The sequence below is a fragment of the Pyrus communis genome, chromosome 14 (genome assembly GCF_041283825.1).
Source record: "Pyrus communis isolate YQ-2024b chromosome 14, ASM4128382v1, whole genome shotgun sequence".
Lineage (NCBI taxonomy): Eukaryota > Viridiplantae > Streptophyta > Magnoliopsida > Rosales > Rosaceae > Pyrus > Pyrus communis.
Genome location: NC_142578.1, coordinates 10834478 through 10904359, shown reverse-complemented (window position 1 = coordinate 10904359; position 69882 = coordinate 10834478). Strand labels below are relative to the sequence as shown.

The 69882-nt window shown below is 36.6% G+C and overlaps 8 protein-coding genes across 8 annotated transcripts in view; 3 read left to right on the top strand and 5 right to left on the bottom strand.

Annotated features, from left to right (window-relative positions):
* Nucleotides 1-617, bottom strand: part of LOC148691221 (uncharacterized) — a 2333-nt gene extending 1716 nt beyond the window's left edge. Inside the window, exon 1 of the mRNA XM_088683722.1 lies at nt 237-617. Coding sequence (XP_088539848.1) covers nt 237-255 — 19 coding nt within the window. The 5' untranslated portion in view covers nt 256-617. The remainder of the gene's footprint in view (nt 1-236) is intronic.
* A 9188-nt stretch (nt 618-9805) lies between these two features.
* On the top strand, nt 9806-14493 carry MDAR6 (monodehydroascorbate reductase 6). The gene is made up of 16 exons (XM_088684466.1): nt 9806-10294; nt 10396-10495; nt 10604-10681; nt 10772-10843; nt 10954-11072; nt 11186-11270; nt 11867-11956; nt 12105-12206; nt 12363-12452; nt 12643-12723; nt 13074-13145; nt 13224-13318; nt 13441-13529; nt 13640-13702; nt 13812-13852; nt 14041-14493. Exons 1-16 carry the CDS (start codon nt 10155-10157, stop codon nt 14152-14154), a joined length of 1431 nt encoding a protein of 476 aa, XP_088540592.1. The 5' UTR covers nt 9806-10154; the 3' UTR covers nt 14155-14493.
* A 1892-nt stretch (nt 14494-16385) lies between these two features.
* LOC137713716 (heavy metal-associated isoprenylated plant protein 39) lies at nt 16386-17780 on the top strand. The gene is made up of 3 exons (XM_068453058.2): nt 16386-16580; nt 16932-17007; nt 17239-17780. The coding sequence occupies exons 1-3, from the start codon at nt 16575-16577 to the stop codon at nt 17553-17555; spliced, it is 399 nt and encodes a 132-aa protein (XP_068309159.1). The 5' UTR covers nt 16386-16574; the 3' UTR covers nt 17556-17780.
* A 6324-nt stretch (nt 17781-24104) lies between these two features.
* On the bottom strand, nt 24105-26874 carry LOC137713441 (1-aminocyclopropane-1-carboxylate synthase-like). Its single transcript, XM_068452736.2, has 4 exons — nt 26416-26874; nt 26178-26309; nt 25922-26082; nt 24105-25335 (listed from the first exon to the last, which is right to left on the bottom strand). Exons 1-4 carry the CDS (start codon nt 26584-26586, stop codon nt 24336-24338), a joined length of 1464 nt encoding a protein of 487 aa, XP_068308837.2. The 5' UTR covers nt 26587-26874; the 3' UTR covers nt 24105-24335.
* Nucleotides 26875-33227: 6353 nt separating this feature from the next.
* ISPF (isoprenoid F) lies at nt 33228-35327 on the bottom strand. Its single transcript, XM_068452051.2, has 3 exons — nt 34851-35327; nt 34613-34743; nt 33228-33622 (listed from the first exon to the last, which is right to left on the bottom strand). The coding sequence occupies exons 1-3, from the start codon at nt 35203-35205 to the stop codon at nt 33389-33391; spliced, it is 720 nt and encodes a 239-aa protein (XP_068308152.2). The 5' UTR covers nt 35206-35327; the 3' UTR covers nt 33228-33388.
* Nucleotides 35328-36298: 971 nt separating this feature from the next.
* LOC137713576 (DET1- and DDB1-associated protein 1) lies at nt 36299-39403 on the bottom strand. The gene is made up of 4 exons (XM_068452890.2): nt 39161-39403; nt 37214-37274; nt 36880-36941; nt 36299-36747 (listed from the first exon to the last, which is right to left on the bottom strand). Exons 1-4 carry the CDS (start codon nt 39242-39244, stop codon nt 36661-36663), a joined length of 294 nt encoding a protein of 97 aa, XP_068308991.2. The 5' UTR covers nt 39245-39403; the 3' UTR covers nt 36299-36660.
* Nucleotides 39404-43417: 4014 nt separating this feature from the next.
* LOC137712976 (D111/G-patch domain-containing protein) lies at nt 43418-47417 on the top strand. The gene is made up of 11 exons (XM_068452193.2): nt 43418-43760; nt 43890-43974; nt 44165-44241; nt 44357-44381; nt 44480-44573; nt 44663-44729; nt 44878-44971; nt 45820-45992; nt 46092-46319; nt 46388-46504; nt 47062-47417. Exons 1-11 carry the CDS (start codon nt 43683-43685, stop codon nt 47125-47127), a joined length of 1104 nt encoding a protein of 367 aa, XP_068308294.2. The 5' UTR covers nt 43418-43682; the 3' UTR covers nt 47128-47417.
* On the bottom strand, nt 47377-49799 carry SPO11-2 (sporulation 11-2). Its single transcript, XM_068452195.2, has 10 exons — nt 49507-49799; nt 49276-49405; nt 49041-49178; nt 48853-48941; nt 48630-48758; nt 48433-48527; nt 48163-48225; nt 48002-48078; nt 47781-47908; nt 47377-47673 (listed from the first exon to the last, which is right to left on the bottom strand). Exons 1-10 carry the CDS (start codon nt 49669-49671, stop codon nt 47539-47541), a joined length of 1149 nt encoding a protein of 382 aa, XP_068308296.1. The 5' UTR covers nt 49672-49799; the 3' UTR covers nt 47377-47538.
* Between the last annotated feature and the right edge of the window lie 20083 nt (nt 49800-69882).

The window sequence follows — 69882 nt, the reverse complement described above, 5'->3', positions numbered from 1 at the left end:
TATATATATAATTCTGAACGTGATGTATGTCATTGAATAGTTGATAACTGTATTAGCTTTATGTGCGGAAGTCTTATGTCAGGATCGTGCAATCACTCAATGTTTACTCGTGCTTGAAAGGATTCTAAACACGACAGTGTGTGCTCTGATACCACATGTTGGAGTTTTAAACACTGCATGCATAGAATCACATATACACGATGACATGCATACGTAAATACAATTGAACAACTTACCTGGAGAAGTGCTCGACATCAGCAAGAAGGGATATCGAGAGTCTTCTACACTCAGCAGCTATATCCAGCTAGAATAGGGTTTGCTCAGGAAAAGGGATGGCGCTGTGAGTGCAGGGACGTCCCAATATATAGCCAACCATCCTAGGTATCAGGCCTATCAACTGATACCCGGATTGCTACACTGATTAGGGTTCAATACAGTCCTATTCCATTATGAACTCTTGTCAAAACATGATAAGGTTATCTGATTAGTTTGCATATATGTTAGGACTCTCAATCCCAGCCAATTAAGTCCGAAACCTTCTCAACTTGATAACTTAAAACTAAGCTACAAGTTTGATGAGAACTAGAAGTCATTCTCCTTGACACTCACATCTTACAACCAGCAAAAGATTAGAAGAAGAAAAACAGTTTTGTCAAGGTAGGATACATTTCCTATCATGAAGGCTTTTGGGTTTTGTTTTATTTTTTAATTTAGTTAGATATGAGTTTGAGGAACAAAAGGAAAAAAAGATGAAACAAAAAATTGAAGGAAAAAAAAAAGGATTTGGTGATTAGGGCTTCCAAAAAGAGGCGTTAGTTTCAGTTGGGTTTTCGAAAAAGATTAACGTTTGTTTCAACTGGACTTTCGAAAAAGAGGAGTTAGTTCCAAAAATATTATTTATTGAGCTTTCGAAAAGAGGCATTAGTTCCAAGAATTATGATTTGTTAGTTGGGCTTTCGAAAAGAGGTGTTTGTTCTAGTTGGGCTTTCGAAAATATTGGCCCTAGTTCTAGCTGGACATTCGAAAATAGGCGTTAGTTCTGACAGATTGCGATTTGCTGAGCTTTCGAAAAGATTGGCATCAGTTTCAATGTATCAATTAAGGCAACGTATCAATGAAGATTTCCTTCTTGGCAAACTCATAATTTCACACCATGAGTTTGAGGTGAGGGTGCCCCGGGGGGGGGGGGGAGTGGGAATAAAAAGGGAACGTATTTTAGGGATATAATTTAATTAGTGATTTTATATGATTTAATTAGGTTTGATATGATTTATTTTCTAGTATTGCTCCTTTGTAATCTAATAAATACCTCATTACGGAGAAGAATAATTATTGAAGTTGTTATTCGAGAATTGTGAAATTGCAGAGAATTCTAAACCTTTTATTTTCAACTTGGTGTCAGAGCCAAGGAATGGGCCCGCACTGTACTGCCACATGATGGGTGGGTCCTTCTGGCCCAGTGCAATGATGGTGGGTCCTTTGGCCCCGTGTATAGGGTAAGTCCCCTTGGCTCCATGTGGTTGTTGATGTGTGGATCTCCATATGTAACTCACAAAATGTCTCATGTGCGGGGGCATGTTGAATCCCACATCGGTCATACGAAAAGGAAAAAACCAATTTAAATAGGATTACCCACCTTTTGTGATAAACCCCATACCTAACGGATTGTGTACGTGGTAATTACCAAGTTAGGGATATTATCGATGTTGTTGGAAGTGGGCCGTTGGCCTGTCTCTCTGATAATTCTACAAAGTTTTCTTCACAATAAAATGGAAGATCAATGATTGAGTGATAGCTTGCTTGTTTATATTGAGAAAGTTGTTTTTGCTTATATTGATAATAAAACTATCATGTGACGTTTCCATGATATGAAAACTAATCGTATATGTTTGTCTTGAATGATAATTGTATTGTTTAACTTTCAAAATGTCTTTGTCATCTATTTGGAAGCTTTTATATGCCCCCTTCAGGAACATCCAATAAAATTTAGAAGTTTTTATACTTTGTCCACTAAAAGAAAGGTTTATGGATCCGCCACTACTTAAAGACATGAAATACGAACCACATGACATGCTAGTACAAGGGACATCTCTGGGATCCATAATCGTAAAGGAAGAAAAAGAGGGAGAAAAATAGAGAAAATAGAGAAAAGGCAATGAAGATAAACTAAATCATTCAATATTTTCATTCGTAATCCTCCATAAAAGGAAACTAAATACAAACGATAAGCAAACCATAACCCGAAGTATGGAAATTGGCTAACTATACTAAATGCGTTAGGCCCAATAGGATTAGGAACCTAACAACTCCATCCTACCCTGTAAATAGGCTTGACCTCAAGCTTTAAGGGTAATTGAGAAGAACTGAGGCGCCCACCCCGCCCCTGATGTTTCCAATTTGTTTCTCTGCTGTTAAATTCGTGTAGAAAACAAGAATGGTACCAACATAATTGACTAGTTCAATTCACTCCAAAACTCAGTGGAAAAATAGCCAACAATTCCATAGCCTAAGCCAAAAGAATAGTTCCAATACAATCATTAATAGTACCATGGAGTGCAGCCATCCACTCAATTTCCTCACCCATAAGCATTGGAAGTGAGGAGACTGTGGCTTGGTACCAATCTTCTTTTGTAAAAGATAAGTCATAGACATAAGGAACAACTAAATCCACCTTGGTGAGCAATGCCAATTAACTAGGTTATTTGTGGTTTATGTGATCTTCTTTATCCTCCTAGCTCAACATTTTCTCAACATTGTCAATATTTTTCACAACCACGTATACTAGATGCAAACTCATTCCCCCAAAACCAACATTCTTTGAAAGTGTGTTATCAAGTGCTTCCATGGGTATAGCAACAGACTCACATTTCCAAATTGATGCAATGAAATCAGTAACCATTGAAACAATATGTGTTAATCTACTTGTGTGAGTAAGGTTAACAACATGTTGACCTGAACGTATCTGTTAGTGTGTTAATTATGATCTGATATGGCAGTGGTAGTTCTAGCTCATATTGCTAGAATAATTAGCTAAATGTTGGTTTGGTTGTATCTTTCTTATTTAAGTCTCATAGGTCTTAAGTAAGTTGTCAAGTGTCTACATCTCATAAGGTGTAAGATGGAGGGCTGAGATTGTCCTTATTGTATTTTGAATATTACCAAAAGTGTATAACCATTGGAATTTAGGGGTAACATTCCCACTATCTCTCTCTAGCAGATGTAATGGTGAATATGTGTGAATAAAAGAATCAGAGTCACATTCTCTGTTGCTTCTCTCATCTCTCTTCTCTCTCACATCATCATTTTCCATCTTTGTATTGGAATTCTTCTAAATTCCTTGTGAATCTATGCAGTCATAGCTCATAGTGTACTGATTTATTTCCTTACTCTAAAATGGCATCAAAGCCAGGTTCGGTTTGAAAACTCTGGGCTTTAATTCTATAAGTGTTCATTCTCACAACATCTCATTGCAAAGAAATTAGGGAGAGCAAGAGGTGCGATCTTAGTCTAACATGGCTGGGTCTAACGGAAGGGAGCTTTGAGCTCCGATATTCAACGAAGCTAACTTCGATTTCTAGAAAATTAGAATGAAAACAATTTTCTAATCTCACGAGTTATGAAGTATTGTTGAGACCGGTTTTTCTTCTCTAGCGAAGGGGTATGAAGAGATACAGAGGCGGAGATGAAGTTGTATCGTGAAAATTTGGTCAAGGATGCAAGGGCTCTTGGAATCATTCAAGGAGCCGTATCGGATCAAATTTTTCTACGCATTGCAACGCTAGAAACTGCAAAAGCAACATGGGATATTCTGAAGCAAGAGTTCGTAGGAGACAAACAGGTACGATTTATGAAATTACATGGTCTTCGTCGTGATTTTGAGTATACTCGTATGAGTGAAGGTGAATCTCTAGTTGCATATTTAGCTAGGTTGTTTGATTTGATAAACCAGATGAAAAGTTATGGAGAAAATCTTAGTAATCAGAGAATTGTGCAAAAGTTGTTGGTCAGTTTACCTAAAATATATGATAGTATAGCTTCTGTTATAGAGAATACTAAAGATATTGAAGTGATTGATGCTCAAGATGTGGTTGTTGTATTGAAAGGGTATGAACTGAGGCTAGCTAGACATGGAGAAAGTAGTATTGAGCGTGCATTTGCTAGTCTGAATATCTCATCCAAGAATGGTAAATTTGGTAATCAAAATACAAATGTTGATGGAACAAAATTTCAGAAGAACTTAAAGTCCAAAGGGAAACAGTGGAATAACAAGTCCACTCCAGGTGTAAGAAATGAAACTAGTAGCATTGATAGTGCTTGCAGATACTATGATAAGCTGCACTGTGGAAAGTGTTGGTTGAAAATTTGAAATGGAAGATCAAATGTCATAAGTGTGGCAAACTTGGCCATATTGCAAGAGTCTACAATCTCAATAAGAATGTTCAGCAAGGAAATTTTGCAAACAAAGTGGAGGAACTTGGAAACCTTTTCATGGTTAAACAAACAACTGAAATGAAAGCTATGAGTGACATTTGGTATATAGACAGTGGATGTAGCAATCATATGATCTCCAAAGAGGATCTACTTATGGACATTGACAGAAGTATAAAAGCAAAAGTGCAAGTTGGCACAGGGGTTCTAGTTGATGTGAAAGGCAAAGGAACTTTTGTTATTGACACTGAGAAGGGAAAGAGGTATATAAGAGAAGTTATGCTAGTACAAGGACTTGTAGAGAATTTACTCAGCGTTGGACAGATGAGAGAACATGGGTATTTTCTGGTGCTTGGTGACTAGAAGGTGGATATTTTTTATGACAGAACACTGACAAACTTGGTGCTTAGTGCGAAGAAAAAGGGGAATAGGTGCTTTCCACTTGTGTTCAAATCCAATGATCAATTGGTATTACAGGCTAATGTGCATTAGTGTGCTACAATGTGGCATAAAAGGTTTGGACACCTGAATTATATGAGTCTGAAGCAATTGCAGGAACATGATATGATTCTTGGATTACCTATGATGCATGACAGTGAAGGTGTGTGTCAAGGATGTGCATTGGGGACGAATCACAGGGAATATTTTCCAAAAGAATCAACTTGGAGAGCAAAAATGCTATTAGAGCTAATACACTCAGATGTGTGTGGCCCTATGCAAACACCAACAGTGAGTGGAAATAGGTACTTCATCACATTCATTGATGGCTAGTCGAGGATGTGCTGGATCTATTGCTTAAGACACAAGTCAGAAGTCTTCCATGTGTTCAAGAAATTTAAAGCTATGGTAGAACTCCAAAGTGGCTAGTCTGTGAAGAAATTGAGAACATATAAGGGAGGAGACTTCAGTTCAAATAAGTTTGAAAAGTTCTGTGAATCTTTGGGGTTGAGGAGGCAGCTTACTATTGCATATTCTCCACAACAGAATGGAGTTGCAGAAAGTAAAAACAAAACTATAATGGAGATAGCTAAATGCAAGCTTCATGATAAAGGTCTTCCATATAATCTCTGGGGTGAAGCAGTGAACACATCTGTGTATTTACTAAATAGATGATCCACAAAAGCATTGTAAAATATTACATTCTTTGAGAAGTTCAGTGGATGAATACTTGGAATCAAACACCTGAGAATGTTTAGCTCAGTGTGTTGTTCTCTTATTCCAGGAAATCTGAGAAATAAACTGGAAGATACTAGTATCATTGGCATCTTCATTGGATATGGCACTTGTGAGAAAGGGTATAGAGTGCTTAATCTTGAAACACAGAAGGTGATACTCTCAAGGGATGTGATTTTTTATGAGAATGGCAAATTGGACTAGGAGAAACATAAAGTCAAGGAAGTGTGCATTCCATTTTCTAAAAATGAATCCCTAGAAATGAATGAAGTTAATGAAGATCTATACTCCATGGAACATGTTATATCTAGAGGTTCTCAAATTCAAATTAATGGCTCTCCAACTACTATTTCTGGTGAATCAAGTAGTTCAATTTCTGCACCTCAGTTTGATGATACTCCACTGAGATATAGAAACTTGAGTGAGATTTATGAGATATATCAGGTATGTATCATTGAACCAGGGTGCTATACTGAAGCTGCACAAGATGAAGCATAGAAGAAGGCAATGGAAGATGAAATTGGTATGATTTAGAATAATCAAACTTGGAAACTGGCAAGAATACCATCTGATAAGCCTATGATTGGGATGAAATGGGTGTATAAAACAAAGTTGAATTTAGATGGCTCAGTTCAAAAGAACAAAGCTAGGCTTGTTGTAAAAAGATATGCACAAAAGTTTAGAGTATATTATAATGAAACCTTTGCACTTGTTGCAAGGTTAAACACAATAAGGACTTTGATTGCACTGGCTGCAAAAAACAAGTGGAAGCTATTTCAACTGGTTGTGAAATCAGTCTTCTTAAATAGTGTGCTAGAAGATGAGGTGTATGTAGATCAGCCAGATGGGTTCATTGTGAAAGGAGAGGAGGATATGGTTTACAAATTGCACAAAGCCTTGTATGGTTTAAAGCAGGCACCTAAGGCCATGGAGAGATAAATTGATACTTTGCACTATATGGTTTCAAAAGGGGCACCAGTGAGGCAACATTGTATACCAACTGTAAAGGAGACTCAGGGATGATTTAGAAAAAGACATGAAAAACACATCTGGGTATGCTTTTACCTTTGGTAGTGGAGTTTTCTCTTGGGCTTCAGTTAAACAACAATGTGTTGCTTTATCCATAGCTAAAGCAGAGTATATTAATGCATCTGAGGCAGTAACACATGCTACTTGGCTAAGCTTTGTTCTTAAAGACTTTGGTGAAGTGCAATCTGTTGCAACACCAATGAACTGTGAGAATACTTTAGCCATAGCTATCACTAAGAATCCTATCTTTCATCAGAAAACCAAGCATATAAACAAAAGGTACCACTTCATAAAGAAGGCATTGCAGCAAGGAGTGATCGATTTGGTTCACTGTCCTACACAGGAGTGAGTTTATGATATCTTTACAAAGGCATTAGCAAATGAGCAATTCACCTATCTCAAAGAACTTCTTGGAGTGAAGTCAGTTCACAATTTAAAAGGGGCTATTATGTGTAAATTGTGATCTAATATGGAAGTGGTAGTTCTTACTCATATTGCTAGAATAATTAGCTAAATGTTGATTTGGTTGTATCTTTCTTATTTGAGTCTTGTAGGCCTTAAGTAAGGAAGTTGCCAAGTTTCTACATCTCATATGGTGTAAGATGGAAGGCTGAGATGGTCCTTATTGTATTTTGAATACTACCAAAAGATTATAACCTTTAGAATTTGGGGGTAATATTCCCATTCTCTCTCTTTAACGGATGTCATGGTGAATGTGTGTGTGTGAATGAAAGAATCAGAGTCACATTCTCTGTTGCTTCTCTCCTCTCTTCTCTCTCACGTCATCATCTTCCATCTTTGTACTGGAATTCTTCTAAATTCTTTGTGAATCTGTGCAGTCAGGTACCGTTTGGTACGCAAACGGGATGGGACGGGACAGGGCGGAACGGGACAAAATGGAACCTTATGTTTGGTACGCGCATGATAGAATGGAACGATTGTTCAGTTCTGCGTTTGGTAAGCACGTGACGACCCGGAACCAAAAGATTAAATAACTAACTTACCCATGTTCCGCCTGTTGTTTGGTACAATGTTTGTGTGTGGAACGGAACGAAACGGTTTGTTTTTTTTAATTTGTTCATATTCAATCTAAGGGTATGATTTAATAGTAAAACAAAGTGAAGCATCAATTTTTTGAATAAATATTCATCGGTTCAAAACTACATCAAAAGCACCAATCCAAAATCTAAGTAGATCCCATAAATCTAATTAAATATTTCCATGTAGATTTAAAATATTTAATAATAAAAAATCATTTTTATTTTTATATAATTAAAACTTACAAAAGAAAAAAGAAAAAGAAGAAGATGAACTGTTCATCTTCTTCTTCCCTACCCCGCCTTCTTCCCCATTTCTTGTTATGAAAATACTTAATCTTGATTTTGTTGCTCTAGCAAACCCCCATCAAAACAAAAGTTTCCCAAAATCTCTATCTCACTATGGTTTTCAAACCCAACAGCAAATAAGCAAAGATCTTTTTGTCCTTCAAATTGAGATTTTGTTTTCTGGGGATATGGCGCAGAAATGTCGTAAATCGAAGACTCCAAGTTAGAAATTCGATCAAAAATTTTGTGAAAGTAATTTACAATTTCTCAGAGAATTCCAAATCAAAGATCATGAGATGGTGGTGGGCTGGAGCTGTTGGCGTTGCCAAGGCAATCACAACCACAACTCCTCCTACATCGATCCCTTCCAACTAATTATTTATTTTTTTCCTATTTAACGTTTTTAATTCCAATTTTTGTAGAAAAAATTCGATGAAGAAGAACCACCGCGAACTCCCCAGAGCGTGGGTCTGTGGTGGAGGGAGCGTTAAGGTCGAGGAAGATGCAGCTGGGTTTGTGGTGGAGGAGGAGGAGGCTACAGGAGAGAGGGAGGGTAGAAGAGGAGGAGGCTACAGGAGAGAGAAGGAGGGTAGATAGTGGAATTAATGAAAAAGAGGAGGGGTATTGTTGTCCAAAAAAATTATAATTTTGTGTTTGACGGGTGTGGAACGAGTCGTTCTAGGGGGTAAGGTGGAACGAAAAAGTAACCAAATTTCGTTCCGCGGAACAACGCATTCCACTGTTTTTGAAGCACCAAACATGAAACGGAATGCCTCGTCCCACGTACCAAACGGTACCTCATAGCTCAGTGTACTGATTTATTTCCTACTCTAGCATTATCGCCTCTAGGTTCCATACTGCAGCCGTGAAGTCAAATGTAGCCTTAATCTGGACGTGGTTGCAGACACTTATTCCTGTTTATGATTGACCTCCCACTGTGAAAACTATAAATCAAAAAGGAAAACTCCTCAGATCTTATCTATCACAAACTTGAAAGTTTTTGGAGCTCTTAAAATCAGTTGAAAGGCTTCATAATGGCAAAATCGAACCAACGGAGCAGCTGCTAACATTTTCTCTTGTTTTTCCACAAGGTTTTTATTGGTTACGTACTCAATTATACCAAGTAGTATGATCTTGTCAAGTTCACACTAAAACTCAAATGGTAACATAACCGAATAACCTGAAGCAACAGTAATAGAACAAGATGCTTGAGAGAGTTCACTTTATACCGCTCAGTCTCGTATCGCAATGTCTCTCTGTTGCCAAACATCAATTGGACTCAACCATCAAGCCAAGAGACTAGTAATAGCATAGCTACATGATGCCAGCCACCATGATTCGCCTGCCCAGTCCATGATCCATATGCTTCTCCTCGCACCGGAAATAGAGCATAGCTTTACCTGATGCATCTCCCGGATCCCATACATGCCGAAATTCAAGTATAATACTGCAAAAATGGACGAATGCCGCATGTAGATCAACACCAAAAGCATCAAATCAGATGTAACGATGCAGTCAAAAAGTGGTTTAAACATAATCAAAATTTTCATATCCACTTTTCTTGCCATTAGAGAACAACTGCTTGCAGAAACTCGTACCTTTGTCTATGCCATTGCAACCATTCAGATAGGGTGGTGAATCATCGGAGTTGATAGAACTAGAGACCACCGGCGGCGGCACCACATGAGAAGGCAGACTAGTATGGCCAAAGGGCAACGAAGTAAGCCCCTCGGTGGCGGCGGTGTAGTTGGCCGCCACCACGGTGGTGGTAACAACCGTCTGCACAGGTGCTCCCGGTGCAAACTACAACCCGAAATATGTAAATGGGCTAAAACTATACTAAATGGGTCAGGCCCAATAACAACATCCCTTCCCTGACATTTGGAAACAGCTTCCAATGGCAAACGCCCAGCACGTTCACCGCCATCCGCCTCCTTCACTGACCTTTCGACTTCCTCAAGAGTCAAGAGCCACCCCAAACCAGTAATTTAATTGATTTATTTATCTAAGAAAATATTAGAAAAGCCAATCCCCACTCTCAGCTCCCAATGTCTTCAGGTCCGAGCTCCACAAATTCAACTCCCACTCTCACTCCCATTTCCCTTTCACCTTCTTCAATCTTGATCCTCGTTGCATAAACCCTAATTTTCTCTAATTCCGTTTCTCTTTCTTGTCTCGCAAGCTACAGTTCGCAGGCGAATGGCGAACCTGGCCAATTCCGTGTGCTTCAAGCACTCTGTTGCTCTCCGACCTGATCGCCGTTCTTCTCCAATCGGATTCAGGAGCTTCCGCCGAAGCTACGTTGTTTCGTCATCAGATTTCGCCAACGAAAACCGAGAGTCAGTCGTTCAAAAATTCAATCTTTTCAGCTTTAAATTTGGTTTTTGCATCAATATTTGAATTTTTAGTTTTGGGTTCTCTGGAATGTGTGTGTGTGCAGGTTTGTGATTGTTGGTGGCGGCAATGCGGCTGGCTATGCAGCTAGGACTTTCGTCGAACACGGAATGGCCGATGGACGCCTTGCAATCGTGTCCAAAGAGGTAAATCAAATCAAATTTTTCCATTTTCATTTTCTTTTGTAAATTTTGTTTGATTTTTGTTGTTAGAATGTGAAATTGAAGTTAAGTTTTGGTGGGTTCTGTGAACAGGCCGTTGCGCCTTATGAGCGTCCTGCTTTGACAAAAGGCTATTTGTTCCCTTCGGATAAGAAGCCAGCACGATTGCCTGTAAGCTGCAATCACACTTTTGAGTTATGAATTTTGAATATATTTACGAATATGTTTTGGAGTTTAGAATTTGAAACATTATTATTGTAGGGGTTTCATACTTGTGTTGGATCCGGCGGTGATAGGCAAACACCTGACTGGTATAAAGAAAAAGGGATAGAGGTAAATTTTATAACTTTTTCGCGACTCCTGAAACTGCTAAAAAGTTCATTTTTACGCATATGTGCAACTGTAATTCTAAGATGTTGTTGCTTTTCCGAAATTCTGTTCAGATGTTCTATGAAGATCCCGTTTCAAATGTTGATATTGAAAAGCAGACACTGACTACAAATTCAGGCAAACTGCTCAAGTTTGGATCACTTATAATTGCAACAGGGTGTACAGCCTCAAGGTTATTTCAATCAACTTTGTAAATTTCTGATTAGTTGGATGTATTGTAAGTGCTGCTAGATTGTACGAATCTAAACTGAAGCAAATCTGCTTCCTTGCCTGTTATGCATTCAGATTTCCTGAGAAAATTGGAGGAAACCTACCTGGTGTTCATTATATTCGGGATGTTGCAGATGCTGATGCACTAGTATCATCATTGGTAAATTTGATATTAACTTGTTTTTTCTCTGTCATACTAATTATTATGATTGTTTCTTTCCATGTTACAATTAATAACTGAAATGGCTATATAAATATTGAAATGCATCCAGCTCATTAAATTTTGGCACAACGTTATGAACATTACCTGAGATTAAGGTGAAGTCCCTCATAACTTTCACAACCATATGCTATTTGAAGCTTAGTTGAACAGCCCTTGTTGAGTTTCTTGTGGCGCTTTGAACGTACTTTATTCAAATAAGGCAGACTAGTTTGCTTTTGTTCCTATCTTGTAGAGTTGGAGTGTTTCCTTACTACTTGTATGACTTTAAAGCCTGCATGTTTGGGCATTCCATCTGCTTTAGGAGTGTGAAGATTGTTGTTTCCTGCAATTTATTCATTTATAAGGGAGAAACCCTACACAAATTAAGTGCAAACCTTGTAACTAGTTTTACAAAGTTTAATTGTTCAGCAATTTTCTTTTGTTAATTGTTATCTGATCACGTGGTCTATTCTTGAACTATGTTGAGGTTTGCTTTGTTGTTTGGAATCGTATGGCTTGTTCGTTTCAGTAAAATTTCTTATCTTCTGTTCCAGGAGAAAGCACGGAAGGTGGTTGTTGTTGGTGGTGGTTATATTGGTATGGAGGTTGCTGCAGCCACTATTGGTTGGAAACTGGATACAACAGTATGTGTTAAATTTAACTTGGTGCCTTTTATATTTGTTGAGTTGAAGTAACAAAATCAGATGAAGTAATATAAATTTCAAGTATGTAAATTCTTGACCTACATTTTCGATTTTCCTTCTCTTATATATTTTTTTTCCCTTTATGAAGATCATATTTCCAGAAAACCATCTGTTGCAAAGATTGTTTACTGCTTCACTTGCCCGGAGATATGAGGAATTCTACCAAGAGAATGGTGTTAAATTCATAAAGGTACTCTCTCTCTCTCTCTCTCTCTCTCTCTCTCTCTCTCTCTCTCTCTCTCTCTCTCTCTCTCTCTCCCCCCCACTTTTTGTAATTTGGTACCCATCCTTTATGTAGTAATTGTCATTTGGCCTGGCCTTTAAAGCTCATTTTATGATGGACCAGGGTGCCTCAATTAAAAATTTAGAAGCTGGTGCTGATGGACGTGTAAATTATGTTAAGCTTGAAGATGGAACTACTATAGAAGCAGACACAGTGAGTTTCCATTCCCACACATCTTTTGATATCTGGCTTTTTTATTATTGTGTCACCTTGCGCCTTACATCTTGGATAACAAGTGAAGTTTTTCAAGGATTTTCATGTTTATTAAAACTAATAAAATAAAGTATATGAGGAAGTTCATGAAATTGGAATAGTTTTGCTTCTAATTCTTTCATTTTTGCAGGTAGTTATTGGTATTGGAGCAAAACCTGCTGTTGGTCCTTTTGAAAGTGTCGGTTTGGATTCCAGTGTTGGTGGTATACAGGTGCAATTCTGATGCTGTCACAAGACTTACAACTGACACTTTGCGTTTTGTTTTTTGAGCGTTTAAATATCTACTGTGTGATGTATTATGAAAATCATGGACAAATTATTTGCTTTTTATCAATTGCAATAGCCATCTTGGACAATGGATGGACTCATGACCATATATGGGTAACACGTTTTACAATTAATGTCCTGATAAACTGAATTTTGATCAGGATAAAAAAAATCCTGCATTTAGCAATTTATCTTGGAGTAACAATATATTCAAATTTTGATTGCCAGGATTAGTTCAAGTTGAATGTGCATTTGCTATTTTGTATTACTTATATCTTTGTACTTTAAACCAAGGTTGATGGTCTGTTCCGGACGAGGATACCTGGAATCTTCGCAGTTGGAGATGTTGCAGCATTTCCATTGAAGGTATGTTTTTGTTAAATCAAGCAGAAAATTCTTTCGTAATCAAAATTCTGAAAGAAAAATATGTTTTGCAATGAGCAGATGTATAACCGTATAGCACGAGTTGAACATGTAGATCATGCTCGTCGATCTGCACAGCATTGCGTTAAGGCTTTAGCGAGTGCACAAACTGATACGTAAGTTAGACTCTCCACGTGTAGCTTATTCTCTAGATAGAGTAGTAGATGAATTTCGCTTTTCCTGATTCGTTTATGTTGACACTTCCTTATTGATGATTTTCATATCTGAACAAATCCAGGTATGATTACCTCCCATCTTTTTACTCGAGAGTGTTTGAATATGAAGGAAGCCCCAGGAAAATATGGTGGCAATTTTTTGGGGATAACGGTACGAATCTCTAACATTGCATCTTTTATCTATAATTTTTTAGTCTATTTTTTGCTACATCTCTGTTAGTCCCTTCTCGTAGTTCACACTGTTATCATTTTATTGAACAGTTGGAGAGACGATTGAAATTGGGAATTTTAATCCTAAGATTGCCACTTTCTGGATAGATTCTGGTAAAGATTCTGTTTCATACACGCACATATTCGCTCTCTCATTCTCTGCATATGTATTGGTGTATTTAATTACAGCTGACATGGTAAATTTATTCTTGTTGCGCTTCAGGCAAATTGAAAGGTGTTCTTCTTGAGAGCGGAAGTCCCGAGGTACCTTTTGTTTTGTTTTACTTCTTGGCTTTCCCCAAGGTTTATGAAAATAGGAAACAAATTCAACTGACTATCAAGGTTTATGGTTTAGTTGTCCAAAAGGAGAAATGTTAAAGTTTATATTTTGGCGTGACGTATTTTGCCAGCATTGTCCTAAGACTCGCAACATCTCATGTTATGTTGTATAGGAATTTCAACTCCTTCCAAAACTTGCAAGGAGCCAGCCCATTGTCGATAAAGCCAGGCTTCAGAATGCATCTTCGGTTGAGGAGGCACTGGACATTGTTCAGTCATCGTTATAGGTTGAAGTTGCGGTTTAGTAAAGAAGAGTGCAGCTTGTTTATGTCAATCATAACGCGGAGTTTCACATCTGTACATGCCAATGTTTCAGCAGGGAATAAAAGCTTCTTCCATGGCCTCAAGCTTCTTTTAACTTTGGTGAAATTTACAGTAGTTGGTGCAGCGATGCATGTCGAAGAACACAGATAGAGAGAGGTGTAGTTTTCCATTGTTATGGGGCTACTTGTCAGTCAGTGTTCTTTATCAACAGTCGTTTGCTGCAAGTTATGTAGCTTGATCGAATTACTCATGTAAACGTTTCTATTCAATTTTAATAAAATTTCAACCGTTGGACCAAAAAACTTACCGCAACTACAACCAATTAGACTATAGCCGCTAAATTTAATTGAAATGAAGTTATTAAAGTTTAATCACAACTATAATTCGCAATATTGATGAAACTGGTCTGGCGGATGACATCAGTGCTTATGATGGATGTGGTGACGTTGGCGTTCTGATTTTTCTACTGGATTAGAATGGGACATAATTTTTTTTTATTTTTTTTTTTGTTTTTTTTTGGGGGGTCTGAGATTAAGACATAATTAAAAGAAATTATGTTAAATTATTGAAAAATATAAAAGAAATTGTGGAGTAGATGACACTCGCCATCGATATCCCAATTGCTGATTTAATCGACAAATTCAATATAATTTTGTGATGCAATATTAAGTATTTGATGGGGAAATTTCATTGGTGGTTTTATTTTATTGAAGTTGTGGCAGAGGAGACTTGTTCTTCCCCCTCTTTTCTTTTTCATCATTTCACTGTCAACCAAGTTGGCTTTAAAATTTGCTTCAACTGGCTCATGAACTTATCAATTACGAATTAGTCATACCCTAATGTCTTTGAAGTTTTGCCCATTTTTTAAACATATAAAAATATCATTAGACTTTATACCACATGATATGAACTAAACAAGTTTATGATTTGAACATTAGTATTCGTCGTACAACTTATTAAGATATATAGCAATCAACAACTGTGAGCCACCTTTGTATTGACGACTGGCACTAATATCTCTATTGTCATATATTGAACTTTTTATTTTTTATTTTTTTTAATGAGATTGGACATCTCACTTGTGCTGAAATTGACCATGCAAGTGAGCATCCTTCTTAAAAGAAATGTGATTCAATCGATTAGTGTGGCGCATACAATATTAATTATACTAAATAACAAAAATATTGAAGCAAATGAATGATGTTAGCGTTGAACTTAACAAGTAAGACTTTACATTAAAAAAATCGAACTTTAAACCTATCATAATCTTAACAGCTATTTCACAATCTCTCACTACTAAGGGCATTGAAGCCTACTTCACATCACATGCAAGAAAAGAAAGGACCATCTACTTGGAATTATTGAGAGTTTTTTATGTAATCAAACTTGTGAGGTTCTTGCCGCCCTTCCTAAATAGTTACTTTTATATATAAGCATAAAATTAAAGGAAAAAAACAAAAACAAAATAACCATGATATTGATGAGGACCACGTATACTTTAGGGAGTTCCCAAATTGAATTACTTGTTACAATTGGATTCTTCCTTGAAAATCTCAAGTCCCCTGCAAAGTTGATCTACATACTAATCACAATTTGATGAGTGGTAACAAAAATCTTCTTTTTTTGTGGTTTTAATGAATTGGATATGTATGTATGTATGTATGTATGTATGTATGTTAAACTACAAATTGTAAGTAACGAAGACGAGCAATGTTGAATTCAAAAAGTGGTAATAGGAAGTTACGTAGTGATAATGACCTATAGACTGTAAATTCCTAAAAGAAAATACCTAGATGCTTCCGTTGGAACTAGGGATTTTTACGTACTTGGAAAGCACAGTTTAATACGTGTGCAAAAACTCCTTTTATAATACCAAATCATTAAGTTTACACATATTTTAAGCTGTAATTTGCATGTAAAAAATCAATCAGTGTTTAAACATCAAAGTCACACCAAAAGATCACAAACCACGTAAACCAAACACGTAGGTAGAAATGTACAAGCCTTTCAGGCACAGACAATAAATAAAGTGAAAACGAGTGAATCCCACCAAGGCTTTGTGATATATATCTCCATGGTCCATGACTGATTGGTTCCTTGTCCATTCCTTGTCCAACAAGGCAAGGCCTTCAACCTTTAACCTCAAGCGTATTTTTTTTTTTTTTTTTTACCGTTGGATTTGTAAATAAAACCCCTTGGCAGGCTTTAGCTTATAAGTCTGTCCGTCTTCCACAAAGACTAGTCCCCTTCAAGGAAAACTCTCTGCAATTTCCTCTCTCTTTCTTCTTCCTCCTTCTCGAAAACCCTCTGCTTTTCGAGCTTTTTTCGATTAATTTTTGTTCGTATTTTATACTTCTTGGTCAGAGCTTCAGACCCAATTGAAATGAAGGTGTAGTTTCCCACTCAGCTGCTCATTAATTTATTTTCTTTCAAAGATTATCGGGTTGATAAGAATATTATTAGGTAGTTTAGATTAAGTTTCGGAGACCTTTGCCTTTTCATTTCACAAAGAAATAAAGAACATGATATTCTCAATGATTTCTGCTTTTATTCCCTCTTTTTTGTGATCCTTCTTGTACTTCTGATCATGGTGACGGGTTTCAGAAATTATGATTTTTGGTCCATGAATAATTGAATTGTTCCTTTGGTTTAAATTGTTAATTGAAAACTAATGAATTGCCATTTTCTCTGCCAAAAATTAAAAAGAAAATTTTAATTGAAAATTATTTTCTTTCTGCAGAAGGTGGTACTGAAATTGGATTTACATGATGACAAGCAAAAGCAAAAGGCCTTGAAAGCAGTCTCCAGCCTTACAGGTATGAGCTTTTTAAGCATATCAGTTTGATTTGGCTTCGTGAAAAACTTGGAAAACAATGGAAAAAAAAATATTCTGAATTCTTTCATTTATCAGCAACTATTGAGGCATTCATCTGGGATATTGTCACTGGAAATTAAAATAAAGTTGCAATCGTAGTCTTTGTTGAAATGTCAAACTATTCCATGCACTTATTGACTTCGTTTTTCCTGTGTTGTGTAAATTTTTACAGGCATTGACTCAATTGCTGTGGACATGAAGGAGAAGAAACTAACGGTGATCGGCGACGTTGACCCGGTCCATGTGGTGGCCAAACTGAGAAAGTGGCACACAGAGATCCTGACAGTCGGGCCGGCAAAGGAAGAAAAGAAAGATGATAAGAAAGACGGAGGGGGTGCCAAAAAAGATGACAAGAAAGAAGATGATAAGAAGAAAACTGATCCAGTTGCTGAGCTTGTCAAAGCCTACCAAGCATACAATCCCCACATGACCAAGTACTACTATGTCCAAAGTGCTGAAGAAAACCCGAATTCCTGTGTTATCTGTTAATTAAGTGAGGATTGTGAGATGATTAGCGGTTTGATCATGTATTTTTGGTAAGGCCATCTGAATTTTAATTTTTAATCATGTTTTGGAACCAGTTGGAGGCCAGCCAAATAAACGTTTGTGGTATGTATGTACAGTGCAAGTGGCTTGAAAAAATAAGTGTCTGAACTTTGAGATTTCAAGCATTTTGGTAGTAAAATTCCATTGGGGTTTTCAAGTTTGCTGCAATTTGATTTTTATTTTAGATTAAAGTTAAAAGCACAGTTAATTACTTGCCCAGCCTCTATCAATAATTTATTTATTATTTAACACGATTACTTGTGGATGAAAATTTTTGGACTGCACTAAAAAATTACATGATTTTTCATCATCTGGGCCAGTTAAATAAAATAAAAGGTGGGAATTAATTTAGTTTTTCTTTGACAAGTACATAAATATTTTTTTCGAAACCCAAAAGGACTATGATGCCAACAAGTACGTATTATATTGGAATAGGTTGTGGAAATTTGTTAGATGCAAACGACCATCGTTTAATAAAAAAATAGTAAGTGGCAAACAATGCAAGAAAAAGAAAGAAAGAAAGAGGCAATGACATTGATTTCTAGACCTAGAAGAAGATCTTTTAATCTACGGAGTCAAATCATGTGGCTCTGTAACCGCATATATAAATAATTTGGGCGTTTTAATTAGAATATTAATAGCTCTTAGTTGTAGTGTCATCTGAGATTAATTATGAGATTTGAAGGGCCGTGTGCGAAAAATTCAAATGGACCCTCTTTATGTACAAGACCTTTTTTTTTCTTCAGTTGACCGAAAAAACTCTTTTTCCTTGTGTGTCTTTGTTGTTTTGACATTTATTTAAAAGAACTTTGTAGCACCATATTATCGCAGTGAACAATTGATAAGAAAGGATCCATGTAAAAAATAATACATGATGTTTTTAACCAAGTAAAAAAAAGTATAAAATAAATATAGTAAGAGTTCAAAGCAGAAAATAATATTGTATTTCTCAAATTTTAACTTAAGTGATATATAGGAATAAGATAAAAATCGGTGCCCCTTTGAGATAGGGACCCTGTGCTGTTGCTCCTATGTAGCAATGTACATGTTAACCATCTTATATATTTATTTATTTTAAGATGTCTTATAAATATGTAATTTGAAATAGATGGTTTTGCTTTGGGATGATGTGAAGTCTCCATACTGGATTGGGAACGTCCCTCTTGCAAACTGCAAATTATATATGTACGGTAAAGTCCGCAAACGAGCCGTGACGAAATTGTTAATCAATTAATCAATGAGTGCCCCTGGTACTAGTAGTGCTAAAGTAACATAGGGCGTTTGTCTGCCTTCATTAAGTTTGATAGGACTAGACTAGATTAAATATTAGTCTAGTCCATATTTGTTCCCTGGCTAGACTAATTTTAATGGGATTAACCAGAATTCGCTTTCACTAACAACCTCGCTAGCCACTCTTAGCGTGTCCCCCTGAAAACCATGGGACTAGCTAAGAACGTTTTCATCTGCTCGAATCACCTTCTCGACCTCAATTTCGACGACACAAGCTTCGGGTGCGGCTTCATCTTCGACGACGAACTTGTCGACTACTTCATCTCCAACGATGACCTCGTCGACTGAGTCATCTCCATCATCTTCTTCTCCTTTGCTACTTCGCAATCGCCATGGTTGTGGCTTTGGCTTTAGCTTCAGCTTCGGCTTGCCTCCTCGTCAACTAGGTCATCTTCGCCATGGCTACTTCGCAATCTTAGTCATCTTCTTTATATGATTTTTGATACTAGAGGAATGATTTGGCTGTGGTATGATTCTTGTTCTGAATTTCTGTAAATAGATCAGCAGGTTTAAATGGTTTATGGGTTTTTATTGGGATTAACCCAATTGATTTTTGTTTTGAATTTCTGTAAATCGATTTGCAAGTTTTAATCGTTGCTAAAAGGCTTGCCTTTCTTTTTGGAATTTCTGAAGGCTTGGCGAATGGTTAACCAACAAAATCTCTTAATCGAAGAAGAAAGTTAAGAGATTGATGCATGATTTGGTAGAGAGAAAATGATGGAGAAGAGAAACGAGGAAGGGTATAGGAAAGAAGGGGAAAGAAAATATGCTTAGTTCATTCATCTTCAGACTTCACTGCCCCTTTATATTAATTTTTGTTTAATTTTTAAGGCAAAAGTGAATTAAAAATGGCAAGAAAATTATAGTCTGTAAATTAGTCCGACACTGCACCAAACGTTTCATTAAGTGAGTCCAGCTTAATCTAGTCTAAGCCAATCCAGCTTAATACTTGAAGTTAGTCTAGTCCGAGATAGTCCGATGCAACAAATGCACTCATAATGTTTTAAACCAAGACTAAAATTTGGCTTTAGATGAAGTGAGATTGAACACGTTAAAGCGTTACTTGATCATTCGGCAAGGATTCTAGTATTGTTTGAGCTGAGTTGGAGCATTACTCGAGAACAACTGTGACATCCCACATCGCCCAGGGAAGTGATCCTTAAATGTATATTCCCATCTCTACCTAGCACGAGGCCTTTTGGGAGCTCACTGGTTTCGGGTTCTGTATGAACTCCGAAGTTAAGCGAGAAAGGGGTTAGAGCAATCACATGATGGGTGACCCACTGGGAAGTTGCTCGTGAGTTCCCAAAAACAAAACCGTGAGGGAATGGTAAGCCCAAAACGGACAATATTGTGCTATGGTGATGGAGCGAGCCTGGGAAGTGATCCGCCCAGGGCCGGGATGTGTCAAATTGGTATCAGAGCCTAACCCTGGCTGCGTGTGTGCCGACGAGGACATCAGGCCCCTAAGGGGGGTGGATTGTGACATCCCACATCGCCCAGGGGAGTGATCCTTGTATGTGTATTCTCATCCCTGCCTAGCACGAGGCCTTTTGGGAGCTCACTAGCTTCGGGTTCTGTAGGAACTCCAAAGTTAAGCGAGAAAGGGGCTAGAGCAATCCCATGATGGGTGACCTACTGGGAAGTTTCTTGTGAGTTCCCAAAAACAAAACCGTGAGGGAATGGTAAGCCCAAAGTGGATAATATCGTGCTATGGTGGTGGAGCAGGCTCGGGAAGTGGTCCACCCCGGGCCGGGATGTCACAAAGGGGGGTGGATTGTGACATCCCACATCACCCAGGGGAGTGATCCTTAAATGTATATTCCCATCTCTACCTAGCACGAGGCCTTTTGGGAGCTCACTGGTTTCGAGTTCCGTATGAACTCCGAAGTTAAGCGAGAAAGGGGCTAGAGCAATCCCATGATGGGTGACCCACTAGGAAGTTGCTCGTGAGTTCCCAAAAATAAAACCATGAGGGAATGGTAAGCCCAAAGCAGACAATATCGTGCTACGATGGTGGAGCGGGCCCAGGAAGTGATCTGTCCCGGGTCGGGATATGACAACAACTGTGAAGGGTTCAAGCGTTGCTGGAGGGATCTTAACTCAAAAAGTTAAGGCATGCTTGGTACTCTACTTAAATTTAACCTTTTTTTTTTTAGTACATTGATATTTTTACACTAAGGGGAAAAGGAGTTCGGCTAAGCCACACAATGGGCAGCCTAATTTGGTATCAAATTCGCTATTCACGAGATTCGAACCTAAGACCTCTCACTTCCAAGTGAAGAAGAATACTACCAAACCTAAGTTTTCAACATTGAATACATATATTTGGTATGACTATTTCATAAACTGAATTCAAAACTAATTTGAAAATTAGTCTACTTCTAAAAAGCACAAAAAGTGAGTTTTTTAAGTTTTTAAACTTCAAACTACTTCTGTCTCTTCTCCTCTCACTCCCAATTTTTCTCTATCGTTATCTTATCTTGCTTTCTCTTTCCCTCCAAATCTCTCTTTCCTCTCTTTGCTCTTTCTCTCTCATCTCTCTCTTTCTTTCCTCCCCTCCTCAAATCTCTCTCCTATTTCTCTCATCTCTGCTCATTCTCTCTCTCCTCCCCTCCTCCCCACAATCTCTCTCATCTCTCTACTCTTTCTCTCTAATCTCTCTAATCTCCCCTTTATCTGGCCCTCCCTTGAATATTTTTGTTTGTCCAATTGAATTGTGTAGTAATTTCCAAATCGACAGAGAGTTGTTGTAGGATATTTTTTTTCTTTTCTTTTGAATTATTAAAATTTAATACTAATTTTTTATCTCATATCCAACAAGTTTTTAAATCTTAAAGAAAATTGTTCTTAAAAAATGTTTTAAAAAAATATTTTGAGAAATTATGAATTTTTTTAATACGATGCCAAATAGCCCCCTTAAGTTTCCTAAATTCTCAATTTTATATGCGCATAGAAAGATTGAAATAGAACATCATGTGTGGAAAAGGTGAAAGCCATGACATGATACCTAGTGCCATGGTCTTCGATTTATATTAAATAGTGTACAAGATGAAGTCATCTCTAATGCTTTTTGTTTACCAACAATCTAGCTAATCTTTGGCTTGTTTAAGCAAACACATCCCAACTCCATCAATTTTTTAATCTTTTCTGAGGGAAAAACAAAAGATAATGACTCATTATTTAATAAATGTGAAACAGATGGTGACATTATAACAAGCAATATTGCTTATACAAGCAAAATTCTTTACAAAACATCTCCTTTGTGGTAGGTAGCTTACATTTTTTGTGTGACGTCCCACATCGTTCAGGGGAGTGATCCTTATATGTATATTCTCATCCTTACCTAGCACGAGGCCTTTTGGGAGCTCACTGGCTTCGGGTTCCATGAGAACTCCGAAGTTAAGCGAGTAGCGCATAGAGCACTCCTAGGATGGGTAACCCATTGAAAAGTTCTCGTGTGAGTTCCTAGAAACAAAACCGTGAGGGCATGGTCGGGGCCCAAAGCGAATAATATCGTGCTACGGTGAAGTCGGGGCGGGGAAGTGGTCCTGCCTAGATCGGGATGTGACATTTTGTCACGTAGAAAAAAAGTGGATATATAAATGATAAAATCCCAATACCTCCGCCCAATAATTAAATAGTGTATTAGTGGTGGGTAACATTAAGGTTTCTACAAATAAATATATGTGTGTGGTTCCCTAATAGCTAGGGATTTGGATTCATCCGGATCCAAATTGTGAGGATCCTATAGATCCTCACATCTTAGCCATTCATCGTGTATCATGCGGTCATAAATCATTTAACCTTTTTTATTTAAAATTAAACACAAATAGTACTTGACAAAAACTGACCGCACGATGTACGATGAACGGTTAGGATGTGGGGATCCTTAGGATCCCCACAAAGTGGATCTGGAGAGGAGCCTCTTCCAATAGCTAGGTATTTGTGGAAGAAAGGACAATAATAATAATAATCCCTTAGAGTTTTTTTATTTTTTTTAGTACAAAGATCTATTTTATACTAAGAGAAGAGAAGGGAAGAGTGCGGCTAAACCACACAATGGGCAGCCTAATTTTGTATCAAATTCACCATCTACGAAATTCAAATCTAAAACCTCTTACTTACTTTTGAGCATTGTATAAATTTAAAAATCTCCAATATTAATAATGTAGTGGAGGATGTTGAGAGAAAGGCCCGTCCGTCCCCTTTTGTGACATCGATCTCTTGGTCAAGATTGGCAATGCTCTTGGTGTTTCTCGATTTCTCGATCAATGTTAGAATTTAAATGTTTGTTCTGCTCGTCATGCTATTTGTTAATTCCCGTTCCTTCAGGTTTGAAGTTGCTTCTTATGTTAGGGTGGTGAATTCAATTTCAAATATTTTAATGGGAAGTGTTATTGGCACTTCAAAAATCTCATTCTACACTCCTCACAAGTGTATTTTTCTTTTCAAATATAGAAAGTTTGAAGTGTAGAATGAGATTTTTTGAGTACGAATAACAATTCTCTATTTTAATCCGGCCCCTATTTGTTTATAAAGTTAATTAATGTTTTCACCCAAAAAGGAAAACGAAAGTAGTTGATTACTTGATCTTAAGGGTGATACACCATATGGTGGGCTGGCCCATGGAAAACAAGTAAATGGATCGGCTTTTGGGCCGGGTTTGGTTCAAGTTTAATGTCTCTTTCAGTTTAGAGGGAAAGGCCCATGGCAAACAAGTAAATGTGTGTTTTTTTTTTTTTTTTTTCTTTTGGAAACTAACGAGTAAATGTTTAGATACAGAAAAGAGACACTGATGAGACACCCACCTCATGAGTCATGGGAACAACGAACAAATCAACAATTTCATGTTTCTTATCTTTCAAAAAATATTTCATGTTTCTTGAGAAAAATGATGAAAAATGAACACACTTTTTTTAGTCCACGTTCTTCTCATCTGATTTATAGATCATCATGTGGGATGTAAAGATCATAATATTAGGATTCATCAAATTAATGATTTCACAAAAAATATTGATGTAAAACAATTAACAATTAATTCAATTCTCTTCTTTGAGGAATTATTACAAACAGATACAAACTTTTTTCATTGAATTGAAAAAAGAAAAATGGACTAAACAGAGTAAAATGAAAAATTTAAATCCTATGAAAGAATGTATCCACCACTCTCAAAACTCCACGAGAAAATATTAAGAACAAATTAATGATATTTTATCTAATTAAGAACCTTGCTATCATAAAAATTCAGAAACTAAGGTAAAAAATGGGGAACTGTTATTAGCACTTCAAATATTTCATTGTACACTCCTCACAAGTGTATTTTTCTTTCTAATTATAAGAAATTTGAAGTGCCAAATGAGTTTTTAGGAGTGCTACTAACAATTCCCAAAAAATGCATCAACATTTATAACTGAGAGATCAATCACTTCTCTAAGTGGCTCGAACAAGAGGCGATTGAGGCATCGGTGAATGAGGTGACATCATGCACGGAGACATCATGATGTCATCCATTCGCCGAGACTGAAAGCTCAGCCTAAGGTTGCTTTGCCAGTACCTGTTGTTCTTCCTCGGCGCAATTGGGTCCTTGTATTGAGCCACAAAGTTTCGGATTCGTGACAAAGCAATTTCCATGGTCTTGTCATCCATGTTGGCAAAGCAAACTCTGAACCAACCTGGCTCGGGGCAATGAAACGACGAACCTGGTGACACATTGAGCTTAACTTCATGGATTATCGTGTGCCACAACACCATCTCAGCTTCGAACGTCTGCTCCTTGAGCAGCCTACGCAAGTCCATCCATACGAAAAGACCGCCATTGCTCTTCAAGCAGCTTGTGCCGACTTGAGCAAGCTCCATTGTGAAGCGCATGTGCCTTGCTTTTAGCCTTTTAGCACTTTGTGCTATAAACCTCTCCACAAATTCATTGTCTGACAACATTGATGCAATAAGATGCTGAGTTTGTGTCGAAACCAATCCAAAACTTGACATCTTTCGCGCGCAATTAACGACATCATCATTGTAGGAATATACAATGCCAACTCTGAAGCCAGGGAACCCCATGTCCTTAGAAAGACTGTACACAATGTGAATAAGGTTGCGGTTGCATTCAATGTCTTCCTCTATGATCTCGGCTATGCTTATGAAACTTGGCTGGCTGAACACGGTGGCAGCGTAGATTTCATCGCACACTAGGTGGATTTTCTTTTCGTTGATGAATGTCACTAGACTTCTGAGGGTGTCTCTGTCAAGGACAGTGCCCAAGGGATTTGAGGGGTTGGTAATGAGCAAGCCCTTTACTCTGATGTTTGCCTTCTGAGCTTTCTCATAGGCAGCTTCCAAAGCTGCTCTGGTGACTTTGAAATTGTTGGAGCTGTCACAGGCAACTGGTATCAGTTGCACTCCCGTTCGCCACCCCAAATCTCTGTCAAAACTGCAATAAAATAGCAGAAAATTTAGCAAAATGCTGGAGAATAGATGTAATTGTTGTGAATAAGCTCAACTTTTTGTTGTTGTAAATTTCGTTGTAAATATTATTTCCGTATCCTTTAAAGCAATATCCTTAATTAAAACCTTGATGCCTTAGGCCCTAAACAGTTTTCATTAGAATTTTTTTATCATGAAAATATATTTTAATTCTCATGTGTGTCATCACCTCCGTGTTATTGTCTAGATGTCACATGTTGTGTAGGTAAGAATTGAATCATAGAATAAACCAATTGGCTAGTACCGAGAAAGGGGTGGGTGCCTTTACGAATAAATATGTCAAAAGTTTTTTTTGGACGAAAAAAAAAAGGTCCAAAGTTTGAACGGTTGTAAACTGTCCTTCCGAAGGAAAATGGACCTCCCTTTTCCCAAGCATCTTTTTCCAGTTAGTCAAATTATTGAATGGTTCTAAGGCAATATGTTGACCCACCTAAGCTCTAGATGGGCAACAATTGATATTAAATTAAAGGTCTATTTACTCATTTTCTTTCTTAATCCGATCAAACTAACCATAAAACAATATCCAAACATACCCTGGATAATAAGGAACAGGCACCAGAAATGCATCCCCAGGATCAGCCAAGCAAAAAGCGATCGTCTCATGAGCTCCGGTAGCTCCTCCGCTCATAACAATCCGGTCGGCGTCAAATGTGACACGATTTCCTCTCACTCTTCCCATAAAGTTTGCAACAGCCTGTAGATTATTTCACCAAAACAACTTAGTCAATATGCAGTCAAAATATTAATGAAATATTGCTAATATTAATGTAAAATGAATTCAATGCATACATTTCTGAATTCTGGCAATCCATGATAATCCTGAAAGATGGCTATGTCCTTGAATTCATTTACTCCTGCTGCTGTGCAAATGGAGGCTTCTGGATTGTTCAGAACCCACTCTTGGATCAAATCAAAACACATCTGCACAAAGAAGAAGAACCAAGAGTTAATTCTATGCTCTTCATCAAAAGCTACCGAACATATATAAAAAAGAATTGAGAAAGTTTTCGGATTCCGGAAATCTTACTTCATTTTCTGCAAGACCCATCTGGATAACCCCATTAGGGTTCTTGGTGGGGTGAAAAGGATCACTGTCATAAGCCTTCCAGCCATCAAAGTATGGAGAGTTTTCGCCGTGGCCATTGCCTGTTGCTATCTTAGACAACAGTTGCTGTTGGTTGCTCAAAGTAAACCCCATTTTTTAAATGCCTAAAAAATCCTTGCAATGCAGTGAGGAATCTATCAAAGTCTATGGAGAGTAGAGGAGCTAGATCTCTAGGGTTTTAGGTAGTCTTACTGTGCTAAACGGTTTTCGCTTTCGACGATTATTATGCAAGGCACAAACCAAAACCAGATCGATGTGTGATTTAGATGAGGAATGCAGGTTCTTCGATGGTATTTATATAGGAAGTCTGGTCTCAGATGGCTATGGAAAATGAGAATCTGAAGCTTCCTTGAAGGAGCAATATGGTTGCTATTCCTTAAACAATGTCTCTGAGATACTACCAGGACTTTGAAGCTGAGTTGGAAAAAACAAACACGTACTTGGTCACTTCCTTCTTGTGAGGACAAGGCTAGTCGTGAAGGGTACTGTCAGCCATCATCACCAACTTTCCAGTTTAATATTCTGTATTCATTTGGTCTCTACATTTAGTCAAACCAACCTATAATAGGGAAGTTTGTGGCAAAAACAAAACTCTATTACATGGTCAAACTAGCCCATATGATGCTGATGTGGTAGGTTGAGAATTGACTTCAAAGTTAAATTCCTTTTATATAAAATATGAGATGGATGCTTTAGTAAGCGATTACGATGAAAACTTGTGTAGGGTTGCCAATTAAGGCAGCTCTCATATCAGATGCGATTAAAATACAATAAATCTCATGCTTTGGTGAGAACTTTCATACGAATGACGTGGTCTGAATGCCTCCACACAATTCTATCCTACCAAAATTCTTTCATACAATGATGTAGTATGATGATCCATCTAAGTTTAGGGTTTGTTGTCATGGATTATAAATTATGAAACATTTTACATTTCCAAGTGTAACTGTATATGTAGTAGTAGCCAAGAAAATTCCAGTCTTTTAGTATGACTGGGATACACTCATATACTGGGATTCATATCAAAATCTGGATTAAAAATAAAAACATCTTAGTATATTTTGCTGTCTTTTCATCCCGTAATGGCTCAAGAATTCAAAAGAGAGAGCTCTGAACTTAATGGTGGTCCATCTAGAACGTTCGACTTTAGGTCCCATACATTTTAATTGTACTATTTTTTTCTGGTGGAACAATAATGCAACTGAGAATTGCGTTTGCACCAGATTTTTTATAGTGCAGTAGTTTGGTATCTCAGCCATATAATATGACTAAAATTCTACGGTGCTCTAAAACATATAATATTCTTAATTTTTTTAATTGTTAGTGAAAAAAGTTGGGATTTCACCACAAAATCAATTGGCAATATGAATAGTAACTTAACTACTTACAAGCATCAGTCTGTTTAGTGGGCTGGAGGAGATTGGGCCTTAAGGATATGATTGGACTGACAAGGATTTGTAAGACATGACTTGTAACCTATATATAAGAATGAGTTAGATAACTCACTCTATTGTAGACTCATAATCTATCATGTTTAGTTTTGTCCATCTCACATTTGAGAACAATGGACTGGACTCAAGTCCATTTTAATTGATCACAACCTATCTCATTTAGCCCATGAAACAAGAGGTTTGCCTCTCGTCAATGTGAAACTCACCAATTAGCTACATGAGGAGTAACTTAACTACTTATAAGCACATGCAAGATACTCCTCCCGTCAATGTAGGATTCATTCTCAACAATTAAATCTCAATTTTGTATTTTTAAACTAAGAATTATATGAGTGTCTTGTTGGAACCCACCTAAGATCAGTTTGGGAGTGTAAGTCGGTATTTTACTAAAAATAAATAGTGTTTTTGTACTTACAAATCAACAGATTTTTCTCTCCTGTGCACTGAGTTGTGTGTGCATGGGTTGGGCATGATCCGGTTGGGTCTAGTGATTCCATAACGACACTTCAATAATAACAGTCTACGACATCACAACAACATTTTAACCATACTCCAACAATCTAGCGACAACTCTATAGCATTGTAACGACATGTCATATGTTGCGCTTGATCCAAATTTAACCATATTACAGTGTCATTGTAGCGCCACCCAACCGGGTCCTGCGCATTAAAAGAGGGAATTTTACAAAGAAATAGAGAATGAATTTGAGAGTTCTATCTTAAGAAGTTCATTATGGAAACCAAACGGTCCTTAAGTTCGTCTCCGTTCATTGGTTCTATTGATTCCCTGAAAACATTAAACGCAATGGTTATTTTAATCATGGAAATTATAAAAGAAATAGGGTAAAGTACAAAAAATTACCTCAACTATTGGTGTCACGACAGTTTCATACCTTATCTTTTAAAATTGACAATGTCATAACTCATATTTATAATTTGTTTCAACGTTATACCTTCCGTTAGCTTGGCCATTTATTTCTCAGTTAAATGTTGACGTGGCTTGATCCGGGACCCATTTTTTATTAAAAAATTAATAAAATATTATTAAAAAAAACAATCATTTAATATTATTTAAATAATAAAATAATAAAAAAGTACATAAAAAAAATAAAAAATAAACCTCTCCTTTCGTCCCTCCCCCCTCTCTCTCTTCCCCATCTTCCTACAACCCAGAAAGAAGAAGAAGAGGAGGAGGAAGAAGAAGAAGAAGAAGAAGAAGAAGAAGAAGAAGAAGAAGAAGAAGAAGAAGAAGAAGAAGAAGAAGAAGAAGAAGAAGAAGAAGAAGAAGAAGAAGAAGAAGAAGAAGAAGAAGAAGAAGAAGAAGAAGAAGAAGAAGAAGAAGAAGAAGAAGAAGAAGAAGAAGAAGAAGAAGAAGAAGAAGAAGAAGAAGAAGAAGAAGAAGAAGAAGAAGAAGAAGAGAAAAAAAAAAAAAAACCCAAACCAAACCCAGTTCGGCCCCCCTCCCCCCACCACAAACCCAACCCCCTGCAACCCAGAAAGAAGGAGGAGGAAGAAGAAGAAAAAGAAAAAAAAAAAAAAAAAAAAAAAAACCCAACCCAACCCGAAGAAGGAAAAAAAAAAAATGGGAAACCCAGTTCGTCCTCCCTCGCCCCCCTCCCCCACACACCCAATCAACCAATTTGCAAAAGAAGAACAAGAAGAAGAAGAGAGAAGGGAAAAAAAAAAAACCCACTTCGTCCATCCCCCCCCCCCCGGCACCCACCCTCTTCCCTCCACACTCATTCCCCCCCCCCCCCCCATTTTCTCCGCACCCAGGTTCTCAACCTTCGGAATCAACCTGGCGAAGGTTTCCTAATTCCACCTCAACAGGATCTGGGTTTTTTTTTTTTTTTTGGGTTGCAAGTAATGGGTGCGAGGTTGGGTGCAGAGGGTGGGTGGGGAGGTTGGGTGAGGAGAATGGGTGCGGGGAGAAGAGGGGGTGGGGAGCAGGGAAAACAAATTGGTTTTTTTTTTTTTCTCTTCTTTTTTTTTCTGGGTTGCAGTTGCAGAAAGGGGGAAGAAGATGAAGATGGGGAGAAGAGAGAGATGGGGGGAAGGGGACGAATTGACGTTGGTTTTTTTTTTTTTTTTTTTAATAACTTTTCTTTATTTTTTTTTAATATTTAAAAAATATTAAATGATTTTTTTTAGTTTTTAATAATTTTTTAATAAAAAATGGGTCTCGGATCAAGCCACATCAGCATTTAACTAAAAAATAAACGGTTAAGATAACGGAAGGTATAACATTGACACAAATTCGTAAGATGAGGTATGACATTGTCAATTTTAAAAGATGATGTATGAAAGTGTCGTGACACCAATAATTGAGGTAGTTTTTTGTACTTTACCCAAAGAAATAGTATTTCCTAGTCATAAGTTCTAAATGAATACTATTTGACTCTTTACACGTAAAATGTTATTCTCCTTTACATAACGACTTGGTATTATTTTATTACACAAAATGGGCAAACCAAACGTAAAAAGTCTTTCTTCTTCTGAAAAAAGTTCATTCCGCGCAAACCAAACTATCACATCCCAGCCCAGGCCCCCACCACATTCCGGGCTCAACTCCACCGTCGCACGATATTGTCTGCTTTGGATCCTGACCACACCCTTACGGTTTTGTTTCTGGGAACTCACACGAGAACTTACTAGTGGGTCAACCATACTGGAAATGTTCTCGACTGAACTCGCTTAACTTCGGAGTTCCTATGGAATCTGAAGCCAATGAGCTCCCATAAGGCCGGTAGAGATGAGAATATACATATAAGACCTACAGAATCCACTCCCTTGAATAAAGTGGATTGTTACACAAACGGGCTCTAAGTTGGACTCCGTTCATTGATTCACTTGAAAACAATTTAAAATATGGGTGGCTCTCTGCTGTTATTGGTATTTTTGTCAACGAAAGAGGGTGGCTATTGCTAACATTATGGGTCAAGGTTACTTTTTTTGGTCAGCATTTCCATATGCTAGCAGAGACTACTGCCGTTAGTGCAGCAGAGTGTATCATCGAACCGACTTTCCTTTGGTTATGATCTATTGGCCGTGGAAATTAATTTTCCCTATTTTTTGTCAAAGGTCATATGATAGAAATTAGAATGGTTCATCCTCCACGCGGTGCGTTGAAATTTTTATTCCAATTCAAACCTTTGTAAAAAAAACCCACCACAGGGTAGTTCAGCGATTGGAGTCGAATTTCAAACTCGTATTCTACACAGCACATCTTGGGTTCGATTCTTGGCGTTGGTAAATCACACGATTGTGGCAAAACTAAAATATCTGTGTAAGTCTTTCGGATCCTGAAATAATGGATTGCCGTAACACTTTGAAATGATCCCTAAACAATTTTAATTAAGCAGAAAATTGCAGACCATTATATCGCTGTGAAATGATCGAGTCGGGTTTAAGTAACTGTTCTGCCCTCGGGTTTGGAAGCAATTTAGTCAATGGATATCCAAAGATTGTATGCCTCTCCTCTTCCCACATGGTTTTTATTTGTTTCTTCTTTTAAATTCTGAATACTTGGAATAAATGAGAACACTTGGAAAAATAAAACCACACATGAGATACATATGTTTATGTCACATGCTATAAAGATTGATTCGACCAAGAAAGATTAAATGTCGCAGCGAATGACGGTATTCTGCACACTAATGAGTTAACTCACGGGAAATGATTCATGTACATTTTTTTTTTCTTTTTCTGAACGTTAATATTTGATTCAATAATAATAATAATAAAAGCTAGCAATAAATTTATGTGAGAAATGTGTGAAAACCATTTTCCTAACTTGGTTAGAATTCCACAATGTCGCCAAGGTTCAAGCCATATTGCCGAAAAAAAAGAAAAGAAAAATAAAATAAATGGATATTGGTAATGTACAGAAGAAAAAACACATTAGTTTGGACAACTTATTACGTTCAGGTCTGCATTATAAAACATATCTTAAACACCTATGGAAATTGATGGAGAAATCTTGCATGCAATTGATGTAAGAGCAACTCCAGCATTGCAAAGGCCCCCAGGGCAACTCACTATTGAATAGCCTCCCGTGAACAGTAACTGTCTTTTACATCTTCACCCTTAAACTAAATAGTCATGGCAATAAGCAATAAAATATTAGTATTTTTTATTTTATAAAATAATAAAAAAATATTTTTATTTGTAATTTCGGATAGGATTTTTAATTGGTCTCATTGTACCACGTGTTATTAAATAAAAAATTACAACTCAAAGTATTTGAGAAAATATAAAATTATGGTGTAAGTTGAAAGATAATGATAACATATTTATAGAAAAATTAAATCAATTTTTTTTTCGGATTTTTTTATTAACTTTTTACTTTTTTTTAATTAATTTTTTACATTTTTTTATTAATTTTTACATTTTTTATTAATTTTATATCGTGGCTGCATCACCTTGATGTTAGCCATGCATCACATAGGTTTCAGGCTCGTGGACCACAAATTCGTGCCGAGGCTCTCGCTCGGGCCCTTCCCCTTGCCCACACACCCGCATGGGTTGGAGGTTGTTGTTGGGGCTATTGGGTCTTGGAAGTCGCCTATCCATCGGGCTAGCACGCCCGGTGGAGTTGCTCTAGTCCGTGGCATGTGAATGCAAAAGACTATTGTGAGAGTAAGTGTTGTATTGTATACACTTGTACCACCAATTGTTACATCTGTTTTACAAGACAAAACTCACACAATATCGATGTGACTACCTGGTCTAAGCACGTCACGTGACTCAACGGTGCGAAAGGAGTTTTATTAAATAAATAAATAAAATTACACCTAATCAGGGACACAAACTTTGAAAAGGAATCGTTTCAGTTCACTGTTGGTATGAAATAAAATGACCATTGACTGCGGAAATATGAAATTGTTTACTAAAGTAAACCAAATTTCCTAGACATTATGCGAAGCTTAAATGCTTTCAATGTTTTCGACTCCAGGCTTAAAAGTCTACTAATTAACACGAAAAAGTTGGAACTTTTACAATCAGGCTCAAAGCTTTTCAATCCTTTGGACTCCATTCAAATTTGGCAAACTGACTAGTAACTTTGATGGTCAAACAAAATGTCAAAACCAACTACATGACCATTAGCTTGGAATTTGAAACCACCTGCGTAGCATGTTTTTGCAACAAACACATGGTTTCAAGTCCAATAATCGCCCGACGGAGAAATTATTCTGTTTCCGTGGCATCATCTGTCCCGATTCTATAGTGTCACGCTTCCATCACGAATAAATCTTATGACGTTTTTCAAAGAAATCTAGCACAAAGGAGAAATAACTTTTCATATATGTGATTCCAACTACATGCACAGTTGTGTGGAGTACGTAAATTGATTACCTATAAGCTGCAAGCGGAACAGCCGCGTACAAGTCATGAGATGAACTACATCAGTCACAATTTTGGGACCTGCAATCGAAGGCCTCTTTCTACTTTCTCATAAGAAGAACCACTGTGTGAGCTGCAATACTTCGGTTTTCGCCAAGACTGTCCACCTTCTCATGAGTTTTAGCTTTGAGATTCACAACGGAGGGGTCTGCTCCAAGCAGCTTAGCCAAGTTGGCCCTCATAACCTCTTTGTGTGGGCTCAGTTTTGGTCTTTGAAGAATCAAAGTAGCATCTAAGTTTCCAATCTCATAACCTGCCTCGTGCATCAATCTCACCTGGAATATTCTCAGTATTATTTGATATCTAAAAACAATTTTCCATATTAAACTCGGGAAATGCTTTTTAATGTAAAAAAACCATGAAAATCTATGAAGAATCGAAGATCCATGACAAGCTTTGCAGCCAGGACTCGGATTTTGAGTCCCCGAGGCTTGGGACTCGTATTTCGAGTCCCTGAGGCTGAAGGGAGCATGTGAAACTGGGTATTATAGATGAACAGGCAATCCATCTTTTCAGCCTAATGCCCACACATGCTCCTACCTCACTCAATAATAGAGACTCTAAGCAGGCATTTGGACTAAGGCATACGGCTCATGATTTGGAACTCAAGGCCAGAAAATTGAGATCTGGTATCCAGGACTCAGCGCAGAAGTACCGGACAGAACCTACGGTGACAGGAGCTTTTCACCGTGTCTCAAAGTTCGGGTCGTGTGGCCTGGCAGTGGAGACAAACTCTTGAAACCAGAGACACCATGTGGCAAGTATCCATTGGACGGATGGTGTAACGCTTGAACATGTGGCAATCATCTATGGCATCGGTGGATGACACTAGGAGTATATATTGGTTGCAAGAGATTTTCTCTCCAGACAGTGCCTGGATTTATGGCTCACTGTTGTAATACATTCTTAAGGTTTTCAATTTCTGAATGCAATCTTATCGAAAAGACTGAAAAGCGAGAATTTTGTTTTCAGATTTTGGACAAATCGTTGTAGACCTCAAAAAACAAAACAATTGTATCGACATCACAATCCAAAAGCCCTCAACTAAATTGCTTAGTCTAACTTTTATAGCATCCACTCACCATAAGCGACACACAATCAGAGTTTTTTCATCCCAAACGTCACAACTCATGAAAAACAACCGTTATCGAGAACCAAAGACATAAAATTTTCACAATTGCATGCTATATGAATCCTTAAACTCGACAAAAAAGCTCAAATAAATCAAAACAGTAAGAACAAGGACGAGGAGGAGGATAACTTACAGCTTCTTTGATGAACACGGATGAAGCTGCACCCCTCCACTTCGGATCCGAATCGGGAAATATCTGCCCGATATCCGGAAGCCCCAAAGCCCCCAATATCGCATCCACCACACAATGAAGCAACACATCCCCTACACAAAATTCAAATCCAAAATCCAAAAATTAAATCGAAAACTTGATAGAATAAATTAAAAAGGTGAAATTACGGGAAGAAAAGGTAGAATAATGGAGCAATTACCGTCGGAATGCGCCTCGCAGCCTCTGTCGTGAGGTATGTCGATGCCGCCGATGATCAGAGGGTACCCGGGCTCCAGCCTGTGCAGGTCGAACCCGTGCCCGACCCGAAAAGGCAAGAGCCTGGACGGAGTGGCGATAGCCGGAGCTTGGTCGACCTCGAAGGCCGTGCTCGCAGAGGCGCAAAAGACTGGCCTGCGTGGCGTTTTGGGGGTTCGGAGAGACAGAGGAGCCGAGGGTTGAAGATAGTATGGGTTTAGGGCGGGGAGGTGGGAGCAAGGAAGAGGGCGGGAGAGTGGCTTGGTGATTGTGGCGGTAGTGATTGAGAAGGCGCACGCCGGAGTAGCTGCCATGGCCATAGCTGAAGGTTGATGCTCTGGCACAGGACTCGATACGACGGCGTTGTGGTATATCTGGTTTCTGTTAGTGTTGGCCCTGTTGGGTGTATGGCTGAGTTCTAGTTCGCCAAACAGGAGCCTCTCCGGATCCATTTGATGAACATTCGGAAATCGTGTCGATGATGTACATCGTACGGTCGGTTTTTATCAATTTAATTTAATTTTAAATAAAAAATATTTAAAATAATTCCTAACCACATATTATACGATAAATAGATATGATTCACGGTTCTTCAAAATAATCCGACAAGAATCTTAATTCCAAGTTCACAACCCACTTATTTGTCTCAACTGAAATTCGAGTGGGCAGTGGCATATTCTTCAATATCCTAACTTGGTAATTAAATTATTAATCATGATTAAGATAGGAGAACTTTAACATAAAGTTCTTAGAACTGTTCATTTTAGCAAAAAATCATACTTTTACACTAAAAAGTCAATATTGTTACTATACACTTTACCCTTTATTTTGTTTTTATCGTTAAAACTCAAAGTTCTCAAGCTCTTCTCATTAGTTTTCCTTAAAATTATTTGGATTAACAAATCCAATGTATATTTTTTGGCTGAGTTCTGTTTCTTTAATTGACAAAGTACAGATAAGGGATGAGATATACGCAAATGTTTGTAATCAATTGTAAGTATTAACAGACACTTTATACTTTCACAAATTATGAATCGAAACGATTGATTAGAAAGATTCTTATTTGGTATGCACAATAGTATTTACACTTTTGGCAATGTAAAAAGAGAGTTTTAACGGAACACTTTTGGTATTATTCACTTTTAACGAAAATAACATTTTTACTGAAAAAAATCACTTTTGGTATTATTCACTTACAACTCATTTTTTGTCATTTTGATTGAAACTCAAAGTTTCCAAGTCATTTTCATTACTTTTACCATGTAAAAATGCCAAATACGAAGACAATAAAGTCCTTGTGCATTCATTTCCTACGAGAAGAATGTTCCTCTCAATGGTCTCGTTTGGTACAGAGGATTGAATTGGAATGAATAAGCAACTACTTTCAAGGTACGTTGAAAAAAGGAATGAAAATTTTGTGGCCACTCGAAGGTAGAAGATGGATTACTCAAAAGAAAAAGTATATTCCAATCCTTCCCAAAATCCTCTATACCAAACAAGGTATATAGGGAATAGAACATAAAGCAAAGCATGTCCCTAGCGATTTCATTCCTTTTTAAGCACACACAAATCATCCATGTTCCATTCCCGGCTAAGTAGCTTTTACAACAATGCGCAAGCAAATACCCTTGTTTCTGTGACCGAGGCATACACCGCGCATTTTTGACACTCTGAGAATACTACTATTCACACTGATGGGTACGTTGAGCTTCTAATTTTCATACAACAAACGACAGTCGAGCCCATTTGGAAAGTGCCAGAGGCAGTGTAGCTTACTAGGCATTATCTGAAACGGAAGACCTAAGTTGCTTGCATCCAGGCTCTGGTGAAAGTTTTTCCGGCGCTGCCCGCTTTTGTCTCAACTGCGATGAAAAAGTCCATGAAAAACTAGAAGAAGGCTCTCTCACCCTCTCTCTCAATTATGTGTAAGTACGCATTCATGTGAAATGAGGAAACGGGACATAAAGTGCGCGGATGTAATGCCCATCACTCACCTTCTCTTCAGAATGCTGATACATGTGCCTCAAAAGGATATTCTTGGCTTCATTAGTTATCACTGCACAGGGGTTTAGATAGGTCAATTTCACATTGTCAAACAACACGATTTGCAAATGCCTACGAATATCAAGAGTTAAAACCACGTCCACAACAGATCAACTTCCACTTTTCAGGATTGATTTAAAAAAACTTAGCTAGAATGGACCTTTCTTAAAGAGTCACAATGATACAACACGGAAACGAAAATTAATCGACAGAAAATGCGAAAATAGGAAAATAATAAAAGACAAAAAAGATCGAGGATGAAACACTGGGGAAATACATTATTACCTTGATCAGGTGGCGGAAGAGTCCGGTCGTGGGTAGGATGGTAGGTTGCAGGTGTCATTTTCTACAAATAAATGGAAGCATCACTTCAAAGAAGAAAACACAATGCATTTAATTTTGATCACTTTATATCATAAAGATAACTCATGGCATCTTCTCGTTTTCTTTTTCTTTCTTTTTTGGCTGCTAAAAGAACAAGAAAATAGTAATTAGATTGATTATATCGCTTCAGTTTTTAAGATACATCTCCGAGTACCATAGGCACACGACAGGCTATAAATAATATTTGAGCTATGAATTGCCATCCTAATCTGGGGCGGTGACCAAAGGTACGTCCAACAGTAAAGCAGCAAGCAGTATACAGCTGTAATTAAACTGTTTATAATACAATTAGCAGAATATAAGCTCAAATGTAGACTAGTCTGGTGGTTGGAACAGAGAGAGAATTTTCATTAGATAGGCCCGTTTTACCACATCCACACTAACTCAAGCCAAACGATGGCTGATACCCACCAGAATGTGTGAATGCATGATTCAATATCATCATGAAGCAACCTTCTACCAAAAATCGTACTTCTCTCTATAAGGTGGGCAGAACTAGAGTTCTGACAAATGCTAAAAAAAGTATGAGATGTAAAGAGCACGTGTAATTTTCTCTGACTTACTATGAATCTATGTTGGTAATTCATCAGAACGTCTTTCAGTGATTATGTCCTACTGGCTCACAATGCCAGCTCAGTTGGTTTGAAACACATCCAGAATTCAGTTTCCAAGCTATAGCACATATCAACCATTTCTGGAAAAAATCTCAAGCACCAGATGTTTATGTTGAAAATTAAGCATAGTAGTGGACAATTCATCATGTGTCAGGCCCGACTTTTTCACACTCACTTCAAGTACCCTAAGATAACTAATCATATGTAATGGAGTTAGTTCCACCATATGTGAAGGGCCACGATGGTAATCTAAAAAGCACACGTCTTGCATTTTAAACTCGAATCAGGTCTCTCCACCCATTACCAATGGTTTTGGGTTGGTTGCTCCAACTCCAAGAGCTTCTCAAGAACTCGTCAATCAGAAGACACGAACAAGCACCTTATATCTGACAGGTTATGGGGACATTCTCTATAGCCCGTATTCAGGATGGTGAAACTAATGTGGGACACTCTTTAAATGCTAGTATTTCTAGCTTAAGTAAGAAAGCCAGTGAATCAGCTTCATGCAAATGGTAAATTAACCATGTAACTTCAATCCAATTGTTAAAAAATATTAGATATTGCATAGCTATGAATAATGCTTCTGATTTCAAAATTCATTCAAACTCTATAAGAATTGAGCAATACAGTACAGTATATCGTAACTGGAACAAAGCACCAATCTTGATAATTACACTTATATAAGAAAAATGTAATAACAATTCATTTATCACAAAGTCAAACATATAGCATAGCTAATGCATTCGTATGAGACATAAAGGAAAGCAAACGAAAAATATTCAAGACGATCATCCAATTCCAAACACTCACTTGCACTAACTTGACCAAATATCATCAAGCCGATTTCAGGATGGGGACATTCAACAAAAGTGGTAAATTCATGACCTGAAATTCTATATTTATAATCACACATAATTCATCATTAAAATGGCATTGCTGCAACATCAATTACCATAAATAATTAAATATAACACCAAATCTGCACAAAAATATTCCTACTTACGATTAATTATAAAAATGCATTTCACATAGAAATCCAATGGGGTCCATAAGAAACTTACTGCAGAAACCCAGAATTCCTAAACTTTAATTAAGCACTACCCAATTCAGAAAAAAAAAAAAAAAAAAAAACAAGAACTTTCACAAATAAACAAAACCTTTGCATGATAATTCAGCATGAAAAAGAAGGCGGAAAAAGGGGTTCGATTCAGAATATCAGAAAGTGAAAACTCACAGAAGGATTTGAATGATCAGACGGTCGGAGCTGGCTGAAGTTGTGAGGGTTATACGACGGCCAGTCACCGAACAAAGACCCCATAAAAAATGCACCTCAATCTAGGGACACCCGGGTTCTAGAACACGCTGGCAGAGCAGAGCTGCATCTGGTGATTGTTTGCCAGTTTATGTAGGAAGGGCTTGGAGGACCCTAATTCGATGTGTTTGTGCCACCGCTCCGCCCGCTGTCGTAAGTTGTGACAGAGGATACAAAACTGAGTTATGTTTATGTATATATTTGTTGGTAAAATTTGTCATTTTATTAGTGTAGGTAATTCTATTTTTTTTTTTTTTTAATATTTGTGACCTACTCGCATAGATAGATAGTAAAAAGGCAAAATTAGATAAAAGCGCTCCAATTATACACCTTATTAATTAAACATTTGTGGGTTTTTAACTTTTTATTAAAATGCTTTGTATTTCAATTAAGGTGCTTCTATCTTTATCCATGTCATTTTTTAATTCCAACTTATCATTTTAAGTAAATTTTAAAGAAAAGAAATGAAAATAAGAGTTATTTATATTGTAACTGATCAGATCTAAAATCCCTAAATTCTTGGAAAGAAAATAAGTTTGGAATTTGTGATTGAGTCATTATCCCAATAATTAATCGTTAAGAATTAATTAATTTTCAGTACAAAGTTTTAATATGAAAAATTATCTTTTTTTTAAGGGTCATAACATACCACTAGATTGTATGTACCAAAGTTAAGTTAACACATTATACCAATACCATGGTACATACTAAAACAAGAATAACATAACGTACCAAAATTAGTAATCTATAATGTACCAAAATAATACATACCAAAACTAAGATTATATAATGTACCAATTATGTACCAAGTTATTGGTAAGTTATGTTTAATACATATGTGCATTCATATACCATGTCCATAATCGGTATGTTATGTTTAATAGAATGTTAGTTGCATTTTTAGAATTTTAATGATATTTTTTATTTGAGTAATGAAAAGTGTCATTTGAAATGAATTATGGGATAATATATCTCCTAGATTTTAGGATTTAGGTGATATTAATTTGTTATTTGATTGGTAAACCAAATATATGTAATTTTTGTTATTAAAAATTAGATAAGAATGTTTGATCAAAAGTCTAAAAGCTATGAATGTTAAATCTAAGAATTTCAAAACTGAGGCACCTATATCAAAACATCCCTAGTAAAATGTGTAGAGTACATTTGAACTCAGTATATATGATGCACACATTTTTTGTTACAAGCAGGGAGGATGGATTTGAATTGGAACTCAAGTGCAATGATAAATGCATTTTTAGATGTGAATAATTTGACTTAATTGATGAAATTGTCGTGTATGAACTGTAGCCAGTTTGGTTTGTTTTTGACAAAGGAAAAAATGCAAACCATCTAAAACTAAAATGTATTGAAGCTTTGTAATCCTTTAGTTTGGTTACAATTTTGAGCTTATGTAAATTGCCTTGAATATACATATTTACTTTACGCATGTAGGCCTCGTTTGGCCGTATAAGACCATTGGATAGTATTAATAATATCGAAAGGATGTTTTGTGAGATTCATATTTAAATAAGCACTGGATAATTTAATCCAACCCCACTTATTTTATACTCCTCACACCCGCTAATTTATCCTGTCCAAAACTTATGTATTATTAGTCGAGGAGGAACTTTTTTGCTCACTCTGTACCTTTCGCAGTGCTCTCCTTCCACTCTTTCACATCGCCTGCTATCTCTCATCTAGATCCCAAGTTTGTCTTCGTGGTCTTCTTCTTTTTCTCTCTCCTTTACACACACACCCCTCCCACTTATTTCGTTTTCCTTCATTCTCTGAAACAAAACTTTCCATGGGTTGAAGGAGGAAGACGATGATTCAAATTCTTCCGATTTGAGCTCTTCAGAGGAGGAGGATCCGACGAGGTGAGGGATAGCAATTCAGATCTAGGCGACAAGGGGGCGTTCAATGAGGAAGGGGGCTGGGCTTCGACGAGGAAGCGTTCAATGAGGAAGGGAGCTGGGCTCCGGTGAGGAAGAGGAGGAGAAGGACAACGCGAAAGGGAGTTAGGCTCCGACGAGGAGGGTGATAGCAATTTGGATTTGTGCTAGATGTTTGATAAAACGTTGGTTTATTACCATTGAAAATATTTAATTTCTAGGATATTTTTTTTTAGTTGGTATGTGTGTGGATTTGTTTTACAAGGATCCTAAAAGTTGGATTTTTCCATAAATTACTATAATATTTTTGGAATTATGCTAAAATTTATCTCTATATTGGTGAAATTTTGTATCAACTGTATTTGAGTAATGTTGTATACCAAACACAATATAAATAACATGGTCATGTCTGATATTGCACTAAACGACCGATGAATTTAATCAGTATTAGTCGATGACTATTTATCCTATCAGACTGAAATCAATATAGTCTGAGCTGCCAAACGAAGTCGTAGTTCTTTATGCTAACAACATAATTGCGTTAAATTTGAAGTTTGGCTTATTTTTAACTACGCCCCCTGAAACTCTTTTTTTTTTTAATCTCTGTTTGTTTTCCGTAACTCAAAAGTCACAATTTTACTCCTTAAAAATCAAAGTTCGCTCCACTTTGCCCCATGAAACTCGATTTTGATCTCATTTTAGCCCCTGAATCTTGAAAGTCGTCTTTATAAAACTCAAAATTCGCTCCACATTGCCTTAGATACGCTAATTTCTTATGTAGGTTTGATTTGGTTGCATCAAACTAATCAATTTCTTTTTTAATTTTTTTTCATTTCTTTTAAACTTAATATTCTTTGATTATTGAATTTTAATGCATAATAGAGATTTATAATCAAATTTATTGCAAAGTGACATAGTCTTATTGAGTGTTGGGTCCTACATATGTTTTAGGACGTGACCTATAAGTTTTAGAAGAGGAGAGAGTCCATAAGTCAAAGTGAAATGAATTTTGAGTTTCGGTGAGTAAAATGACGACTTTTGAGTTTCAGAGAGTAAAGTAGCGACTTTTGAGTTATAGGGGGTGTAGCTAAAAATAGGCCTTTAAGTTTTATAGTAGGATTTTTTATTTTTTATTTTTTTTATTTTTAATGTCATATGAACTTATATTTTAAGCAATTTGTCACATCCCGACCCGGGCCCCCACCACATCCTGGCCTCGACTCCACCGTAGCACGATATTATCCGCTTTGGGCTTCGACCATGCCCTCACGGTTATGTTTCTGGGAACTCACGAGCAACTTCCCAATGGGTCACCCATCCTGGGATTGCTCCAGCCCAATCTCGTTTAACTTCGGAGTTCCTATGGGATCTTGTAAGCCTTATATGTATATTCTCATCTCTACCTAGCACGAGATCTTTTGGGAGCTCACTGACACACCCCGACCCGGAATGTGGTGGGGGCCCGAGTCGAGATACGACAAATTTGTCATATCAATTTTCTAAAATCATTAATTTGTCATTCCCCATAAGACACATTACTTGTTTTCAAGGTTATTTAAGATATTTCAACTTCCACTCCATCCCCTTCAAGATTTTTATGGACATTTTAAGTTTATTTCATACATTTAAGCTCTATTTTTAAACACAAACATTTTTTTTGGATGGAAAATTTAACGGAATTTGGGTGAGATGAAAAATTAATGATTTAAGAAAATCAATATGAAAAATTGCTTAAAATATTAGTTCATATGAAAAATAAAAAAATGTGTATAAATTCATATTACATTTAAAAAAAAATTTCTTTATTAAATTATGGAGTTATTGATCCTTGAGTTATGACTATATTAGATTATTAGTTACGAAATCTTGAAGTTTGATGACATATTAAATATTAGTATATTTCGACATACTAGAAAAAGAAAAATATATAGGAAATTATTTAGTTGTAATTTGATTAACAATGTCGGAAAAACGAAATCAAAATAAAAGGATTAGGTTGGGCTCAAATCATCCAAACTAAATTGTTGATTTGAATTGGTTCAGTTCGATTTTTTAAAATTTTTTTGCCTATTCTAAATCGAACCAAAAAGTTATATTGTGATTGGCTTAGTTGACGTTTTGGGATAAAATCGATCTAATCTTGAATGTGTTCATTCTTAGTGTTTATAGCCGATTGAGATACAATTTATTTGTGCAAACTGATTCAAGTCTAACCATTTTGACTCAAATACACCTTTTTTACATTTTAAGTTCAGTCACATTCTGGCGTGTTTGCTAATTAAGAATCGAAGTAAGCAAAAATTTGAACAAACAAAAAATGGGATAAAGCAAGCACTAGCTCCAAAAACCCATAAAAACAAGAAGTTGGTGACCCAAAACGACGTCGCATCTTGTACCAAAAACCGTACGGCCCCTCGGTCCCGCTATTAGGTTTGGAGCCTCCGCTCTGCAGCTTCCTTTTCTCTTTACTCCTCGACCTCCGGAACAAAAACAGAGACGGCTGCAGGTCGTGTCTGGGAGGTCGCCGGAGTCAGAGGAGCAAAACCCTAACCATGGCCTCCCCCGAAGCCCCTCTCTGTTACGTCGGCGTCGCTAGAAAATCCGCCGCTTTCCGCCTTATGAAACAAATGGTGCTCCTCTGCCTCTCTTCTGTATAATCCCACATGCTTTTCAATTTTTTGCCATTGTGATTGCTCCTTTTTTAATTAAGTAAATTATTTAATTTTTATTTTTTTTATTTTTATTTTTTGTAAATATAGGGATGGGAAGAAGGAGAAGGTCTTGGGAAAGACAAGCAGGGGATCAAAGGTTATGTCAGAGTCAAGAACAAGCAGGACACTACTGGTTTGGATTTCTCCTTCTTTTATATATATATATATATATTTGCATTTCAATTTTTATCAATTTTTTTTATTGTTTAGTTGTTTGGTTTGAAGTAAAAATCAACTTGGAAATGCCATTTTTTTATTATTTGGTTTTTGGTGAATGGAAACAGAAAAATTATAGGTTTTGGTTTTATGATTGTGTTGAATAGGTGTTGGTGTGGAGAAGCCTAACCAATGGGCATTCGATACGACCCAATTCGATAGTATCCTCAAAAGATTGAAAGTTGTAAGCTTTTTACATTTTTTTTATCGTATTAATTCAATCAATTTCAAGCATACTTAAAGCTTTCCCGACGTGTGGTGTCTTGTATTTATTTGTTTGTTTTGCTTTTGATTGGCAGCAAGCAGCGCAACCCAGCGATGAAGGTATGTATATGCCGAGATTAACTTAGTTGTTGTATATGAGGAATGTGAGGAATTATGATGTAGTAGTTTGAGGAGTATTGTGTTTGTTTATCTTATAGTTGCTGAGCCGAACGCCACTCAAGAGGAAAGTGATACTGAATTGCCTAGTGATGTTAAGGAACCTGTTGCCAAGGCTACTCGCCCACAGGGAAGGTTGGTTTTTAAATCTTTTAAATTATTGATTTTTCGTTAGATGTTTTATTGATGCTAAACCTTTTCTACCTGTTGTCTATGGATATCAGATATAAGAAAAGAGAACGAGGAAAGCTTGTCAATGCTTATTCTTCTAAGGATATTGAAGGAATTCTTGTAAGATTTAACCCTTGAAAATTATTATCTTGCAAAATGAGTATACATGTACCCGTATGTGGTTTATGAAATTTGGATGCATGGTTTCGAGTTCATAATTGGCACGCGTTTTGTCATTACTGACCGTGATTTTACATGCATACTGCAGGTCAGAAGGGCGGCGTCTCCAGAGATTAATTTCGATCTGGATGGAGAAGTAGGGTCAGACAAGGCATCTGAAATTCAAGTTATATTCCCTGAAGGTAATAAGCTGGACTAGATGTACATAGTAGGAAATTAATCATTTAGTATTTCAAATCACGAGTTTGACTCCTAAGATCAATGGACCCGATACCTGATTCTTTGTTTTTAGCATCACATTTAGTTAACTTTCCTTGGTTGTCGACATTTTCTGCCTGAATTTTGTTGCATTCCTTCTTAGGTCTTCATATTTATGCTCCCTAATGTATTTAAGTCTTGACTCATGAAAAGTTTTAAGGGGTCCCAATAGGAAGGGAGACACCCAAGGCCCGATCAAGTTTAGGGTTATCGATGAAACAATACCACCGAAACTCTTACATTAGGCAGACTTACTCTATTGACCTTTGTTGAGACTTGAGAATGCTCTTCAAGGTGACCCCATGATAAATATTTTGTTGAGCGCCTACAATTTAATGGTAAATTTGATAGAACACCTCAGAAACTATAAGTTTTATAGAAAAAACACTTCAAGTGATCAATTTAATTGTAGAAAAACCCTCATCTATCTACTTTTCATGCTGCAAATTTATTCTTAGTTGTGAAATTCCTTATGGTGTTACAAAGTAAGTTGGGTTTTCCTCTAAAGTTTTGAGTTTGAAATGTTTTTCGCCAAAGTGTGATGATATAAATTTCTTACATATGAAAAGGCCACAATTTACTATCACGTTCTACTGTTCAATCATTAGTTTATTTTATGTGGTTCTCCTTTTTAAAGTAGATTCTTCTGTGTAAAAAGCAAGTAAATTTTTGTAACAAGTTTTTATGAAATTACTCTTTTTTTCATGCTCGTGCTCTTTGGTTGCTTGCTTGAACCATGGTTTTGTGTAATGATCTTATCACATTGTTGCAGGAGAAGTATGCAAAGAAATTCCTCTAGATTGGTGGGGCCATAAATATGGGTTTATTCGCGGAGGTTTGCTTGGAGCAGAGATGAAAAGAAGAAAATTAGAAATGTCTCAAAATGGTAATGAGAGAAAAATGTTTCACGAGGATGATCAAGTAAATCTTTACAATCTTGTTCAGGTATGTACTTTCCTGATTGGATCCTTCATTAATGTGCATTACTGAATAGAGTTGCATTATCGGTTAGACGATCACCATGTGCACGTCTTATGTTTCCAGGATAAATCCACAACTGGAAAACAAGGACTAGGCATCAAGGACCGGAAAAAGAAAGTAGCTGGTTGCTACTTTGAGGGAAAAAAGACTTCATTTAATGATAGTGATGATGAAGATTCTGCTGATCTTGGTTCTTCTGTGAAACAAAAAGGAGATGAATCTTTGAAAACGGAAAGTAGCAACGAACCAAAACTGAAGCTGAAAAAGCTCTGTAAACAGCTCCTTCGTGAGGTGAGTCCTCCAAAATTGCACTTGTGATTCTCATAATTTCTCTGGCACTAATTCTATTCCTTGTCCAGACATCTGGAGAGTCATTGAAGCTGAAAACGTTGAAAGCTTTGATTGATGAACATTCATCTTCTGTTTTCTCCGACTTTTCTTCAAAGAGAGATGCTCTTGCTTACTTGAGACGAAAGGTACGTCACCCAAAAATTTTTAAGCAGTATTCTCATCCTAGTGCAAAATGAATTGTCTTAATCGGAACCATGTTGCATTACCAAATTCTCACAATATGGCCTCTATTTTAATTGTTTGAGCTAAGAATGGCCTCATTTGGTGGTTAGTATTGGATTGAATTGGATTCGGTAATTGACTAGAGTCAATGCATCTTGAAGCAAGAAATGGATGTCGTCTTCCAAATCTTGTCCAAATTGAAAGTAGAAGATGGATTGGAGATGGAAGTAAACTCGGACAAGATTTTAAAGTTGACATCCATATTTTGCTTCAACATACATTAAATACAGTGGCTAGTCCAATCCAATACAAATCAGCAAACGAGGCATATAATGCTTTTATTAGAGCACTGAGACCTTCGTAAAGTTAGGTTTATCTCATTGTTATTGAGGGGGTGCTTAGTCACCAGTAAATGGCAAGGACGCATGCTCTTTCCGAAATTGGAGTCTTTCTTTTTTCCAGTTTATTTTTCGTATCGTCTTGTCTACGCAAGCCATGAACTTATGGGTTGTGTGTGCAGCTGGAAGGCAGCAAAACTTTTGTGGTGGAAGGGAAAAATGTGAGTCTCACATCGAGGAGGGGCTGAAGATTTTGTTAGAAATATTGAGAGGTCATTCTTTTCCTTAGCCGATTTTGAGACTTAAGCATCATGATCTGCACATTGCAGATAAGTCGAGTTTATAACCAATATCATATAACGATCGCCCTTAGTACTGTTGCAGTAATCAGTTGAAAGAAAATCAAAGTGTCATTTTTAGTTCTGTTGATTCTATTTCGGTGAGAGGATAAGACTATTTTATACATTATTTCTAGAGTTGTTTTCACATTGTTATGATTGTTGATTGAAATTAGAAGATGCACTTCAGTTTTCTATTAGCGCTTTGGTTTCGTCATTCTCGTTCTTTTCTCGCCATCTCAAGGCGACAATGCAACCAAAGCCTACACTTCACATGGCTAGAAGCTCGAGTAACAGTGATGATTCTGGGTTTTCTTCTGTTCAGATGTAGTTGGCTTGCACAATTTTTCTTGCGATGAACTTACCCAGGTTATCGTAACCTTGAGAATACAGAGCTTCAATTTCTGCCCTCTGACCACTCTCAACCATCAATGTCAGCTCTGCCCTGTAATTCTCCTGCAATCCAGATATTTTTGGAACCTATTTCAGCGAAGTACCGAAAAACTTGAATCATTCAGTAACGTAAAAATACAGTTCTATGCGATGCAGGATAAACAGTTAACCTGCAAGATCTCGGATGAGATCAAGCTCTTAGCAATCTGGAGGTCCTTTGGTTTCAATGGAACTAAAGCTTGTTCGGGTATGAGCTCTAGGTCTTCGCCTCGCAGCCCCAACCACTTCACGTTGCAAGCTAAAACACGCCATAAACCGATCGACCTTGTAAGTTTCTTTCTACGTAAGAACAAATTGTTATTCAGCAGCAGGTAAACAGGAACCAGATTACCATATCTGTAAGCCTCCAGGCCCATCCCTATGCTTCCAAACTTGAATGTGCATAAAATAGCTAGCCCAGCTGGGTTCCTTCAGTAAATATCCAGAACATCAAAGCTGAGAACTCGAAATGTTAAAAACTGGAGTGTGACACGGAGAAAAGGGCATCCATACCAGTCAACCAGTGCTAAAATTGGCAAGTCGGGAAATGCTCTGCTCATCCGGTGAAGAAGAATCCTGCATTCAACAGTGTCAACGGCCTACTTAGTTCATAAAAGCGATACTGGGTATTTCAACCAAAAAGGAAAGCGATATTGGGGAGAGGGAGTCGAATTTAATTGCAGCCGAAGTACTTGAATGACGAGCACTTTGGGAAAATCTTTTAACCGCTTAAGCTGTAAGCCTTGAGTTCTGAGTATTTGCTTTCAGGAAGTAGAAATTTACCTTGTTGCTATATCCGGGTACCCTCTGGCAGTGATCAGAATGCTGGGAATTTGGTTGAACACGCGGTCCTCGACCAACCGCTGGAAAATTGCATGCTAAAAATATCCCAGTAAGCGAAAAACTATTGCAAAATTTAGAAGCTGGGGAGGAACAATCACAATCGTAGTAGAAATCGGAGAAAGTCAATAGAAAAGTACCTTCTCCACCACAATGATGTACCTCGCATCCGTTTTCATCATCAACTTCTCCAAGGAATTCAAGTCCCCAGAGATATTATGCCCCGAAAACCGACAGGCAGCACAGTCCACAACCTCTTGGTTTGGCTCCTGTTGCATGATTAATCTACTAATTAATTAAGAGTTAATAGAGTCGATTTCTCCACAGACATGTAAACATTTACAGATTGCAATGTGGATTCACCTGCAACTGCAAGCGACCAGCAACAAGCCCTCGGCTAGATGCCATGATCCCGAGACTGTAACGGCTGCAGCGCAGCAATGCCACCACATCTGCACTCGTATAAATTCAATTTTCAGCGTTCCATGTGTTTGAGGAGAGTACTGAAAGACTGAAACAAAATTGAAGTCGATACTGGTGAAGGGGTTCACCTTGGATAGTCCGATTCACCTGCGACTGAGACGAGAAATAATCCGGTGAATCGCAGAGCAACTTGTAGAAGAGCTCCCTCTGCGTGACCTTCTTATCCAGCCCCAAAATCCGAGAGCACATCGCCATCAACTTCCATACTGTCACAGTAAATTCTACATTACAAATCCAAACACAAAAAAGCTTAAATATACACAAATAAATATAATTAATTAGTAAATCAATCAATTAATTAACCTCTAATAAAAGCTCTGGCGGCGTTCGGCCGTGAGAGAGACCGGGTGCAGAGAGCGTTCGTCAGGAAAATCCACGAAGTCTGAGTGAGCATGCCTTGATTGAAGCGGCGGTTGCTTGATTTTCTGGTGACCTGTGGATTTTCAGTTTTTGAGTTATTTTCTGTTTGGTAGGGGAGAAAATGCGAATTGAAGCTGCGGAAAATTGAAATGAGGAGTTGAGATAGGTGATTACGAGAGGAAGGTCGGAGATTGCGGGAGCCGGAGAGGTGAGGATTCGGAGGAAGTTGAGGACGGCGACTTGGATTCGGGCAATGGCCTCCGGCGGAGCGAGGATGTCGGCGTAGCAGAGCTGTTGATCGGAGAAGAAATTCAAGGAGGATTTGCAATCGTCTTCCATTTTTTTTGGAATTTGGGGAAGCGGGTGCCCTCTTTGATCTTTCACAGATATTTGAATTATTGGCGCGCTCGATAGATATTGATGGGGTGTCGTTTTGCTGCGCAGTTTGATACTCCAGCCTGTTTGTAACGACCCATTGGGCTAAAGATCTTTTTATTTTTCGGTAGCGTTTCCGGGCTGTTTCACTGCTCTCATTTTTAAAAAGAAAATATGTTTGATCGCGTTTTATAAGACGCGGACTACACTTTACGGACTTTAGGTGCGGACCATACGTTGTGGATTTTAGGTGTGGACTGAATAGATCCGTTGGATCAAATCTGAATGGCTGAAAACAAATCCATCAAAATGAGTTTAGGGTGAAATTGTGTCCCAAATAACCCATCATTAATTAAAAACGGTACCTGCAACTGTTTTGAAAGTTTGGAATTTAAACTCTCCCTCTCCCCGACAACAGTTACTTTAACGCAACACTCCCATCTCCCGTGAGCCATTTCAAATTCTTTCTCGTTGAAAACTTTGTTCCCATTTGAAAATTTCCTTGTCATTCGAAACCATGTCGATTTTGTGTTGTGCTTGTTGTCTCTGACCACACTGTAGTTCCACACAAAAGTTTAGAAAAATCAGGCAAGTTTATTCGAGGTTGTCCAGTCGGTTCCACATAAAGGACGTGGTGCTTGATTGATTGGAGTTGGGTTTAGAGTCATTGTGTGAGATCCCATAATTTTATATATTATTTAGAGTTATTAGAATGAACTATAGTTCGACGTTATGCAGGTAGCAATCAATTATCACATAATATGTCCCATTTTAAATTATTATCTTTTTCTTTAGCAGCCATGTAGGTTACAGGAGGTGGCTTAACAAGGCCATGCAATATGAGGTAATGTGATGTATTAGGAGTGAATAAGCAATCTAGTTGCTGAGTGTTCCAAGCTATAATTTGGACGTGGCTTCAAATAGCCTTAGGTGGCTGCACCGTATCATTAATCCTTTACTGGGTTGACACCTTGCATAACTAGTGACTAAGATCTTAATACTACAATAGGTATCGCGAGGAAAGCATACCTTCATACACACGTAAGAGATTACGGATAGGACTTCATATATTTTATTGTATATTTTCCTTGGTCCCTAAGTGTTGGAGCCAACTTTTCCTACTATAAATAAGAGTAGTGCCGTATCATTTTTCCAAACGTGAGTACACTGAGGAATGTTACAGTTTGCATGCAATGCATGCAAGTTGTTAGAGAGAAAAAGAAATAAAGGGAGTTAGCTAGGGTTGGTTATGTGGGAATCGGTATATAGTTCTCTTGCCAAAGCTTGGATTATCAAGGTGAGTGGTTTATGTAATGTGTTTAAAAGTTCTTATTTTCGATAAATGAAAACCACGAATTATTGTGGGTTTTATCTATTTATAAATCTCTATCTATTTCAAGTCAAACATGTTGGATTTGTTGAAATGTTTTGGAGTTATTATATATCGTGATATGTGGATTATTTGGAAATGTTCATGGAGCATGAGAACTTTAGTGTTGCATTAATCCGAGGGATAAATGTAAACTGCATATGGGGACAATAGGGCAGATGGTCATTAGGGGTCACGTGGTGAGTTACAATTTATGAAGGATATAATGGACACGTAAAGGGATGATGTGATATGGAATTATGTGGCTAAAGCATTGATATTATTATTCTATTTTATAGTGTGATTAAAATGGCAAACTTGACTAGCATATTACATATTCTACTCATTAAGCGACGGTGGTTGTTGCTCACCCCTCACCTATTATTTTACAGATGAGTTATTTGGCAAGACAGGTGTTAGAAGAGCTAAGGTTGGGATTAAGGAGAAGTTTAAGGATTTTAATTTAATATTTTTGTACACCGTGTAAGGATTTTGGAGTTATTTTTATAAGAGGAGTTTGTTTTTTCAACCCGTGTCAGTTTCCTTTTTATTTTTGAGCTTTTAACTCACATTTTGGATTCGGATTTGGAGTTATTTTTCCTCCGACCCCGGGTCCAGGGCGTGACACATTACTTCCTCAGTACTCCTCATACTTCATACCCCAAGGTAAATTTGAAATTTGGTGAGTTTGGAAATTTGGAACCTTAGATATAAATTTTTTGTTTCTGTAAATTTGATTAATTAATCTAGTGTTTAAGGTTAATTATGCATGTTCGTTGATGAAATTAGTTGAAATTGGTGGATATCTGTGGAATTTTTGGGTCGGATGCGGGCTTAAGAAATGTTGTTGACAAGTTGTGTACAAGGGCTAGGTCGTTCACTTTTGTTTTGTTGAAGTTTTATTGTTGAGTTGGGAATGATTTGTGTTCATGAAAACTTTGTTAATTTTCTGAATTAACTTGATATTGCTTAAGTCCTGATGCTTTGTTTACGGTAGATGTATTGTTATGCAAACTTATTGACAGGTCGTGTTAAGAGTATACATTGTTGAACTTGGCTGTGTTTAGAGTATATATTGTAGAATTTGGTTATGTTGAACACTTGTATTGTTATGTACAGGAGATGGCAACTTAGGGCGGTTTCAAGTAGCAACAAAAGAGGAAGAACCGTATAGGGGAAGGTTAACAACCTTTCTCAACCAAGTCATGTGCTAGGAGTCATGCGTCAAAAGTTTAATGACGCACAACTTGCTGCCTTTAGGGCATCATGCTTTGGACACTTAGAGCATGTCAATAGATTGGCCTTCAGTGGCTAATTGGTGCATAAATTGTCGCTTCGTAGAGTGGATAATAAAGGGGTGAAAGACCTAGAGGGACTCACGTATTTGATAGGCTATGAAGGGACCTAGTTTACGAAGAAGGATTTTCACCTCATTATGAGTTTCGTTGTAACAAATAGTGGATGCGGCAAGGGTTGCTCCACCCTTGCCGTGACCTTGCCTTTCTCCTCTTCTTTGTGCAACAGCTTTTCATCCTCCTTTTGGATTGATTTGGGTGGTTGTGGGGTGGTTCCAACTTCCTTGCCATTTCTTAATGTGACAGCATTGGCGGTTTCAAATCCTTCTCTTGGATTCACAATGGTTGAATTAGGCAGTTTGCCTTGTTCTTTAAATTGACCCATGAACTCCGCGATCTGCCCCCTTTGCTTCTTCAATTCATCCACCTCTTTAGCTTGATTTTGCATCTCTTTGGCTTGATTTTGTACTCTCTGCGTCAAAGAGGTGAGTAATTGAATAACTTTATCATTATCCAAAGACATACCTGAATTTGGTTGAACCGGAGGTGGTTGAGGTTGCATTGGTGTGAATCCCTTTGAAATATCCCAGGGGGTGGTGGACGAAATCCTCCTTGTTGTTGAGGTTGTTGAGGCTCCCTCCACTTCATGTTTGGATGATCTCTCCATCCTGGATTGTAAGTGTTGGCGTATGGATCATATTTTGGCTGAGTTTGACCTTGAAAGCCCACGGCATGGGCACTTTACCATCCTCCATTCTCTATCAATTGAGGACATTGCTCAAAGGGGTGTCCTTGCATAGTGCACACGCCACATACACTTGCTTTTTGCACTTTGGATCCATCAACAACCTGTGACATAAGAACAATGAGATTAGCCAATTGAGATTGAATTTCAGAAATTGCACTTACCTCATTCACTTATGGTTGCTGCCGTGGGGTGTCCCTTTGTCCAACTCATTCGTATTGTTATGCATTCAAGGCTCGGTTTGCAATTAAAGTCTTGTCATCAATTGGTGTTTTGTCAACCAAAGCTCCTCCCGTTGATGCATCTAGCATTTGTCTCTCAATTGGAAGAAGTCCTTCGTAGAAATATTGAATTAGAAGCTCTTCTTTCATTTGATGTTGAGGGCATGATGCAACAAGAGTCTTGAAACGCTCATAATATGCTGGAAATGACTCTCCTTCGTTTTGTTGAATGCCACTAATTTTCTTCCTCAAAAGAATGACTCTTGAAGTGGGGAAGAATTTTGCTAAGAATGCTCTCTTCATGCTTTCCCAAGATGTGACAGTTCCAGGTGCTAATTCATAGAGCCAATCTTTAGCCTTTTTCCAAAAGAGAGAATGGAAAAGCTTTCATCTTCAAAATATTCCCATCCACATTAATGGGTGTCATACTCGAGCATACTACTTCAAATTCCTTTAAATGCTTGTTTGGATCCTCTATGGACATCCCATGGTACTTTGGAATGTGATGTAGCAAGCTAGACTTCAATTCGAACTCATCGGTCTTGTCTTGAGCTGCCTTAGGATATTGAATGCATAGGGTTACGACATTGTCCAATCTCGAGGCTGAAAGTTCCTTGATTGTTCGATTATCTGCTACCATGTCTTATTCTTCTCGAATTCCCTTGTCGTGACCTCCTCTTCCTCTTCTAGTTCTTGTTCTTCAAGCTCAGGTTCAGGGCTAGGTGGATTAAATTCTTGTTGATCCTCTTCCTTCTCAAAGTCCGCTCAAAATCATCGTCCAAGTCCAAGATATTTGCACAAACAGGTTGAGAGCTTTGAGTCATAAACTAGTACCTAAAAACAAGAAAACAAAACAAAGTCAGAAACTAAGATTAAAAGACACGAAAAAGAAACAAAAAGAAACAACGGGGGATTAGCAAAGTTGCTAATCCCCGGCAACGGTGCCAAAAATTTGATGTGATATCAACTAGCACTCAAATAAACCCTCTTATTAACAATTGTAGTAAATATGTAAGTAGGAATCGTTCTAGGTTGGGGATTAGGAGGGATTGCTAATCCACTCTAAACTGACTTAAAAATACAAAACTAGGCTTAAGAACACTTAATTAGACTCAAAGAACTCAAAACAAACTAAAAAGACTCAAAACAGCATAAAACAATCAAAAAGACTCAAAACAGACACTAGGACTTTAGACGAATTCTAACTTAACTTTGACTAAAAACACTAAAGGAAACAAATATAAACAGGTTCTAACTAAGTAAACACGAAATATTAAAAGGGGGGGGGATTGATTTTGATGAACTTAAAGTAAAACAAACAGATTTAAAGACTTAAACAACTTTGGACGAAATTAGGTGAATTTATGGGTGATCAGCTAGCTAGAGGGTCATTCTCCACACATGACACACTTGCATACAAATTGATTTTCAGTTGCTTTTCCAATAAACCATGAACCTCAACACCCCAGATTAACCGTGAATAGCACTAATTAACCCTCAGATTTTCCTTACGTCATTGAATTGGATGGAATACGCATCGGTAACCAAATTATTCTTCAATAGTTCCCTACATGAACAACATAATAGAGATACAATCAAAGATCATTAAGCTTTGTGAAAATCATAAGCATTGACAAGGCATTCATAACTATGAACAACATGATACTCCTGCCAGGAATTTACTTAACACGATTGTGACTAGCAACCTCCACTACTTATGAATATAAGTTCATAACGATTATGTGAAACTCTCTTATATTCTAGCATCAAATTCATGCATGAAAACTAAGTGTGCACCCTCAATCAACATACAAGAATAAGTTATCAATCAAGCAGTTAAGCAAATTGCATTCATGGTTTATGAAATCACAATTGGAAGTAATCAATTCTAATATTGCAAATATAATCATGGTTTCAATGTCTCCTCTAGCCAAAATGAGTTTAGCTCCTCATGTTCATAGCAAAACAAAGAAAACTTAATTAAACATTGAAAACAAAAGATTGAATACACCTAGAAACGCTCCAACAATCCAACAATCTTGAATGGGAGGCACGGCTCCAAGCTATCCTCTCTCCTTCTTCTTTGCTGCGGCACAAGGTGGTTGTGTATGAAATCTGGTGAAGGATGGATGGATGGATAGGTTGGATGGTGGTGAAAGATGGATGAATGAATGGTTGTGAATGGATCTCTCCCTTTTTGTGCGGCAGATTGTGTATATAGTTTAGGAAAAAGGCATGGCATTAATTAAATGTTTTAGGAAAGATTTGGACTCTAAATCCTCAAGGAAAAAGGGTAATTAAATCAAAATCCAAGAGAGAAAAGGGAATGAACGGTGCGGCAAGGAATGGGAACTAGGAAAGGTGATGCCTTGCATGGCAAGGGAAAGGGAAAAGAAGGTAAAGGTGAGGCATCCCTCTTTGACTGGGATTAGGGTTTCTAGAACTTATATTTAAGTGTCCTAAATTAATTAGGAACCCCCCAACAGCTGGAATTTAAGTAGGAAAAGATTGGGATTGACTAAGTCAACATAAGGAAGTTTGACTCATGTTTCCTTCTTTGTAGTTGATTCCTTTTCTTCCAAGTCTTGAATTAATTTCTTCCATCTCTTTAGTAGATTCTTAGCCTTTCTTGAACTTCAATTTCATCCATCCACCTTGCTCCATGCATGTGCTATCCATTCCAAACCCAAAACTGCTCCAAAATGCTCCAAATTGCACTTTCTTGCCACTTTAGTCAATTGGATCTACAAACACACGAAAATAACTTAAATCACTATAATAAATAGAAACTAACCAACTAAATGCAAGGAAATAGACTAACAAAGTTACATAAATATGCTCCTATCAGGTTGAGCCTTCCGACATTAGGCTTTTGATTTAGCATGATCATGAGAAATTTGGTTTCGTTGGAGAGAGTAGCAAGGGTAAGTGTAGGAAGGGCAAAGGTAAAGTGAAGACCGTCTTCAAGAAAATGAGCAAAAAGATTTCGGTGACTTTTGTTAAGTTTGAAAGGGCTTTTAAAGAATGCGGAAATGAGGATGATGCGTTGCAGATGAGGCTGGTATACTTTGCCGAGACTGTCTTGATAAGGGCGAAGAGTAATGTGGCTGTGAACCTAGGCTACTCCCATCTTGTAGAGGTCATAGATAGGTTCAACAGTTGTTCATGGGGTGCAATATCCTTTGAACAACTACAAGATAACCTCTCTTTTGCTGCTTCTATGAGAGGGAAAGGAAGAGTGGATGGTGAATGTGGAGGGAGATGAGGAAGAGGAAGAAAAAGGCAGAGGAAGTAAGTGGATGCAGAGATCAGTGGGCACAGAGACTCGAGTCGCCCTCCAATATCTTCATCGTTGTTTAAATTGTATTTCTTTCTGAGCATTTTCTTTCGGGACGAGTACGGTCTTGTTTGTATACTAATGTTATTCGTTTCGGCGTAATGACTTTGATATAATTCATTCATGCTCAGTGTCTTGAACATTTCTATATTCAGTCATTTAAATTTTCCTTTTTAATATTGGGCATCAGCAGTAGGAAAAAAAAAAGTCAAAATCTAATCATTCACTTTTAGTTTGTACTTTATTGCTGCATACTTTCACGGTTTATTGTTGCCAAATTGGTTCAGCAGTCATTGTTTATTGTAATATTATGGTGTTATTGCAGTCCTTCCCCATTTTCTAATTTTTAACAGCTTCTTGTGTCAAATCTATTTAATGCATTTTCTTCATGCTAAGGATGCTTTTTCTTATGTTGTCATGTATAATAATTACCGCTTGTATAACTTTTGCAGGATATTATTGAGGAATGAGAGTAGGATAGGATAATTGTATTGTATAATAGAATACTTTTGTATAACCATTGTACTTATACATTTTTTTCATTACCTATCAGTGAAGCATTATTTTTGAAACAATTTTTGTATTTTTCAATTTATTATTATTTTCTATAAATTAAAAGTCTCAGCCGACGAAGTTAATTTTGTCGGTAGAGGACAACTGTCTTGACGAAATATCTTTGTCGGCAACATCTCTTGTTGGCAAAATGATGCATTTTGAAGGCTTGAAACACCCTCTACTGACAAATACCTTTGTCGACAAATTATTTTGTCGAAAGTTATCATGGTGACGGTACAGTTTGATGGTTGAGATTTGTTGCCTTAAAACTGAGCTGATGAAATATAAAAAATTGTCTAGAAAGGTGAAATGGCCGATGAATTTTTTGGTCGGGAAAGACTCTTTACTTACAAACTAATTTTATCGGTAAAGTCGAAATTTCTATACTTCATTCCCTTTCGAGCTCTTCCGGTTTTATATGTGAGGAATGATGTTCATTGACTGGAGTTCTTCGACTTGTAGTTCTCCATATTATGGATTTTTCTTTAAGTTTTATTATTATTTTTGTTTTGAAACAGACGGACAAATACGGATTAGGCAAGGTTGATGTGGTGTGTAAGTAAACAATGTACGGTGTATCTTAAGAGTGAGGATTGTAAGGACAATATAAGAAAGGGTATGGGATGTATTTAGATAAGTTGTAATTAAAAAGTAGATGTAAAGTATATTCATTAATATGTGGATGTATTCAATAATGCTTGGATGTTTCAATAAGTGTAGATAAATAAAAAAACCTTAATAATATATATATATATATATATATATATATATATATATATATATATGATCCATACAATACAATACAAGGACATTGTATTGCTTAGCCGTTTTATTATTACCCGCTGTTATCGATCTTAAATTATCCAAACAAAGAAAAGATCTTACTACATTCATAACAATTTATCATCATTCATTATTATATATAGTAGTATATATAGTGGTACATATTATTAGATAAGAACAAAGACCAGTTCAAACTAGGGTTTCTCAAATCCCAGCGAGCGTCCTTTGGTCCTTCCAATCCCGCGTGATACGCGTAAATATATTCCACAAACCCCAAAACCAAGAGCGATATTTCGAACTAAATTCGTAACTTCCTAGGTAGCTGGTAGTTTGGTTGGAAAAGGATGACCCTATATGATATATAATAAAAGCGAAAAGTAAAATTTCGTAACAATGAAATGATCCTGACGGTGGTCATATACAGTGAATCGGTGATGGTGGTCCAAATTACAAGTTGCCAATATTCTCGAGCTATCTTCCCTCCGCTTAACGTCATATTAGCCAGTTGCTACTAGCCATATCACTTGGAGAGATGCTCTTTAAAGCAATTAAAATACAGTTTTATTGCCTTTTTTGTTGACCGATGAATTAGTGATAAGACTATCTCTCTTTCTGCATGCTATTTCTTTTCTGTCGTCCATCAGTCTCTTGTTACTTTATGGAGATCTTTTGTATGATTGATACTCGAACGCCCATGCCTGTTGCCTGGAAGGCGCGTGTATACGTATCACAGTGCTGCTACAAGTTGTGAGCAGTGGCTTAATTTTCTTGTTTTGATGACTTCGGGACGTATCGTGTTTGCGTGTGCTGCGTGTTCACTTCCCATTAGACCTAAATAATTTTGAAAAAAGAGAGGACTTTTTATCCAAAATGATTATTGAGATTATCTTAACTCTCAACTTTAGTTATTGACAATAAAAATCGGCAAAGTAGTCCATGAGTTTGTCTACTGTAAATCATTTTAGTGAAAAATTTATCAATATTTATCCTTTGTAAAAAGCTGAGTTGAGCCTTTAATGAATATTTTCAATTCATGTAATCTCTTCATTTGTTTTTTTTTTTTTAAATGACATTATTTATCATTCTACATAAATTTTAACCTTATACCACCACCGCCTTAACCACAACCCCACCACTACCACCACAACCACAATTGCCACCACCGACATCATTGGCTCCACTGTCACCACGACCACAACCGCCACCACCACATCCCACTATTGGTACTACCCACGGACCTCCCCTCCCATTGGTGCTACCAGCACTGCCCAAGACATCGCTGTCGTCGTCACCACCCTTACTTTTTATTATTATATACAATTATATCATTTTTACATTAAGATTTACCAAACATTTTCGCACAACTTTTCATACTCCAAACACTTTTAAAATACAATTTATTAGAAGCTCATTTGTTTTATTTTACAACTGATTATTTTTAAAGCACAATAGCTACAATTTTTTTAAATTTTAATTTTTTTATACACAGTAATCTGTAGCTTATCTTGTTTCATCGAACAATAATTTGTAAGAAAATAATGATGCTATTCGTAGCACATTTATTATGAAAAGTTTACTATATTCCAATAAATAACATCCATCTGATGAGTGAATATTAAGATAAGAGGCAGAAATTCCAATGGCCAGTCTTGGAAAAAAAAAAAAAAAATTAAACAAACTACATTTGAATGCCAGAGATTTGAAGTGCATGACGAATTTGGTTCATCCAATTGTTTTGGGCCGCAATCTGAGACTGTTGGGCGGCAATCCACTCCTTTAGGTCTGCCACTTCAAATGTTAGCGTTTCGACCTCTTCTGTTCTCTGCCTGGAGGATGAGGTAGACGGGTCCTGAAGGCGGGCTTTCCCATGCCCCCGGTGAACTTTCCTAGGCCAATGACCAAGGGTCTGATCGAGTGTGTTTGTCATGATTTGAAAACCAGCATCCTCAAGGGGAAACACCTCCTTGATTGGGGTCTCTAGGGGAAGATGGGAAGCCACCTCCTCCAGAACGGTCTAGTCCTTCTCCACCATGGTGGACTAGAAAAATGAAATTAATTAATTAATTTGAATATAGATGTAATTAATATTAATACTAATTGAATATTAAAAAATTTAAATAACTTACATAAAGCTGCTCCGTCATCTCATCCCTGGGCCAAACGTACACCTCCTTGAACATGTCAATTTCAGGAAACTTACACCCCCTGAAAAAATTTAAGAAGCGTTAACATAGATTACCAATTGTGTAATAAAGAGTAAAAAGATTGAAAACTTAAAATAAATATACGGTTACCTTAGGTCAGTCCTCCAACCTATAAGAGAAGCGTCGTGAGCCAAATCGGTGAAGTTTTTTCTTCAACCGATTAATCGAGTTTGCGTTCACTTTTTTCCGTTGAATTAAAAAAAATGTGTTAGTTTAGATATTTATAACAAATGAATGAAAAAAATGAAAATTTTATATGTACGAGGTATTTCTCGTCTTGAAAATGGCTACAGAGCCACTCCCATTCATCCCGGCGATCCGCCAACTCTATTGGGCACACAACTGCTAGAGCGACCTTCAGACCGTCATATAGCTCATAATGCTTGTGGAGGTTGCTCTTCCATTGAGTGAACCTATCAGAGCAAAGGTCGTTGATGTACTGCATTTGATTGGCATCGAGGTTGGAGAGCTTATAGTGATGTTACAAAACTCAACAAATAAATAGTATTTAAAATTTAAAATCTTTGTATACTTTAATAAAAATTTAGTATTTAAGGTTGAAAATAATTACCGATAATTCATGAAGAACGACTTCCTTGACTTCAAGTGGGATTACTTTCCATGACTCCCACATGAGGGGGCAATGGTTCTTGATAATCGAGCCAATGTCGGTGGCCAACGCACTGTGCTGCTCCTTTGTTGTAGCCGCATGATGTCAAGGATCCCATGTAATGGTAATCTTCTCGGTCATGGTGCGAGTGGTCTGTGATGTCTTAAGTAGTCTACAAGGGCCCTTCGTTTTTTTTATTTTTGAACTACCAAACAAACAAAGTAAACATTAGATGAATTCTATTTTCTACTGAATATTCAGCAGAACCTCCCCTAAAACTATAACATTTCCTAAAACCTGTTGACAATATAACAACAACAAAAAAAAAACACATCCACCCAACAATTCAAACAATTTATACCAATTGGGGACGTTAAAACAAAATTTACAACTTATTGATACGACTTCACACTACGAGTCTGCAACAAGTTTTGGCTTCCAAGGCCAAGTGTGCCAACTTAAATTGTTTACAGTAATGATTCTACTAATATAGCAAACATATGTTTGTGGGATTACACAAACTGACAACAATAGAGGCAAAGCACTCAAAGTGAAGTTCTGAGTAAGTTCGTTCTAATTAATGGGAATGTGACAGTTTTGAAGGTTCAAGCATGCCTACAGACTAATGTCAATGTTGCTTTGACCATCATGAAACCAGAAGCAAGCTTATCAGTAGACAAAGTAAGCTTACCTGTATGGGACCCTTCTCTATGGACAGAGGAAGCCTAACCAAACTGTTGAGCTTCCTCAGAACTCTGGGCCCGTCGATGAGTCCGCCGGGCTAAGGTACAGGATGCGTCACTGAAGAAGTCGATGATGCAGAAGTTGTAGACACCGTTGGCCCCAAAGGCATGACCGGAGGGACACCTGTCATGCCCATATCAGGTGTGGAGGTGGCAACAGCACTATCTTCTGGAGAAGGTGTCTGACTACCCCTACTAGCTGCCTACCAGTTTGATATTAAGTTCGACATCTACAAAAACAATTAATAGAAAAGTTACATTCCACTACTTTAGTATGGTTTGGATATACTAAAAAATATCCTAACCTTGAAGCAAAATAAGATATATCTTTAATTTCATTAATACCATTAAAGAAGGAATCGAATTATCAAATTACCCATACAACCGCAAACTATGTATTCATGCACTATATGAGCATTTATAGTATCCCACATGCCTATATCTATAATCTATTTACATGCCTTATGAAAACCTATATGATAAACATGAAAAAGAAAATTTAAAAGGACAAAACAGTTTGCAAGACAATGCAACTTGTAAGGAATCGATGAATGATGGAAGAGGGCAAGCATGTACTTATTCTAGTTGAAGGTAGGATGAATATACGTGTGTGTGTACTTATGTATCATATTCATGACTTGGACAAATGGAGGGGCAGACAACCCACATCACATATGAATCAAGTTTTGTTGAGCAATTGTCGACAAAGTTCGAAAAAGAAAAAAACAATCATGAATCTGTTCAGATATCATCTTATTATATGCATTTCATTTCACACAGATAAGGTGAATGAAAACATGAGATAGGAATAAAAAAGAGTATTGCAAGGAACAAGTTTATTCATAAAAACAAACATACAAATTGACCCATCTACAGTGACATATATGATGCAACAAATATATTGAAGGGAAATCGAATGATAACCTCAAGGTAGAATCCATTAGCAAACCCTAGAATCCACTAAGAATAATTGAGAGAAAACTCACGTTTGTCTTGAAAAATCCTTGAAGGTCTTAATGATCAAATAGGAAATAAATAAATAAAATTGTAAACAAAGTTCCAAATACATTCCTAAGTTACAAAACTTGTACAAATTATGAATGGAAGATAGTTACTAAACTTGAACAAACTAACAGCAACTAGTACCATGACAGTTACAAAACTTGTTGCATACCTAACATGTGTAATGCAAATGTGAATGAGGCTAGAATGTGTGATATAGTTGCTCAATGTCTTAGCGAATAGGATAACTATGGTTAAACACAAAGCTCATTTGCCAGCCACCAAATAAAATGAGAACTTAGAGCAAAAGCATTCTTAAAATGACATGATGAAATTAATTCCAACTAATTATCAAATGCATGCCATGACAAGGTTAAAACCAACATATTATCAAATCAATAATCTTCAAACACTTTTGGGCATACAACATTTTTATCCCTAAAGAAAAAATAGAATAAACAATTCCTTAGACTGAGAATAATTGTAAACATGTAACTATGCATTCTCCAACTGCCCAAAATTTTGGGACAATTCAAGAATTAATTGGATGACAGTCATGCTTTTACATCCATTTGCGAAATCCAACTAATTCTCAAACGAGAAACTAAGCTCATATGAACATTGCAAACCATTTTTTGTACATCCATACAAAAATGTTTGCATACAAATACGTAAACTCACAATACCTATAAACTACATACAACACAATTTAAATGAATGGAAATTAAATAAGTTAGTTAAGAATAATTATACCTCCAAGACAAATGACAATCCCGACGGCTGGAAATTCCAGCAGAGGAAAGGCAGCTGCTGCAATTGTTTTGTAGCTTCTGCCTTTCTGCATTCGGGTTAAGTTCAGTAAAGTGAAAGACTTTGCACTTCAACTTTTGGTGCCATCCAACTACGCTTTGTTGTGTTTTTATAACACATTGTGTGATGAACCATAGTTCGTCGCGCATTACTTTTTTTTATTTTTTTTTAACGTTCGTTTTTTGAAAAAAACATTTTATTTTTCCATTCACTCTTCAATTTTTTTCAAACCACATAAATACTTAATAAATAAAGAACTTATTTCATTATACCATTTGTGCATAATTAATTAATATACATATTTATTAAGGGAAGTGTTATTGGCGCTCCAAAAATCTCATTCTACACTCCTCACAAGTATATTTTTCTTTCCTAATATAGAAAGTTTGAAGTGTAGAATGAGATTTTTGGAGTGCTAATAACAATTCCCTTTATTAAAATGCATTAATTTTATTCATAATAAACATTAAGTACATATTTAATTAAGCTCTTCATCCCAAAAAAACTTAAAATTCAGGTATAATTATTAAATAAGTAATAAAATAAAAATAAAAAACCCCATTCTACTCATCCGCCGGTAGTTCTACCGTGCTTTGATTGTCAAACTTCCACTCCTGGAAAATGACTTGAACATGTTGTCGATAGCCTTCATTAGATTTGGATCACTTTTGTCAATGTCCCAATTAGGCTGTCATGCAAAAATTAATAAATTAAAAGCTCACTATTATATTATATTTAACAAACATTATTATTTAACTAATAAAATTAACGCATACAGCTAACTCATAAATCATGTGCATCTTTAGCTCCTTGGGGATGGCTCTCCGAGACTCCCAATCTGAAGCACATTTGGTGCGCACCAATGCTCCAACATCAGACCAAAAGCTGGCACGTTGTTCTGACTTCACAACCCTTATTACTTCGTCAGCAGTGATTCGGTAACGGCTATGGCCATAAGTGTGTCGGACCCGTACCGCAATAAATTTCTTCTTGTCAATCAACAAAATATATTCTCATAATACTGAAGCTAAATAAAAAATTTATACAAAATGCAAAATTACAACACAAATCTTTTCCGTAACCTTCGCCATCCGTTGTCTTTGAAGAACGCGCACCACTGTCGGCCATCGTACCAACAATCAAGGAACGAATTGATTATAATTTGCAGACTTGGTAAGCATTTCCTAAACAAATTGTGAAGAATAGGAGAACAAAAGCGCACATTTATAGGAAGGTTAGGGACTTTGTGCTACGAAGACTTTGTCGTGCAAACATTTGCAGTAAATAAGGTATTGATTTCTTTGATTCAGATGCACCAAATACGCTGACCTAAAACTGAACGCCATTGGTGCGACGAAAGCTTTGTCGCGCAAGGTTTTGCACAATGACATCCTTTGTCCCACAAATGTTTTAGCGACAAATGTGATCGATTGTAATTATGAAGTTTATGTAAACATAGATATCTATATTTACGTAAAGTTCATAATTACAAACAAATTTTCAGTTATAATATTTATTCTAAAAATAATTAAAACCTTAAATCAATTGATATTATATTCCATTCAATTATTTAAACAACTATGTTTACGTAAATTTCATAATTACAAACAAATTTTTAGTTATAATAGTTATTCTAAAAATAATTAAAACCTTAAATAAATTGATATTATACTCTATTCAATTATTTAAACAACCAAACATGAATTAAAGCCTAATTAAGTCCAAATACATAACTTATCAAAAAAACCTTAAATTTAAATATTGTCCTAAAAAACATAAATTTAAAACTATTATTTCAATGGTCCTCCATTCTGCTCGACGTCATAACGACACCGCTTGTACCCTCCCTTCAACCCCACCTCCATCAACTTCATCAACTCTTCGTTCGTATCGTCATCAAGAGTATACTTACACTGTTACACATATATGCAAATAATTAATTCCAACATATAACGAAAAATTTCACAAAATTAATTATTGATCTATTAACAGTATACTTACTAATAATTCATCCATCACTGCATTCTTCACATTCTTTGGCATATATTTCCAAGAACGCTACTCAGCAGTAGGACAATTATTTCGCATGGCTACACCAATCGCATACGTGAATTCCACATGTTGCCTCAAATCATACGGGTTGGCAAGCATGCTCTGATCCTTGTTTTTATCCTCCATCCTAAAAGGAACAGAATTGTGAATAATAAGGAGAACAAAATTATGAAAAACAAGGAGAACAGAATCGCATATTTATAGGAAGGTTAGAGCCTTTGCGCGACGAAGGCTTTGTCGCGCAAAGACCCGCACTATATACAATGTAGATTCCTTTGATTCACATGCACTGAATGGTCTGACTCAAAACTGATTGTAACTTGTGTGATGAAGCCTTTGTCGCGCAAGTGTTCCTCTAATTCCCATGCGTTGAATGCTCTGCCCCAAAAATTGAACGAGCTTTGCACGATGAAGACTTTGTCAAGCAAAGGTTTCCCGGGAAAATCTTCGTCGCGCATTTATTTTCGCTCCAAAAAAAAAATCACCCTCGGTGTTCTTACTGGCTTTGCACGATGAACATCTTTTTTCGGTCGTGCAAACATTGTTGCGCTGCAAAGTTCTCGTTGTGCAAAACAAAGATTTTTTTTTTTGCGTAAAATGTCTTTGCGCGACGGATTTTACTTTGTCGAGCAAAATTCTATCGCATAAATAGTTTTTTCTACTAATGATACCATATAGTATACACTGTTAGAATCATGGAAAATATTTTTTGACATATTCTTTCGGGCTCACTACATAATGTATTTCAAAACTCGAACCGTCTGTATTATATGCACATAGTACTAAATGGATATGACACAAAGTTCGCAAACTAACTTATTAAGAACTTCACCCAATCTCACCGGAAAAACCAAAAGAATTTCACTCAATTATGAGAGGTGCATTGGCAGCAACTTGCACATAAAGAAAAGCTTAATTTTCGTATGTGTGGAAAATTCTAAGCCTGGCAAACGGGTCGTGTCTGTCGTGTTCGTGTTGTTTTCGTGTAACACCTGTTATCTTAACGGGTCGTGTCGTGTCACACCCGTTATCTTAACGGGTCCTTAACAGGTCGGGTCACTTTACCCAACGGGTAAAGTGACTTGACCCGTTATGACCCGTTAAGAAAAAAATATATTTTTTTTTAAATTTGCACATATCACACATTGCCACATAAATATTATTTCAAAACATTAAAACATTTGTCGTTTAAGTACTATATCTACATTCGAAAATAAGAGCCTAATAAAAAAATAATACATACACTACTAATCTATTATAAATATTAAATGTGCAAGGATATGCAAAATGAAAGAGTTTTTGTTTTCAAGATTGTAAGTCTTTCTCAAAAGTTTACACCTCTATCTACAAAATCTTCAATTTACATCGATCATCATGAAATTGTATTGAAACTTTGGCTTCATCTATTGCCTTGAAGAGTTATGTTGAAGATGTTTTCAGTAAGGTTTTCCACGTCAGAACTCTCTTCCGCATAATCTAAGTATAGAAAAACCAAACATTAAAAATCATTCAAATTATGAGAAGTTTACCAAAATAATTATGAAAAGAAATAAAATAATAATATTATACCATATAAAAATATATTAAAATAACCGTTAAATCGTGATTTTTCGTATATAACCGTCGAAAAGCTTTGTTCCATTCCTTGATCTCTGAATGTTTATTTTTTGTGATTTTCTGTTGATGTGATCTCCAACCATATACAAACAAGTTTTACGGTTTGGATCGTTGAAATTAGTTTTGGAGAATTCGTATCCCAACAAAACGATAGATTGACTAACACTTAGAGTTTATTTATACTTTCATTAAGTACAACATAAGATTTTGTGGTATCTACTTGTGTAAATATTTTAAATTGAAGATCGAATTCATTCATTGTATTCATATAGGGTCAAGGAGTGTACCTGTAAAAAATCATCAAAATCGGAGTTAAAATAACCGTTAAATCGTGATTTTTTATAACCGTCGAAAAGCTTTGTCCCGTTACTTGATCTTTGAATGTTTGTTTTTTGTGATTTTTTGTTGATGTGATCTCCAAGCATATACAAACAAGTTTGACGGTTTGGATCGTTGAAATTAGTTTTGGAGAATTCGTATCCCAACAAAACGATAGATTACCTAACACTTAGAGTTTATTTATACTTTCATTAAGTACAACATAAGATTTTGTGGTGTCCACTTGTATAAATATTTTAAATTGAAGATCGAATTCATTCATTGTATTCATATAGGGTCAAGGAGTGTACCTATAAAAAATCATCAAAATCAGAGTTAAAATAACCGTTAGATCGTGATTTTTCGTTTATAACCGTCGAAAAGCTTTGTCCCGTTACTTGATCTCTGAATGTTTGTTTTTTGTGATTTTTTGTTAATGTGATCTCCAAGCATATACAAACAAGTTTGACAATTTGGATCGTTGAAATTAGTTTTGGAGAATTTGTATCCTAACAAAACGATAGATTGACTAACACTTAGAGTTTATTTATATTTTTATTAAGTATAACATAAGATTTTGTGGTATCCACTTGTGTAAATATTTTAAATTGAAGATCGAATTCATTCATTGTATTCATACAGGGTCAAGGAGTGTAGCTGTAAAAAATCATCAAAATCAGAGTTAAAATAATCATTAAATCGTAATTTTTTGTTTATAACCGTCGAAAAGCTTTGTCCCGTTACTTGATCTCTGAATGTTTGTTTTTTGTGATTTTTTGTTAATGTGATCTCCAGGCATATACAAACAAGTTTGACGGTTTGGATCGTTGAAATTAGTTTTGGAGAATTCGTATCCCAACAAAACGATAGATTGACTAACACTTAAGAGTTTATTTATACTTTCATTAAGTATAACATAAGATTTTGTGGTATCCACTTGTGTAAATATTTTAAATTGAAGATCGAATTCATTCATTGTATTCATATAGGGTCAAGGAGTGTACCTATAAAAAATCATCAAAATCGGAGTTAAAATAACCGTTAAATCGTAATATTTTGTTTATAACCGTCGAAAAGCTTTGTCCCATTACTTGATCTCTGAATGTTTGTTTTTTGTGATTTTTTGTTAATGTGATCTCCAAGCATATACAAACAAGTTTGACGGTTTGGATCGTTGAAATTAGTTTTGGAGAATTCGTATCCTAACAAAACGATAGATTGACTAACACTTAAGAGTTTATTTATACTTTCATTAAGTATAACATAAGATTTTGTGGTATCCACTTGTGTAAATATTTTAAATTGAAGATCGAATTCTTTCATTGTATTCATATAGGGTCAAGGAGTGTACCTGTAAAAAATCATCAAAATCGGAGTTAAAATAACCGTTAAATCGTGATTTTTCGTTTATAACCGTAAAAAAGGTTTGTCCCGTTACTTGATCTCTGAATGTTTGATTTTTGTGATATTTTGCTGATGTGATCTCAAAGCATATACAAACAAGTTTGATGGTTGGGATCGTTGAAATTAGTTTAAGAGAATTCGTATCCCATAAAAACAATAGATTAACTAACACTTAGAGTTTATTTATACTTTCATCAAGTATAACATAAGATTTTGTAGTATCCACTTGTGTAAATATTTTAAATTGAAGATCAAATTCATTTATTGTATTCATATAGGGTCAAAGAGTGTAGCTATAAAAAATCATCAAAATCGAAGTTAAAATAACCGTTAAATCGTGATTTTTCGTTTATAAGCGTCGAAAAGTTTTGTCACGTTACTTGATCTCTGAATGTTTGTTTTTTGCGATTTTTTGCTGATGTGATCTCAAAGCATATACAAACAAGTTTGACTGTTGGGATCGTTCAAATTAGTTTTGAAGAATTCGTATCCCATCAAGTTCCAATGGTGTGTGTATATATATATATACATATATATATATTTATTTATTTATTAAGTAGATTTAAATCTATTTATTTTGTAGGTATAATTGACTGGTACACGGAGTAGTATATCACATGTATCATTATAAAAATAGTGAGATATGTCATATGTGTGATAAAAAGTTAATAACTTAAAAAAATAAATAAATAAATTTCTCACCACTTCTATTAATTTTCATTTTTCCCTCTCTTTTTTGTTTCATTTTCAACTTTTCTTATAATTTTCACTTTTCCCTCCAACATCTTTCCCTAATTCCCTCACTTTTTTGTTTCATTTTCAACTTTTCTTATCATTTTCATTTTCCCTCTATTTTTCTTCAAAAAGGGCGGCAGGAATGGGATGGAATCAAATCAATGGATGCATCATGCATATTAATTAATAATTATTATAGTTTTTATAAAATTTAATTCAAAATTAAATATATATATATATAATTATATAATTATTATAGATAGTTAATATTTTGGGGGTATAATTATTATAATTATTATAGACTTTATAGTTAATTTAATATATATATATATATATATATTATAGTTTTTAGGGGTATAAAATTGTTAAATTAAT

What these genes read in the sequence shown, in the direction of transcription:
- LOC137712976 (XM_068452193.2), top strand. Translation starts at nt 43,683, where the DNA reads ATGGCCTCCCCCGAAGCCCCTCTCTGTTACGTCGGCGTCGCTAGAAAA. An exon ending in TCCGCCTTATGAAACAAATG is followed by an intron (nt 43,761 to 43,889) that starts GTGCTCCTCTGC and finishes TTGTAAATATAG; the next exon opens with GGATGGGAAGAAGGAGAAGG. An exon ending in TCAAGTTATATTCCCTGAAG is followed by an intron (nt 44,972 to 45,819) that starts GTAATAAGCTGG and finishes ACATTGTTGCAG; the next exon opens with GAGAAGTATGCAAAGAAATT.
- LOC137713576 (XM_068452890.2), bottom strand. Translation starts at nt 39,244, where the DNA reads ATGGGGTCTTTGTTCGGTGACTGGCCGTCGTATAACCCTCACAACTTC. An exon ending in CTGATCATTCAAATCCTTCT is followed by an intron (nt 37,275 to 39,160) that starts GTGAGTTTTCAC and finishes ATTTATTTGTAG; the next exon opens with AAAATGACACCTGCAACCTA. An exon ending in TCTTCCGCCACCTGATCAAG is followed by an intron (nt 36,942 to 37,213) that starts GTAATAATGTAT and finishes ACCCCTGTGCAG; the next exon opens with TGATAACTAATGAAGCCAAG.
- MDAR6 (XM_088684466.1), top strand. Translation starts at nt 10,155, where the DNA reads ATGGCGAACCTGGCCAATTCCGTGTGCTTCAAGCACTCTGTTGCTCTC. An exon ending in AGAAGCCAGCACGATTGCCT is followed by an intron (nt 10,682 to 10,771) that starts GTAAGCTGCAAT and finishes TTATTATTGTAG; the next exon opens with GGGTTTCATACTTGTGTTGG. An exon ending in GCAATTTTTTGGGGATAACG is followed by an intron (nt 13,530 to 13,639) that starts GTACGAATCTCT and finishes TTTATTGAACAG; the next exon opens with TTGGAGAGACGATTGAAATT.
- SPO11-2 (XM_068452195.2), bottom strand. Translation starts at nt 49,671, where the DNA reads ATGGAAGACGATTGCAAATCCTCCTTGAATTTCTTCTCCGATCAACAG. An exon ending in CGCCAGAGCTTTTATTAGAG is followed by an intron (nt 49,179 to 49,275) that starts GTTAATTAATTG and finishes TTACTGTGACAG; the next exon opens with TATGGAAGTTGATGGCGATG. An exon ending in GGTGAATCGGACTATCCAAG is followed by an intron (nt 48,942 to 49,040) that starts GTGAACCCCTTC and finishes ATACGAGTGCAG; the next exon opens with ATGTGGTGGCATTGCTGCGC.
- ISPF (XM_068452051.2), bottom strand. Translation starts at nt 35,205, where the DNA reads ATGGCCATGGCAGCTACTCCGGCGTGCGCCTTCTCAATCACTACCGCC. An exon ending in CTGCGAGGCGCATTCCGACG is followed by an intron (nt 34,744 to 34,850) that starts GTAATTGCTCCA and finishes AATTTTGTGTAG; the next exon opens with GGGATGTGTTGCTTCATTGT. An exon ending in CCGTGTTCATCAAAGAAGCT is followed by an intron (nt 33,623 to 34,612) that starts GTAAGTTATCCT and finishes AGAATATTCCAG; the next exon opens with GTGAGATTGATGCACGAGGC.
- LOC137713441 (XM_068452736.2), bottom strand. Translation starts at nt 26,586, where the DNA reads ATGGGGTTTACTTTGAGCAACCAACAGCAACTGTTGTCTAAGATAGCA. An exon ending in TGGGTCTTGCAGAAAATGAA is followed by an intron (nt 26,310 to 26,415) that starts GTAAGATTTCCG and finishes TTCTTTGTGCAG; the next exon opens with ATGTGTTTTGATTTGATCCA. An exon ending in GATTGCCAGAATTCAGAAAT is followed by an intron (nt 26,083 to 26,177) that starts GTATGCATTGAA and finishes AATAATCTACAG; the next exon opens with GCTGTTGCAAACTTTATGGG.
- LOC137713716 (XM_068453058.2), top strand. An exon ending in AGCAGTCTCCAGCCTTACAG is followed by an intron (nt 17,008 to 17,238) that starts GTATGAGCTTTT and finishes AAATTTTTACAG; the next exon opens with GCATTGACTCAATTGCTGTG.